The sequence below is a fragment of the Trifolium pratense genome, linkage group LG3 (genome assembly GCF_020283565.1).
Source record: "Trifolium pratense cultivar HEN17-A07 linkage group LG3, ARS_RC_1.1, whole genome shotgun sequence".
Taxonomy (NCBI): Eukaryota; Viridiplantae; Streptophyta; class Magnoliopsida; order Fabales; family Fabaceae; genus Trifolium; species Trifolium pratense.
In genome coordinates this window covers 46,711,721-46,781,783 of record NC_060061.1, presented here as the reverse complement: position 1 = coordinate 46,781,783, position 70,063 = coordinate 46,711,721, and the positions used below count along the sequence as shown (strand labels likewise).

The 70,063-nt window shown below is 32.7% G+C and overlaps 6 protein-coding genes across 8 annotated transcripts; 3 read left to right on the top strand and 3 right to left on the bottom strand.

Moving 5' to 3' along the window:
• The first annotated feature begins 26,178 nt into the window (after positions 1-26,178).
• Positions 26,179-31,103, top strand: LOC123917182 (glucose-6-phosphate/phosphate translocator 2, chloroplastic-like). Its single transcript, XM_045968842.1, has 5 exons — positions 26,179-27,367; positions 27,819-28,044; positions 28,346-28,568; positions 29,428-29,641; positions 30,811-31,103. Exons 1-5 carry the CDS (start codon positions 26,846-26,848, stop codon positions 30,820-30,822), a joined length of 1,197 nt encoding a protein of 398 aa, XP_045824798.1. The 5' UTR covers positions 26,179-26,845; the 3' UTR covers positions 30,823-31,103.
• A 1,698-nt stretch (positions 31,104-32,801) lies between these two features.
• On the bottom strand, positions 32,802-36,748 carry LOC123917179 (tryptophan synthase beta chain 1-like). Its single transcript, XM_045968839.1, has 5 exons — positions 36,115-36,748; positions 35,206-35,562; positions 34,084-34,526; positions 33,774-33,868; positions 32,802-33,268 (listed from the first exon to the last, which is right to left on the bottom strand). The coding sequence occupies exons 1-5, from the start codon at positions 36,451-36,453 to the stop codon at positions 33,093-33,095; spliced, it is 1,410 nt and encodes a 469-aa protein (XP_045824795.1). The 5' UTR covers positions 36,454-36,748; the 3' UTR covers positions 32,802-33,092.
• Positions 36,749-38,601: 1,853 nt separating this feature from the next.
• Positions 38,602-47,390, bottom strand: LOC123917181 (FHA domain-containing protein DDL). Of its 2 annotated transcripts, XM_045968840.1 has the most exons (12): positions 47,214-47,390; positions 44,326-44,363; positions 43,694-44,278; positions 42,577-42,605; positions 42,121-42,187; positions 41,530-41,587; positions 41,330-41,422; positions 40,779-40,893; positions 40,623-40,670; positions 40,483-40,528; positions 40,294-40,364; positions 38,602-39,018 (listed from the first exon to the last, which is right to left on the bottom strand). In XM_045968840.1, the coding sequence occupies exons 3-12, from the start codon at positions 44,204-44,206 to the stop codon at positions 38,979-38,981; spliced, it is 1,080 nt and encodes a 359-aa protein (XP_045824796.1). In that variant the 5' UTR covers positions 44,207-44,278; positions 44,326-44,363; positions 47,214-47,390; the 3' UTR covers positions 38,602-38,978. The 2 variants fall into 2 exon arrangements, with proteins under 2 accessions (XP_045824796.1, XP_045824797.1); XM_045968841.1 differs by lacking the exon at positions 47,214-47,390 and having other exon boundaries at positions 43,694-44,357.
• A 1,602-nt stretch (positions 47,391-48,992) lies between these two features.
• Positions 48,993-55,053, top strand: LOC123917177 (microtubule-associated protein TORTIFOLIA1-like). The gene is made up of 6 exons (XM_045968837.1): positions 48,993-49,889; positions 51,246-51,437; positions 51,693-51,795; positions 51,891-52,561; positions 52,646-53,515; positions 54,430-55,053. Exons 1-6 carry the CDS (start codon positions 49,185-49,187, stop codon positions 54,619-54,621), a joined length of 2,733 nt encoding a protein of 910 aa, XP_045824793.1. The 5' UTR covers positions 48,993-49,184; the 3' UTR covers positions 54,622-55,053.
• A 34-nt stretch (positions 55,054-55,087) lies between these two features.
• LOC123917178 (receptor-like protein EIX1) lies at positions 55,088-58,150 on the top strand. Its single transcript, XM_045968838.1, has one exon. It carries the CDS (start codon positions 55,441-55,443, stop codon positions 57,847-57,849), a length of 2,409 nt encoding a protein of 802 aa, XP_045824794.1. The 5' UTR covers positions 55,088-55,440; the 3' UTR covers positions 57,850-58,150.
• Positions 58,151-58,342: 192 nt separating this feature from the next.
• On the bottom strand, positions 58,343-66,732 carry LOC123917176 (DNA polymerase I A, chloroplastic/mitochondrial-like). Of its 2 annotated transcripts, none has more exons than XM_045968835.1 (12): positions 66,283-66,732; positions 64,151-64,979; positions 63,685-63,876; positions 62,286-62,962; positions 61,690-62,113; positions 61,233-61,328; positions 60,417-60,509; positions 60,133-60,327; positions 59,913-60,005; positions 59,493-59,705; positions 59,074-59,163; positions 58,343-58,936 (listed from the first exon to the last, which is right to left on the bottom strand). In XM_045968835.1, the coding sequence occupies exons 1-12, from the start codon at positions 66,429-66,431 to the stop codon at positions 58,775-58,777; spliced, it is 3,213 nt and encodes a 1,070-aa protein (XP_045824791.1). In that variant the 5' UTR covers positions 66,432-66,732; the 3' UTR covers positions 58,343-58,774. The 2 variants fall into 2 exon arrangements, with proteins under 2 accessions (XP_045824791.1, XP_045824792.1); XM_045968836.1 differs by having other exon boundaries at positions 64,151-64,976.
• Positions 66,733-70,063: the final 3,331 nt, after the last annotated feature.

Here is a 70,063-nt window from a genome sequence, read left to right as displayed (position 1 = left end):
GAGGTATTGTACCCTATATATTGAACCGCAAGCATTGCAATGTGAGGAGTCATTTATACTAGACATTAGTAGTTCTAGTTTAGAGCTTATATCATCTACCCCAGAGACTAGATATGTGAGAGAATCATACCTCTCATTAGTAGTAGTAAATCCTTTCCAAGGAAATTGATCTTTTTCCTTTCTAAGACAAAACAAAGCAAAACAAGACAAAAGAAAATGAAAACAGAAAATATAAGAAATTTTTCCGATCCTAAAAAATTTCACCTGGTTTTTTTTATTAGTTAACAGCGTCAAAAATTTGATAGCTCACAAGTGTACGAAATTATTGTCGTAATATAAAAAAGAGTATCGAACTATAGGGACTAAGAAGAAACAAAGTTAAATTCTAAATTTTGTATAGATTATAAACAAGGCTTTGTCTAACATGCACAAGTGGAGAAAGTCCTCCACGGTGTACAAGTTAGCAATTATATTATAACGAATACGAATTTTACAAAATCCACTGTTGGATTGAAAGTTTATATCATATAGATCATTCATACAAAATTTGAAAAAAATTGAAAATCATTTGATATATCATTGAGACCCATCAATATTAACGGAAGTCAATAAAAAAACCAAAACCGTCAATCTTTAAATATTTTTTTTATTAAGTTATATATAATTTGACTAATATGAATGTGTTTATATCAGTCAAATGTATATGAATAACAAAATTTTAATATTTGTATTTTTTTAATGTTTTAATATTTAAATATGTTTTTATTAGTGAGAAATTAATGTTTTAATATTTAAATATATATTTTTATATAACAATATTTAAATATATTTTTACTGATAAAAATAATATAAATATACTATCTCGGTCAAAAATATATTGATTTAGTCAAACAAAAATATACTCCTTTTGACCTTATTTTATAAGCAAATTTTCGTTTTTCAGATTTATTGGATAACAAATGTATTTGACCTTAATTATAGATCAAATACATTAATTATCAAATGAATTTAAAAAGTGAAAAATTGCTTTTAATTAAAACAAGAGGATTGCGTCAAAAAAAAAATTAAAACCAGAGAAAGTATAATTTTGACCGATATAAATGTATATATCTTTTTAGTCAAAAAGTTTAAATAAAACACTATTATAAAAGGGAGATTTCATATTCTTGATTTCAAAAAAACAATCAACTTAAAATTGAAACTCGTATCCTGCAAGTTGAGCTCAAGTCCATGGCGGCATGTCCAAGTTCGAATGCTGAGGTTTTTGTAATAAAGGTAAATAATTGAGTCTAAAAGCTTGATTTATTTGAACAATGCACGTTTCTTATTCTCCCACATTTTTATGCCCTTCAAAACAATATGTTTTAGTATGTGATCTATGCCCTTCAAAACATTTTTATGCCCTTCAAAACATATTTTTTAGTATAAATTAAACCTCTCATGTTCATATGATTTTCGTTCAATTTAGATTATCAACGGGGCGGAGATTGAATGGGGAGTTATTTATTTCCTTTTTCACCATCTATAAAACACTCTCCATCTCCATCCTCATTCTCCAGATCTCGGGCCTCCATTTCCCCAAATCCCTGCAGATCTAGCGGGGATCCATCAACGACATTAAAAAAATATCAAATTTATATTACTTTCAATTAAAATAATTGTGGAAAAAACTAAAGTTTTGTTATGAATAATATGTAATGAATGTCCATTATGTGGTAGGTTTTCTTGTCCCCTAGTGTGTCCTATAAATGACACTCTTATTTTCATGTAAACACACACTTGTGAATAAGTTTATTCCTTTCTCTTATCCCTTTCTCTTCTTCCTCTCTATTCTTCCATATTATTGTTCATGCTTAGAAATAGTTTATAACACGTTATCAGCACGATAGTCTCTCCCATTTCAAGAAAGGTATGGCAACAATGGGAAGTGACAATTTTATTTTATCTATGATTTTTTTTATTCTATTTTTTCAGATTTTTTTTCTTCTCGTTTTTTTTTAATTCACAAACCTACGATCCAGAAGTATCGTGGTGATATATGAATCCTGTAGATTCATAGTGTGATGAAACTTTAAAATATGAATCCTGAAGATTCATAGTATGATGAAATTTTAAAATATGAATCCTGAAGATTCATAAGCATACATTTATAAAAGTACCGTAAAGTATCTTTTAAAATATGAATCCCGAAGATTCATAGATATAAGTAAAATCAATATCTTGTTAATCTTTTAGAAGAATTCAAAAACATCAATCCCTGAAGGATTGGATAAATAACTGATTTGATTTGTTATACAGTTCTTGAACAATTTAAGAATCAATTTTTATTCTCCATAATTCTAAAAAATTCATTACGGATACATCTATGAAGGATCGTACAATTAGATCTATTATATAGTTCTCAAAGAACTTAAAAATTCAAATTTTGTGCTCCATGAAATCTTGATGAATTCAATTGTGACACATCCCTGAAGGATGTAAAAAAAAAAAAAAATAATATATTGATAAGATCTATTATAGAGGTTTTGAAGAACTTATGAATGATTCAATATATATGCATCCTAAAGGATTGTACAAATGATTATTTGTACATTATAAATATGTTATATAGTTCCTGAAGAACTTTAAAATTAAATCTATTTCTTTGTATTCATTATTATTATTATTATTATTATTATTATTATTATTATTATTATTATTATTATTATTATTATTATTATTGTTGTTGTTGTTGTTGTTGTTGTTAATTCATGTTCATGATCACGTTTTTTTTTATTTATATTGTTACATGTTGATGAGATTATGATAATCTTGTTGAATTCCAGAAGAATTTAACATTAAAGCATCCTCGAAGGATTGCTCAAATAATAAGATTTTTGTTGTTAGTAAATATCAATTTTGATATAGTTCCCGAAGAACTAAAGAAGAAAAAGCAGACATTGATATTGAAGCATCCCTGAAGGATTGTGATGACAGTCGGTCATTTGAGTATTTTTAATTATTATTTTATAGAATTTTAGTGATTTTTAGGAGTAATACATGGTCAAAAAGGAGATTATTTGAAGAAATTACAATAGCAAGATGTTTGAAGACAAAAGAAAAAAAAAAGGAAAAACACTTAGAAAATTTCCAAAGTTTTAAACATTGACACGCCTTCAGCTCCTGTAATTTTCGCGTCCCTGTGCTATTCCGATCGCGGCACGATTTTGGCTTACAACGCACATGACGTCAGCATGCATCAGCACACGTGACCAGCCTTTCTTTAATATACATGGGTGCTACAGTTTTTTATTTTTTTTATTTGATGATGTGTCAAGATGCTACTGGCTGGATTCCTTTTATTGGTGTCATGTGATTGCTCCTTATAAGCATATAAATAATAAGCTATTTTAACCTAAGGGATGGACGCAGAACTTTGCAGACTGCAAAAAAGGATTACGGCTTTGACCAAAAGGAGAGAAGAATTCTTAGTCTTATTTCAAGGTGCTTTATCATTGATTTATTATTATTTAATTGTTATGTCAATTATTATTATGAGTAACTAATCTCATCAGATTAGGGATTTTAGATGATTCTCTGTAGAACTATTTGAACCATGTAACTACGTGTTCTTATTTATGCAATCAAAACTAATAGTTATTCAGTTAATTTCGTGTTTAATGCTTTTCTTTATTTGGCCAATATCGAATTGATTTCAAGAAATAATTCACTACTGACCCCAGGTTTTATTACTAGAACTAAATTAATTGTTTGCCAATCGTAATTGCTTTAGGAATAAAGAATTAGTTGGTATGATTGAGAATTTAACGTTCAATAACGCTTTTGATAATATTAGTTTCGCCTAAGGAATTAGGGTACTTTATTAGATAAAAGGGATCATGAGCCAAGGAATTGGACTTAATCTATTTTGTTAAATTATCGTAACTATTAGAGTTTGGTTGTTGAGAATTAGAACCTAGAGTACCAAATAGGGATACAGAGAGGATTCGAACAATCCTTAATCGCTCCGCTCCATTAAAAAGTCTTCGTCAATTTATTGCAATCTTTATTTTAATTGTCTTATAAACCAAATATATGCCAAGCATACCCCCTTATATTTACGTCCTAAATACGATTCAATTGTTTTGTCGAGATTGAACAATCCCTGCGGATACGAACTTTATAAATATTATTACTTAACGATAAGTTAGTACACTTGCTAATTTTGTCATCAAGTTTTTGGCGCCGTTGCCGGGGATTGTTGATTAATTTTGACAAGACAATTTATTTTACTTAGGATTTTTATTTTATCTTTCTTGTTATTTTCATTTTATTCTTGTATATATAAAATTTTCTCTTTATGTCTTCTTTAGTTTGCTTTGCTACTAAAAAATTTCTCCAAGTTTTGTAGCAATGAAATTGATTGATAATAGTTTGGTTGATTCCGAAGAAATAGCTATCATTTGTTATCAACTATGTTTACTATCTTATGAGCAAGAGAGGTTGGATGCAAAGATTTCAAGATTGAAGGTGAGAAGTGATTTTTGCGAGGTGAATCATCACAATGGCTATTGTGAGGAGTCTTGCTTAAAGGAAGAAGAACATCAAGAGATTAAGGTTGATTTCAACTCTCAACTCGAAAAGATTTTGGATGAATTTTTGAGGTCAATTCAAGGTTCATTTGATGGAGTTGAAGTTGAATGTGGTAATCTTGTTGAAAAGGCAAATAAGTGTGAGCAGTTGGTTGAGATGGAGATGAAACATCATGCCATTGTGGTAGAAGAAGGAAATTCGAAAAACAAAAATAATGTCATGAAAGAGAATTCAAGAGTGAAGAACGTTGATCTCTATGCGACATATGAGTCTCCACCAATGGAAAGTAAAAAGAAATGTCACTTGAAAAAGGAGCATTATTCTTCTCTAAAGTGGAAGAGCACATATTACCAAGGCTTGGCTGTTAGAGGATGGGAGCACTTGACTCTTTATGTCAAGTTCATGGAATTCCTACCAAACAAGAGGAAGAAGAAGGATGATGTGTTCTTTTTGTCATATATGCCACCCTAACGATTGGTGATGAGTCAAGCTAATGACTGTAAAGAAGCGCTTAATGGGAGGCAACCCATCAGATATGTTTTTATTTTTTTTCAGTCTTTAATTTTTCAAAAAAAAAAAAGAGTCAGTCATGGTTGTTGTTTGCTGACAATCCCCTATGTTTCATCCTTATGTTACTTTGTTTATTATCAAGTTGAATGTTTTTATGTCTTTTCAGAATTGTCAGTGTGTTAACACCTGAATTTGCATGATGAGAATCTCTTAGACTTGCACATAAAAGAATAACTAACGTGTGACTGCTCATGAAAGTGCGATGGTTCAAGAGACAAAGAGACGAATAAGAAAGATGGAGTTTTGCACGGTGTACTAGTTCGATCTTCAGATACCTCAGCTGGTGAGCATATTGAGCCAAATAAATTTCATGGTATACTTTTCCTTTCACATCTTATGAGTGTATCCATGCTTTGTATATTTTCTAGAACTTGCAACTATTCTCTACTGTTGATTGGTTTTACATTTTCACACATAGTGGCACATTTGTTTGGTACTCTGAGCCTTTTTCAAGCTACCCTGTTTATTATTTATCCGTTGCTAAACCATTTTGAGCCTAAAAAAAAAAAATTCTCTTTTCTTTCGGTGACATACCAAATTATAAGCCTTTTAGACCTAAATTTTTTTATTTGTTTGCCCTCCTTGGAGTTAGGTAGAAGCTTTCAATTTTCTTGTCATGGCAACATTTTAAGTTTGGGGTTGCTTTTGGAATTAGCAACATCTTAAGTTTGGGGTAGGGTACTAGAGAACTTGAAAAAAAAAAAAAAAAAAAAAGAGAATAATAGAGACTCACAAAAATAATGGAGTTTCTTAAAAAAAATAATAATAAAGAGCCATTAAGCATGAAAAATATTGGCATCTTCAAAAAGAAAAAAAAAATTGAAGGATAAGTTCTCTAAGTACCTAATTAACAATGAAGTGAGCCCCGATAATGGTAATTTTTCAATAAGGAATAATAGTGGATACCTAACTCCAATTTAGCCTACTTTTCCCAAAATTATCCCACCATTTACCTAAGCCAAGTTATAACCCTCAAGACCTCAAAAATGTGTGCAATGTATGTACTTTGATTGACGTTCAGAATTGTTTCAAGCTTATGGTAAAATAGCATTTGCATGTTGATGGAGTGAATACCCTGTCAAAAATTGAGTGAATTAGTGAGCGAGAGATAAGGTTGAACTTTGGACATCGTGTGGAACGGTCATTGGACCAAATTTGATTGAAGTCTTGGAAGCCAAAGTGTTGATTGAGCAGGATCATTGAAGTTAACACCGGTGGTTCTATTGCCGGATAAAGAGAAAAAAAGTTTGTGAGATTTTTATCATTCAAATTAATTTGTTAATTCCCTGACAGTTTTGTTTTGACAGGCATGTCACTTGAGGACAAGTAACAGTGAGTATTTTTAATTATTATTTTATAGAATTTTAGTGATTTTTAGGAGTAATACATGGTCAAAAAGGAGATTATTTGAAGAAATTACAATAGCAAGATGTTTGAAGACAAAAGAAAAAAAAAAGGAAAAACACTTAGAAAATTTCCAAAGTTTTAAACATTGACACGCCTTCAGCTCCTGTAATTTTCGCGTCCCTGTGCTATTCCGATCGCGGCACGATTTTGGCTTACAACGCACATGACGTCAGCATGCATCAGCACACGTGACCAGCCTTTCTTTAATATACATGGGTGCTACAGTTTTTTATTTTTTTTATTTGATGATGTGTCAAGATGCTACTGGCTGGATTCCTTTTATTGGTGTCATGTGATTGCTCCTTATAAGCATATAAATAATAAGCTATTTTAACCTAAGGGATGGACGCAGAACTTTGCAGACTGCAAAAAAGGATTACGGCTTTGACCAAAAGGAGAGAAGAATTCTTAGTCTTATTTCAAGGTGCTTTATCATTGATTTATTATTATTTAATTGTTATGTCAATTATTATTATGAGTAACTAATCTCATCAGATTAGGGATTTTAGATGATTCTCTGTAGAACTATTTGAACCATGTAACTACGTGTTCTTATTTATGCAATCAAAACTAATAGTTATTCAGTTAATTTCGTGTTTAATGCTTTTCTTTATTTGGCCAATATCGAATTGATTTCAAGAAATAATTCACTACTGACCCCAGGTTTTATTACTAGAACTAAATTAATTGTTTGCCAATCGTAATTGCTTTAGGAATAAAGAATTAGTTGGTATGATTGAGAATTTAACGTTCAATAACGCTTTTGATAATATTAGTTTCGCCTAAGGAATTAGGGTACTTTATTAGATAAAAGGGATCATGAGCCAAGGAATTGGACTTAATCTATTTTGTTAAATTATCGTAACTATTAGAGTTTGGTTGTTGAGAATTAGAACCTAGAGTACCAAATAGGGATACAGAGAGGATTCGAACAATCCTTAATCGCTCCGCTCCATTAAAAAGTCTTCGTCAATTTATTGCAATCTTTATTTTAATTGTCTTATAAACCAAATATATGCCAAGCATACCCCCTTATATTTACGTCCTAAATACGATTCAATTGTTTTGTCGAGATTGAACAATCCCTGCGGATACGAACTTTATAAATATTATTACTTAACGATAAGTTAGTACACTTGCTAATTTTGTCATCAGATTGCAAGAAAAATTTTTATATTATTGTTTTGAAGATTTGGGACATAGTTCTTGGAGAACTAAAGAGTTGCGCATCCCATAAGGATTGCTAAATGAATTAATTACTCTTAAACACTATAAAGATAAATTGTAATATAGTTCCAGAAAAACCAAAAGTTTAATATTAGAGCATCTTAGAAAAATTTGCTCTGAAGCATCTTGAAATGATTTTTCATAATCGTTATCTATAAATATTAAATGGTATATATAGTTCTCTATTATGCTCCTGAAGTAGCAAATTTGAGAAATAATTTTAAGAGTATGTTGAAAGATTAATCACATATTGCTTGCATATACCTTCGATGCATATTCTATATATATTTTTTCGATATATTATGCATTATTATACAATTAATTTTTTTTTTAAAAAAAAAGAAATTATACAATTGATTTAAAATAATAGGATTGTGAAAGGTGTATATTGCTTTTAAATTCCCTCAATTATTTTATAGCAACAGTTACTATTTTTTTTAATTGATATATTTAGAAAAAAATTCTATACAAATTGATTGCTTCACTTTATCTTATTCTGGTGTACGTTTCACTTTTATATCAGAATTTAATTTAATTTTTTTTGTGCCTCAATTTATTGTATATTTTAATTTATTATTATAATATTGGATGATTGAGTTTTTGTAAAGACTAAAAACAATTTTGAGTGAGTTTATTTATATTAATTATTAATTAGTTCTAATTAATCATTAATTTGTATGAATTGGCTTTGAATAAGTTCGGTTACAAAATAAATTCCACATTGCTATAACTTTTTATAGCTACTATGAGTACCTATTAAAATTTCATAATTTTTATTTGTAATGTTAGTGTAATTAGTGTAAGATCGGTTACATAATTAGTGTAAGATTTATATGTTTCAGTTACAGTTTAACTTATACTCATAACATGACCTTTATTGATTTTAAATATTTTAATTTTAATTCTCCATAATTAAATAAAATGATAAGCCATTGGAACATAAGAAACCGTTTATTGTCTATTATTTTTATTCAATCATTTAATTGATAGTCTTCTATTTTTATACCCATTAAATAAATTGAAGAAATTAATGTTGCACAATGCAAAAATATGGCTCCGGAAGAGCTAATATATTTTTACATATGAAGGAAAAACAAGAACGCGTTGAGAATACATTATATTTTTCAAGTCTCCAAGAAATTTATTAAAACGAAGGAGACCTCGTATCTCAATATTACGAGACATGTTTTTTTAAAGAAAGTATCAACCTTTTGTCTCTAGTTTGGGAAATACTTATAATATTTGTGCAACTCAAGCACATGTTCAAGTAAACCAGAAGTTTACAATTTAAATCATATATATTAAGTTTGTAATTGGCAAGATCGGATGGGTCATCCCGAATCTATTATGATGCGAAATATAAAATAATATTATATGTATTGAAGGGCCTGAAGTTTCTTCAATCTAATCATTTTTATGTGTTACTACTTCCCAAAAGAAGTTGATAAATTAAGTAAATGAGCATCTTTTATTTTTAGAATATACGAAAGGTGATATTTATAAATCAATACACCGATCATGATGTGAACCAATTAGAACTTTATAATTTTAATTTATGCAACAACGAAATGGTCACATGTGTGTTTGTTGTCAACTCACAACCAGAAGTTTGTGAGATTATTTTTACTAATTTGGTTAAGAGCTCATTTAATATTTAATTTTCTAGAAAGTATTTGATAAGTATCGAATGTCAATTAAAATAATATAGAACATCTCGTAGAATATGATAATACAAGAAGAAAAAATAATGGAATTGACGATCCATTCTCTAGACGTCTAAAGTTAATTACATGATCGATACTTATGAGATCAATACTTCAAGTTCTATTTTATATTTTGGGAACATTTAAATATATATGTTGAGATATTGATTCGCTCAAGCCAATATGTTATTATACAAAAGTCTTCCCCTTAACTTGCAATTAAGTTTAGTTTTATAATCTAATATTTTCATATAAGCATTTTTGGATGTGTTGGTATGTTCCGATTGCTCCAATATAATGCAATACGATGAATTATTAAAGAATATTGGGAAACTATATTTGATATGACTCTTCATCCCTTATAAATTATATTGAGCCAATAATTAGGGACTTGTTTATAACCCAGAAGGATAATTTTCAAGTGATGATGAATTAGTTTTCCCAATATTAGGGGGAGGGAATAAGCAGCTGAAAAATATGAACCAGAAGTTCAAATGAATCACTTGAAATAAATAATTATTATTATCTCATCTTGATCCTCATATAAAATAGATTGAACCAGATGTTCAAAAGATATATCATTTGCAAAGTCTATGAAATCAACTATCAGCTGCTAATGCTCCAATCAAAATAGATGTCCCTGTTGGACAATCTTATATTGCAAATGAATTTTAACCACCCTGTAGCGTGGTAGGTCAGTCGGTTCCAAAGATAAAAATCCTCAAATAAGAAAAGGAGCTAAAAACAAAGATGACCCAAGTGAGGATATGAAAATTCCAAAAGAACATTCGACATAATTGATTTTGCAGTTCAGAAGAACTTATCAGGTACCTGAAATTTATGAAAATAAAGAGATCTCGACGAATTATGTCATGAATGGAATACGATGAAACCGAAAGAAAATCAACGTTGACGATGATTATTTATATAATATAGCGCTATATATTACAAGAAATAATGAGGATCATGAATCAAAGTCTATTAAGGATTATAGACAATGAAATTATTGACTAAATAGATAGACGTGATTGATACAATATTAAAGTAGCTTTGCAAAGCGAAATATTCTTGGACTAGTAGTCCATTTCATCTGCAGATGGAAACAATTCGATATGAATAAGTTCTCAAGAAAAAAGAAAATAATGAAAATAAAATATTTAGAGTTTGAATGGTTATTCAAGTATATCGATAAATGTCTATCATTGATTTTCAAGAAGCATATTCACCTAAAGTGAATTCCAAAACTTCTTTGTAATTAATTAAGTTGAGTAGCATATGAAATACTCAATTTATGTGAAATATGTGTTTTAACGTATTTGATTGGCTCACTTGATAATGATGATTATATGAAAATCCTAAAAGGATTTAATTTTCGTAAGACACATATATATTGGAGAGATGACTTTATAAACATGAATAACTCTCCTTATATACTCGGGCAACATCTATATGCATGTTGTATAATATTCTTGTTGAATATTTCCAAGTGAGAAATATGAAAATGACAATTTGTACATTTTAAGAAAATATTTGGCAATAAATTTGATATATTTAAGATTTATATCGATGATAAAAATATGATCAAGAGACTCCTGAAGAGCTTGAGATATTGTCATTTCTTACAAAATAAGTATTTGAAGAATGCTTCGTGAATCATGAACCTTATATAAAACATGATTCTATATGAAATTGTTGTAAGTTCATCAATAGTGAATTACTAATTGGTCCTGAAGTACCATATATCAAATGCTAATATATTTGTTGAGAAATATCATTTACTATAAATATTATCAGAACTCCTGAAGAGCTTCTGAAATTCGTAGATTAAAGAAATATGTTGAATGCACAAAGTTTATTTGGAATCACAAATTTATAGTAAAATTATATAGCAAAAGTATTAGAACAGTTTGACATGGACAAATCTGTTGTGTACTAAAATGGTTGTGATGTCATTTGATCTGAGCAAAGATCGTGTAATGCATCTAGAAAATGATGAACAATTTGAATTGGTCCTGAAGTACCATATCTTAATTCAATTAAAGACACTGATATATTTTACTATATATAGTTATAGTTATACATGTCGTGATATTTTATTCAGCTAACACAGATATTGGAACAAAGTCAAGCATAATATTTATACCTTAAAGAAACATCAATATCATCCAATCGTGTGAAGATTTCAGCACTACATCAAGCAAGTTGAGAAGACGTTTTTGTCGAGGTCTGTAATTCAACACATACAATAAACTTGATGTTTTTATTACAAAAGGATGGTTCATGCAACAATTCAATATGAAGATAATATCGGACTCACTGCTAATTTGGAGAAGAACATAATAAAGAAGATATGACAGATCTTTCTACAAAGTCAACTTCAAGTAAAGCTTTTGATCAACTAGTACTGGAGATTATTTGGTTTTTCATCTCATGTATAATTTGTCTTTATGAGGGGGAGACACAAATATTTACTGCACTTTTTTTCTCTTCACCATGGTTTTATCCCACTGGGTTTTCCTGGTAAGGTTTTTAATGAGGCAGTTCACACATAAATGATGATGTACTCTTTTCCTTCACTTGATTTTTTTTTTTTTTTTTTTTTAGAGAAAGAATATCCTTCATGGACATTCAAGGGGGAGTGTTATGAATAATATGTAATGAATGTCCATTATGTGGTAGGTTTTCTTGTCCCCTAGTGTGTCCTATAAATGACACTCTTATTTTCATGTAAACACACACTTGTGAATAAGTTTATTCCTTTCTCTTATCCCTTTCTCTTCTTCCTCTCTATTCTTCCATATTATTGTTCATGCTTAGAAATAGTTTATAACAAGTTTCAATATAAAATAAATAAAAAATTATAATATTATTGCAAGTCTTATGACAAAAATAAACGTCATATATAAACAAATGTATATATACATTGATTGTGTGAAACTTTAAATAACAATAATATATAACAATAATATATAACGTACTTGAATATACAAGATTATTATAATAAAGTATTAGGGGACAGAGTTTCTACGAAACGGATGATGAAATTTCATCCATCCTCAAACCTCTCTTGGGGGACTTTCTCATCTCATAGAAAAAAAAAATTCTTCACTTTTAAGTCCCCAAACAGGACAATCCTCACGAGATTCCTCATTTACATATAAATTTACATATAAATTGACACTCCAGTATATAGTACTATAAAACATGTAAGATTATTTGTTTATGATAAGTTTGATTGAACTTTAAAAACATATTGTGAGTCAAAAAATAATCTTTAAGACATGGTTTATTTTTTAATTTCAATTTTAAATTCAATGTTTTTTAATTCTTTAATAGTGAGATCGTCCATTTTCAATATTCTTTTTTCTATATGAGCATCCGAAAAAGGTCCAAAAATGAACCCTTATCATTTTTGTAAAAACTTGAATTTATAATGATAAAAAGGGAAGATATATAATATTTTTATCAAAATATACTAAAAAATAAGGATATGTTAGACCAAATTTTCGATTCATATTAGATGCACTCTTCGCCAAGGTTTTGTCTAGTATAAATCTGGAAAAATGCATCCAAAAATGGAACCATTCAACTTTTAGTAAAAAATATATGACTTTTATAATGATAAAAAAAAAAAAAAAAAGAGAGAGAGATATAATATTTTATTAAAATTTATTTCAAATGGTAAGAGTCTATACCTTCGAATTGTTTATAAAGATTTGTCTAATATTAACTTTCTACAAAGGCCCAAATTTAAATATGGACTGTTACTTATCTTAAAAATTAATTTTGTAATAATAAAAAAATTGGAAAAATATCCAATATTTTATTAAAATTTACTACAAATTAAATGATAAAGGTTCCACCTGTGGATCATATTTTAGATCAAGATTCATGTTAGATGCACCATATATTATGATTTTTCTAACATGAACCTCCCAAGTACCAAATAGGATCCAAAAAGGTGGACAATTACCATTTTTAGTAAAAAATGTTAGATATGTAATATTTCATATTAAAATTTACCACGAATGGAGGGGTCGGAAAATTTTTTTAGAGATCTATATTAGATGTACCAGTCATTAAGTCGAGTATACTTATTCATTATATAAATTAAATAAATTAGTTATGCAGATTTGATCTCCTATTTGATATAGAGTTTGACTTCTTTTTTTTTTTTTTTTTTGTATTTTATATGTCAAATTAGGATGGCGAATTAATACTTAAGGTAGATCCAATATCAAGGATATTACCAGATGACAATAACAACATTTGTATTGATGGTATTACTAGTGGTAATGGTGATGAGACTTCTAATGAAGGTAATAAGTATGGTGATGATCATACAAATGATGATACTAAACATAACAATGATGTTGCCATCACCATTACTCCAACAAAGGAGGTAAAAAAAAATTTATTAACAATTTTAATATTCCTCTACTCAAATATTTTCTAACTTTAATGTTGTTTTAATTTTATTAATATTTTTTTAACTACAATACGGGCTTAGACTGTATTGCCAATGCCATCTAGTGCATCGGTAACAAGAAAAAGAAGACGCTGCAAACCTTTTCCGCCTGAATGGATTAAAAATTGGGATATCAAAGAGCGTCCGAGAAATGATGGAGTTCGGATTGATAAGGTATGTTGTTCTTAAATAACGATCATTAATTTAAGTTAAGAAAAAGTACGCCTTCCATCTGGTTAGTTTTATTTTTGACAAAAAATATGTTAGTCATTGTAGCTAGTAATATAAAAAAAAAAAAAAACATTGAACAAAAACTATTTGAGACTTTACACCACTTATAAACAACTTAATTTCCATTGTTTTCACCTATGTTATAATAATAATAATAGATGCAAGAATATGAGGTTTGAATTAGGGGACCTTTTACAATTGTACTTAACCATAATACTTATAAGAATGCTTGGAAGCTTCTATAGTTAATGGGATAACATATGAGTATAGTTAGGTGAAAACAATTATATTACATGTGAGTATAGTTAATGGGAATCAAAAGATTGCTATCTGAACAACATTTTATTAGAAGAGCCACATTTAGTTGTAGCTAGGGATTAACAAGCCATAAGTTGTGATGCTTAAGGCTCATACGGGTGGATAATTATTTTCTCTAAATTTCTATTATTTTTCATTTACATTATCCTACATATATAGTTCCCATTTTCAATAAGTTTTAGTGGTTAAAAAAAAATCATATTTGCATATATTTTTTTAAAAAATGATGTTGTCTCCACACAAACACTCGAATTCTATGAAAGCACAGACATATTTAGGATTAAATGTGTCACATAGATGTCAGTGTCTGACACTTATATGACATGTGTTGGAAGACTCATATAAGTGTGATAAAAAAAAAATTTCTTTTGTTTCGACACTCCTTAGATATATCAGTGTCCAACATATGTATAACAATCATACAACACGAGTCAGACAACTCAAATAAGTGTTCCAAAATAATTTATTTTTTCTTTGCTTGGACACACCTTAGACACCATTTGGACAAGTCAATGTATCGGTGTCCGTTGTTAGATAATAAAATAATAGGCTATTTTATTGGATCTGTTAGTTTATATAGTCCATTAGGTTTTATATATATTCTTTAGTAACTTTTGTAATATTAAGCTAATGCAATGATATTCTATTGAAATACTAGTTGTCTTTCTCTTTTCTTATTTGTGTATAGTCCGTACTTCATAGCTCAATCTTTTATGTGAATGAACTCTTTCATAACCATTTTGAAATATTTTAAATTATTGTTATAGCATTTGTCAAAAAATATAAATTATTGTTATAGCAACATTTTGAATAGTTACTCTATCAAATTTTAATTAAATAATTGTTGTGTTGTAGACCTATCATCATAAGCAAAGAAAATTTACTTTGCGATCGCTGAAAACTGTTAAGCAGTATGAGGAATTTGGTATACTGCCGGAGAAAACTGTTGGTGCTCAAAAAGAAGTAAAAGTGAGTACATCATGTAAAATCTCAACTTATACTATCTGTACTTTATTTTATTTTTTTTCCTAGTTAATTTATAGTAAAAAAAAATACCATTGATTCTAAGTGTTCTTGCTATAACCTTCAACACTATATATGCTTACTAATAAAATAGTATTTGTTGTAAATTTTGATGCTAAAACTTCCACACTATATACTTATTGTTATATCATATTAAATATGTATTTATTATTCTTTTTTTTTTTTTACAAGATAACATTTTTAATTTCTAAGCACTTTTATCTTTGCTTTAAAAAAAATTCAGGAGAATCTCGCTAAGAAGAAAAAGCTGGAAGAAGGAGAATATATGAAAAAATTTGTTGAAGAGTTTCTCGCTGAAGCTTACTACAATTTGCTTCAAGCGAGAGACTTCTAATATTGAAGAGTTTCTGACACTAAACTCTTGAAGTGGCTTTTTTTTTTATAGATTGATAAAATTCATGTTTTGCTTAAGTTATTTATATTTAAAGTTGGATTAATGGATGATAATACTCCGTTTAAAATTCTTGGCTCATATCTATGATGGTAGTTTCCTTCTTTAATTGAGTTTGTGTTGAATGGCTTGATATACCTATATGGGATTAGGTTGTGATTATTCCAACTTATGCTAACCAATTAAAACCTAGTGTTCTATGCAGAGTTTACCTATAAATAAACTAATTGTTAAGAATGCACTTAGTTAGAATCACTTGTTTGTTAATGTAGAAGCTTAGTTAATATATATGCAATATATATGGTTGATTGATTTAGACGGATGTCATGTTTCTTAACATGGTATCAGAGTATCAATTCTCCTGGATATTTCTCGAGAAAATTCAACTCTTGATTTTCTCATTTCCAAATTTGTTTCGCCTTTTATGTCAATGATTTACAATTTCAATGGATGATTTCACATTGTTCATTGTGATCTTGCTTCAGTTACAAACCATGTTTCAATTCTGAATATTATTTTTTTGTATTCCCTCTCATTATCTTGATTTCTTGTTTAATTTTCTACCCAATTTCTTCTCGTTCTGATTATAGGGTGTATTCCTTTGAATCTTTTCCTCTTTGATGTGGTCAATTTTCACAACTTAGTTTTTAATCTTTCTTTTCTCTTGTAAGTTGAGTTCATTTTCGTCTTCTTCACAATTGTGTTTTTCAATTCACTTTTTATCTCCTTCCTTGATTCAATTTCAATGTGATGTTTGATTTTGTTTTTCGATAACCCTTTCTCTGCATTCTCTCTAAAAGAACCGCCGCCTCCCTATCCATTTTCATACAAAATTGTTTTCCCAAGATGTTAGTTGTGCGATGAGCGGTTGCACCACCGTCTGGATGTCCAATTTCCATCCATTCTGTTTTGGCTCGCTGCTGGTTTGCTTAGCAAATTGATCTACCCTAAAACTCTGATAATTTTTGTTTTGTCTCGCTAGGATCGCCTACGTAGAATATACTCTAAAATCATACAAAAGTGATGGGAAATAGGTAATGACGTCTAAAATGGCTAATTTATTGATAAAAAATAATATTTATAAATAGTTGAGTAAATAACTTGCAAAACAAGCAATAGGTTCCTAATATGTGTGTGTGTGTGTGTAAAATCACTTTTTTTTCACACTTATTGATGTCCCCAAGAAAGGAGTAATTGTGGTAAAGAATCTATGAAATGATTCCAATCAGAACTGTACGTAGTGGGTTGGAGAATTTGCATGGACTGCAAGAAGCTCAACAAAGGCAATAGGAAGCTCAACAAATATTGATATAGCACCTAAGGATTAACAAACACTACATTAACAAACATTGGTTTTATAATAAATAAAAGAGGGCATAATGTTAGTACACAAGATTTCTAAGAAAGGGTTGGAGGTTGACAAGCAATGGTTGAAGTTATATATTGAGAAACTTCCACCTCATATCTTTGTAAAAGGAGCTTCTTAGGAAATTTGAATTCTACATAAGATTTATAAAAGACTTTACAAATTTCAAAACCACTGCACAGATTGCTAGAACATGAAGTAGAGTTTGAATGTTTGATGATAATGTATTATTGCATTCAAGACTCTGAAGAAAACATGTATGATGCAAGTGATTATGTTTTGGGGGCAGTTTTGGGTTAGAAACATGGCAAGGAATTTCACTCAATCTACTTTGCTAGAAGAAGTATGATTGTAGCTCAAATTACAAAACCATTGAAAAAGAGCTTTGAGCAACGCACAACAATTAAACTTTATTTACTTTTAAAATATTTAGATCATATATGGTAGGGGGTAAGGTCATTGTCTACATAAATGATGTTGTTATTAGATACTTGATGGCAAAGAAAAGACCGGGATTTATTGCAGTCAAGAAATGACGCAGTAACACGCAATAGTTAATCTAGCTGCAGGTTCATTAATTTCACACCGGACGGCTATGATATAAATGCATCAAAATGATCTTAGCCGTTCATTTTAATCAGACGGTTGATACTATAACTGCGTTAACGCCATTACAACGGACAATCTTTTTCCGCAAAGAAAGATGCAAAATAAAGGCTCATAAGGTGGATGTTACACTACAAGAGTTTGAAGTTGAGATAATTAAGGGGGGGAAAAGTGTGAAAATCATGATGCATACCACCTTTCTAGGTTACTAGAAGTATTAGAAGATAAGGTTGAATGGGTCATTAGAGAAACATTTCTTGATGAGCACCAACTTAATGTATCAACAAATTATGGCTCAAAAAATCAGCAAAAATCATTTGAATAACTCAAAAAAATTCTTTGATGGACTAGCCCGCCAATCCGTCAAAGGAGTAGGTCAGTCTACTTTGTCATTCTTAGTTTGCGATTTTAATTAGATCAATTTGAAACGTAGGGTGAAGGGATGCATGGTGCCCCTGTCCAAAGAAAGAAAAATCTTACAAATATTTACAAATGTATTTACATTTATCGCCTAAAAAACATAGATGGTGGGCTGGACCGGGTTGGCTCGTGGACATTTTTTAAAACTGTATTTTTATTTATTTTCTAGACTTGAGATAAAAAATAGAGAAAAGATTTAAAAATACATATAAATCTAATCCCAGTTTTTTCCCTTTAGTCACTATCTTAGACCCATAAAAAAAGTTTAAATTAAACTTGGGTTAATATATTTTACTTAAATGCAGTTTTGGCCCCTTAATTTATCAATTGTGCAATTTTGATCCCATAAATTTAAATGTTGATTTTAGCCCCTTAAATTTATTCCATTTTTTATTTACTAGCCCCTAGTCAAATTTTGACCGAAATGAGCTAACTTGACAATCTTTTAACACATGTCGGATTGTAATTGGACAGAAAAAAATAAAAAAATTGATTAAAAAAAAACTAAAACATATATGGAATTCATCTTCTTCTTCTTTGTTATGAATAATTTGGTGGATGTCCATTAAGCATTGGCTCATTCCACTGGCCCATTATATTGTCCTATAAATAGGACTTGTATTGTCATGTAAACATACACCTTGATGAGAATAATACAATCTCTATTCTTTCTCTCTTCTCTTCTTCTCTCCTCTATACTTATATATTATTACTATTACTTATATTTCATAACACGTTATCAGCACGAAAATCATCTCACTTGATAATTATATGAAAATCCCAAAAGGATTTAATTTTCGTGAGACACATATATCAAAAAACTATTGGAAATGTGACTTAATAAACATGAATAAGTCTCCTTAAATACTCGAGCAATATATATGCATGTTGTATAATATTCTTGTTGAATATTTCCAAGTGAGAAATATGAAAATGACAATTTGTTCATTTTAAGAAAATATTTAGCAATGAATTTTTTTATCTATCTATGTTGATGATAAAAATATCATCAAGAGACTCCTTAAGAGCTTGAAATATTGTCATTTCTTACAAAATAAGTATTTGAAGAATATTTTAGAGTTCGAGTAAATGATGAAGAACTAATTGGTCCTGAAGTACCACGTTTTAGTTCAATTGGGGCCAAATACATTATGGACCTATTATTTGTTTTGTTATTTTAGATATGCAGGTAATTTGTTTAATCCTCGTAAAGGTATAGATCACAAACAAACTATATGTTCACATGAAGAAGTACAATTACTCATGGAGATCTATGAAACAAACAACAATAACAATCTCATGAAAAAAAAATGATGAGGAAAGTTGAGGAGTATAGAAGATAAATCAAGAATGTGATTTGGTTGAAGTATATGATTCATCAGATACAAGAATTTGTGAGTTTTCTTCTAAAAGGTTCTTGCAACGATTCAACATGAAGATAATGTCGCACAAACTACATATTTGGAGAAGATTATATGATAAAGAAGATAAGACATGTCTTTCTACAAAGTCAGTTTCAAGTAAAACTTTTGAGCAACTACTACAACTACATAAGATTATTTGATTTTCTTCGTCTCATATATAATTGTCTTTATGAGGGGGAGATATAAATATGTTCTGCACTCTTTTTCCCTTAACCATGGTTTTGTCCCACTGGGTTTTCCTGGTAAGGTTTTTAATGAGGCAGTTCACACACAAAGGATGATGTACTCTTTTTCCTTCACTATGATTTTTTCCCAATGGGTTTTCTCTAGTAAGGTTTTAACGAGGCATATCCTCGATGAACATCCAAGGGGGAGTGTTATGAATAATTTGGTGGATGTCCATTAAGCATTGGCTCATTCCACTGGCCCATTATATTGTCCTATAAATAGGACTTGTATTGTCATGTAAACATACACCTTGATGAGAATAATACAATCTCTATTCTTTCTCTCTTCTCTTCTTCTCTCCTCTATACTTATATATTATTACTATTACTTATATTTCATAACATTCTTTTTTTTTATTGGAATTCATCTTCTTCTTTATTCCTCGCCTTCATCACCAATTGCATACAAACCCAGAAAAATACATTGTCAATCTTTCTAGGTACATAATTTGAGTTTGTTAATATGTTTATTTATTTTTGTTATGCGATGTTAAAAATTATTTTTTGTTTAAAAACAAATTATAAATCATGTAGTAAATATGTCACTGCAACATAAAATAAAAAATAAAATAATTGTTTTGCAAGCCGGCCCGCCAAACTCATAGTTCATACTTGAATTTTGAGCTCAGGCAAGTCGGTATTTCCGTCTCCACTCCACTTTTGGACAAGCTTAAATGGACGCATTTAAATGGGTTAGGCCGCCCGCTTTGCCAACCGTAGTTCTAGTATTATTATAATTTAAATTTTATTTTTGTCCACAATATAAAAAATAATGATCATTTAACACAAACCATTTAGTTATCTAAGCACAATTCAATTGCTATTAGAGACATTATTAAAAGAGTCGGTGTTCAAATTCAGATTATCCATTAATTCTCCACATATAATAGGGTGTCAATGTAGTTATCGTAAATTTAACTTATTTGATAGGAACATTATTTATATATATGAGTTGGAATTCAAACCTCTAACACTCCACTTATTTACGAGTAAAATTATAAGCACTAAATTACTTGTAAAATATAATGTGTGAATATGTCACTAAATTTTTTTTTTTTCACCACAATATAGTGTTCACTAGACCGTCTAAAATATATTAGTCACTAAACTATTTATCTTTGGACATAAAAAAAAAAAACAAATCATTTCATTTTTTAGGAAAAAAAAAATTGACCTCTAAAAGGAGAATATACCGTAAAAGATTGATGATGTTTTTTTTTTAGGTCCCATGGTTCTTTTCTCTTTGAATTTTACTTTTTTGTCCTTCAATAAAATTTTCGGTTGCTACGAACCGAATTTTTTTTGCCAAAAAAAAAATTCAGTTTCTGTTAACCGAATTTTTCCTGAATTTGAACTAAAAAAACTTCGAATTCTGCGAACCGAAGTTTTTAGCAAAAGCAAATTTGGTTCTGCGTTTTTTTTACTCAAACGTGAGTCTGTATGTCGAAACGCGATTTGAACAGATTCTTTGATGTTTGGGTGGTTGCAGAATCGATTCTCTAAAACGCAGTTTTAGTCCCAAACGCGAATAACTTAGAAGCTACAAATCGGAGCTTTCACATTCAGTAAAATCGATTTTGAGATTTAAATGATGTGGGGCATGTATAATTTTTCTTAATCTTCCTCTGCTACCCTCAACCCCTAAACTTATTTTTCAATTCCTGAGTGCTGCGATGACGGTGGTTTTGCGGCTACCATTGCTTAGGTTGAAGAAGACAGATTCTTGGGCTCGTTACTTTTGCCTCTGGCCCATTTAAGTTGGGTTTTTTTATTTTTTTTTATTGTTTGTTGATAGTAGTGTATTTTTTTAATAAAAATGCGTGTTTTAATAACTTAAAATAATCAAGTTGTTCTGTATTTTAAGTTTTTTTTTTACAAAAATGTTCTATTTCTTTATAGAATATTTTATTGAAATATATAGTTTTTTTTAAAGATGAAATATATAGTTTTTTTTTGTTTAGAATGAGCAGGAGATCGAACCCAGAACCTATGACATACTACCTAAATCTCTCATCACTGGACCAAACCTAGTGGCTTTGAAATATATAGTTTTAAATACAAGTAAAACCTATTTTCTAAAAAAAAATACAATTAAAACTTATTTTGGTACAACTAAAACCTATTTTGGTAATTGTACACCCAAAAGCAATTTTAATTCAAACTATCCAAACAACATGAATTGATGAAAATCATTTTTCCTTGAATGTATCCAAACATAAATCAATTTAATTAAACTCACTTTTAAACAAAATCAATTATGTCAAACTCAATTCTACCAAACTCAATTCTACCAAACTCAATTCTCCTCGCTAGATAACCAAACACACATATAGATCTAGAAACTAAAAAAAACAGTACTGCATAATAAAAGATAAAATACAATATACAGTCCATCATAAACTAGGAAGCATTGGTCCACCTATGAGCTTTGATCTACGATGACAACAACACAACGAACACACTTTTTCTTTCTCCATCCATCCTCCACAAAACCTCTCTTTTCAGATCTACGTCTCAAATCAATGCTCTAGTATCTTTGACCACGATTTTTTTCCCAAAATATACCCCTCTTCCTCTCTTATTTCCCGTAATACCCCCCTCTCAAATTTTTTTCCCGTAATGCACCTCTGACAGAAGACCAACTGGGTAGCACCATTTGAAATGGCGCCATGGCCATGTGATAGCGCCATTCTGAATGGCGCTATTGACTGCTTTTCTGCTTTTTCTGTGTCCCCTGTACCAGACTGCTTTTCCCCAGATCATGCCATTTGAAATGGCGCTATGTCACAAGCATTAAGCCATTCAGAATGGCGCTATGCTCCTTGCTGTTTTTTCCAGACGCGCGCGTGGCCTGCTGCATTAGGAGGAGATTTGATATTTTTTTGAATGCATGGGAGGGAGAGAAAGAAAAGAGTTTTGTTTGAAAATTTTTTAATTTTTTTTTTATTTGATTTTATTTATTTGATGAACAAATATTCGATGAATAAAGAAATTGTTTTTTTTATTTGATGGAAAAAAATTTATTACAAGACGATTATATAAATAAATAATTAATTACAAACAAAACACTAAAATTCCTAATGTCTACGATGTCTACGATGGCCTCCGGTGCCACAAGGTGGAGGACCTGCATTCCTCGGATGTCCTCGTCCATATAATTCCTCTTCCGCATTTGTATCGTCCCTGTTAAGATAGTTCTCGATTTGATTAAGACTTAACGAGGAACCTTCACCAGCAGCCCACGTTGAATTTAACATATCGTCCGGTACAGCAGAACCCCAATGTATGGGGATATGTTGGGTTTGTTGGGTTTGTTGGGTTTGTTGGGGTTCACCGGGGTGGTAAGCATTTTCATTGAACCGTTGAGTTCCCGGTGATTGACATGATTGGTCGTCGAAAAAATTTCGGGTGTATGGCAATGGGGTAAAAATATTGGATTGGCTATTTGGATATTGGTCGGTAAATGGTTGTTGGGTAAATGGTTGGGATGTATGTTGTTGTTGAGGGGAAAAAGATGGTGTGTCTGGGATATCGGTATGTTGGGTAAATGTATTCTGCTGCACATCAGGACGTGGGCGTGGATCAAATAAATAATGTTCGGAAGAGAGATATGGCATGTTGAACCTTGTATAATCATTCAAGAACTCCGTTGAGTGCATAGGTACACCATCCACCTGATCTCCAACGAGGACACAATTATGACGATTATTCCAGTGTTGGATTTCAACCATAAATTTGGCTGCCCAATCATGAACCGATGATCGCATTGTTGTATTGTGGTAACTCGTCATGACTTGGGGAACGCCCTGAAATCTCGCATGTTGAAATCCAAATTGAAGACGGACCCTGTCGGTCTGATGAAACTCTACAACCTCAAAGTTTATGAGAAATGTGATTGCTGACCAACATGCAACGTCCTCTGGATATAAGCACTGGCTGACGTCATAAGGAGTCCAATTAAACTGATATTTTTAAAAACAAATTAGAGATTTGTTAGTGTATGAAGAAGAGTTAGTTTAAAAAAAACAAATAAATATTAAGAGAATATATATTACCTCGTTGTTCGTTAAACGGTCGAGCACGTTTGTTGCGCCTTGTACGTCGTGGTCCGGACCGCCAGAGTACCTTGTTCCGGATGCAACGTACCTAAAATAATATTTTCACGATACGATTAATATCATAGTAAATATACATATTTATTATTAAATTCTAATAGATTGATTCAAAAATAAATAAATTAGTAGATACTTACTTTAGAGCCAATGGCCTATCGGACGCTGGATTTCTAGTTCTCTCGTGGTGAAATTCCCTTATTCGGCAACGTGCCCATGCCTGTAAAAGTAAGGCACATCCGGACATGGTTTTGGTTGGTTGGTTTTGATCTGCGAGATCACACATGCCCCTATACAACGTTGCCAAACAAGCTGAACCCCAACTATATCCTCTTATTGTTTGTGTATCTTCCAACAATGGGAGGTACATAGTATGCACACGATCGCCAGAGGTGTTGGGCAATAAAAATTTTCCCAAAAAATAAAGAATATATGCCCTTAGGTGCATCAAGAGAATTTCGTAGGTGGGGTTTTCGGGCATTTCGTTAAGATATTCTTCCAGCCATGATAGCTTAACAGAATATCCTGCTCGGCCGTTAGATGGAGGAATGGCTCCCAATAGTCGTGGGAAATCTGTCTCCCATATGTTACTGGAAGTTCCGGTAACAGCTTGTCCACAAATTTGTAGATCAAACAACATTGACACGTCTTGGAGAGTTATTGTGGCCTCTCCACACGGTAACAGAAATGTATGTCTTTCCGGTCTCCATCTTTTTGCCAAAGCTGTGACTACGGCCCAGTCCAACCTACATTTTTGAAGGAGGACGACGTTACCAAAACCACATTCTGCTAACAGTGGTTCTAACAAAGGGTTTGGTGCTTTAAATCGGCCTCCAGCACGCGGTCTAATAGTTTCCGTTGCCTACACACAACAAATTTATAATTAGTTACCGTTAAAAACAATTAACAAAAAAAAAATAGTTCAAAAATATGGACGTGTAAAAAAGACACTAAAGTAAGAAAGACACTAAAGTAAGAGTAGTATATTGTAAACAAAAAAAAAAAGTAGTAGTAAAAGTGACACAGTAATAATAATAACCTTTCAAAAAAATATCATTCATGTAAAAAAAAAATCATTAAAAAATAATAATAATAACAAAAATAACAAGAATCAATGAGAATAAAAGGCCATTTTGATTTATAACATGCTCATGCGAATTGGCCATTAATTAGCTAGCTCAAGAGAGGACATGATTCTCCACTAATTTACCTATAATTCTATAATGTTTTAACATTTTCTGAAAAATTCATTGTGATGTAATGTGTTTGTGAATTTATCAAAAAAATATGAAAAAATTTACTATAATTTTAATTTTAACGACATAAATGAAAAATGACATAAAAATAACTTATGAAAAATGACATAAAAATAACTTATACATTTAGTTTTTGTGACAAATGATTTTCACCAAGCCATAATGGATCCATTTTGTGAAAGAGTGGATGAGAGTATTAGGATGTATGGAACAATTATGGCAAGCGAACTCAATTTGCTAATCGGTAACTTAAAATGTTCTTGGCGGCCTTCAAATTTAACAGAAAAATTATGGCAATCATTGGACGAAGATGCCATTATTTATAAAATAAAGAGAGTGAATAAGATAATAAAATGAATAAGATGAAGTTAGTTGAGTGAAAAATGAATGTGTGAGATGTGGTATTTATAGAATGAGATAGTAGAAAAAATTTAAAAAATTTCAAACACAAATATTTTCTTTCTCTCCCTCCCATGCAGCAAGCCACGCGCGCGTCTGGAAAAAACAGCAAGGAGCATAGCGCCATTCTGAATGGCTTAATGCTTGTGACATAGCGCCATTTCAAATGGCATGATCTGGGGAAAAGCAGTCTGGTACAGGGGACACAGAAAAAGCAGAAAAGCAGTCAATAGCGCCATTCAGAATGGCGCTATCACATGGCCATGGCGCCATTTCAAATGGTGCTACCCAGTTGGTCTTCTGTCAGAGGTGCATTACGGGAAAAAAATTTGAGAGGGGGGTATTACGGGAAATAAGAGAGGGAGAGGGGTATATTTTGGGAAAAAAATCCTTTGACCACTGTATTTATCCCCCAAATTACATGACAATCATAAGTCGTTACTCTTTTGGGATTTGGTCGTGAAGTGAACGGAACAAGGCAGATGTGGTGCTGGCCGAGGAAGAAGACAACAGAGCTTTCTGGTTTTGTTTAATTTCAATCTTTTTATTTATTTACGGATTGTTATGCAGGGAACAAGTTTCGGAAGAGAACAATGGTGGGACACACTGTCCCCCAAATCTTTTTTTATACCAAAAACAGAAAATAATCAAACAAACCAAATTTGACCTTAAAAAATATAGTATTTTTAGCATTTATAATTTTAATTTTAATTATTCACCAGATTCTAATTCTAAGGTATAATTCCTTTTCCTTTTATTTTTTTTTTCTGTATAGTGTTTTTTTTTTTTGGTACATTGTGTTTTATTATTTTATTACTATCATTGTTTTTATGCAGTGTTTTTTTTGGGTTTAATTTAATATAAACCTTTTCAAGATATCAGGGGGCATGATCAGAACCAAAGACACATTCTTTTACATATAAATACTGTATTCAGGATGTGATTTGAGAGCGTATTTTACAACCCTTACGTAAAAGGGTTGTCTTTGATTTTTGTTTTCGTCTGTGATTTCAGAGTGTATTTTACGACCCTTACGTAAACACTGTATTTCTCTTTCGATTGTGTTTTATTTTGATTTTTCACATATCCTTTTGAATTTAAGCCATGATTTCATCATTGAGACAACCTAGTATTGCGATCAGTGGTTCTGATGTTGTTTTTGGGAAAAGACATGCAACCCTAATTCCACCACGGTCATTCTTACCATCTTTGGTTAGTGAAAAATCACATAGATATGTTGTTTCATTGAAAAAGCCTCTTCACCTTGCATGTATTGGTCTTGGAAATTTTGGGTCTGTGAAGAATTTTGAAACAGAGAAGAGTTTTGAAAAGGGTGATTTGGTTAAGTGTGGTGCTTATGAAGCTGATAGATCAGAGGTTGAAGACTCAGGAACACCATCAGCAGCTGCAAAAAAAGTGAAAATTGGAATATATTTTGCAACTTGGTGGGCTTTGAATGTTGTTTTCAATATTTATAACAAGAAGGTTTTGAATGCTTACCCTTACCCTTGGCTTACATCAACTCTGTCATTAGCTTGTGGTTCTCTTATGATGTTGATTTCTTGGGCCACTAGGATAGCTGAAGCTCCTAAGACTGATCTTGAGTTTTGGAAGACTTTGTTTCCCGTAAGTTTGAATTTGTTTTGTTTGTTTCTTTTGAGGAAAAAATTATAATTGATTGGATTTATTGACAGGTTTGTTTTGTTTGCTAATATGTTTTTTTTTTGTTCTAGAAAGAGTTGTTTTGCAATTTTGAACTCATATATGGTTGATTATGTTGGTTGAGTTCAAAAGAAAACAAAATAGAGAAAATTTTGTCCACTCAATTTGATTTTAACTATACCATAGCATAGCGGAATTTGAACAAATTGCTATTGTTCTGTGATTTAACAAAGTGTTGTGAAATAGCGGCTATAGCTGTGTTATAACACCGAAGTGGAGTTTGTTATTTTTTGTGATCCACGATTGACAATACTCTGATGGATACCGATGGTTATGAAACAATTTGGTCAATTTTGTTGATTCATTTAACGTTTTGAATGGATAGTGGCTTATGTCTTTGGTGTTTCAACTACAGGTTGCTGTTGCACACACAATTGGACATGTAGCGGCTACGGTTAGTATGTCCAAAGTTGCAGTGTCATTTACACATATCATCAAGAGTGGTGAGCCTGCTTTTAGTGTTCTGGTTTCGAGATTTATTTTGGGCGAAACCTTCCCTGTGCCAGTCTATCTGTCTTTGCTTCCAATCATTGGTGGATGTGCACTTGCTGCTGTGACTGAGCTCAATTTCAATATGATTGGTAATGAACTTGACTCTAAGAATATTTTGTTTTTGCTTTTATATTGTTTGGCACAATACTGATTACAATTGTGACTGGACTTGAAAAAAGGTAGTATGTGTTTGATAACTTGAGTGCGGATAGTTTTGCATCTTTCGTCTCTTTGTTGTTTAATCTTGCTTGAGTTTAACCACCGACCTAATGATGCTACCAGGGGAAGTTATTTGTTTTAGAATGCGTTTCTCGTAATTTTGATGCAAGCTGTCCTAAGTACTGTACCGGCTTTGATATCATTGACTTTTTTTTTTGCTCTCTTTTTCAGGTTTTATGGGGGCTATGATATCAAATTTGGCATTTGTGTTCAGGAACATCTTTTCGAAAAAGGGGATGAAGGGAAAATCTGTTAGCGGAATGAATTACTATGCTTGTTTATCTATTTTGTCCCTTGCAATTCTTACACCCTTTGCAATTGCCGTGGAAGGACCAGCTGCGTGGGCTGCGGGATATCAAACAGCTATGGCTGAAATTGGACCACAATTCATATGGTAAGTACAAGATGACTACTTGATTTGATGTTATCCCTATTATTTTTTTCCCATAATCTTCAAGTAGCTTCAGTATTATATCAATCTACTATCTGAACTAATCAGAGAATGCAAAAGTATTTTATGTTACCTAAATCATTGATTCATTTGATTTTCAAATACATGCATAATATCAGTAATTCAGTATGGTGAAAGTTTGAATCGATCGGGAGAGCAAAGTTAAATTCCTGTCCTTTCAAGACAATATAGTGTTCTTGTTTCCGATCCTTACCATGAAGCCAAAGAATGTTTCTATACATATTAGTGATTGTCTATAGATTCTTAGTGTAAAGTGACAATGATGTACACATCTCTTCAGAGTTTGAAATCCTGTTATTAGAAGCTTTTTCTAGTTGGCGTCATGTACTTTTTTCTGATTCTTTCTTTAATCTTCATTCGTATCACTATAAATTCGAAACCTATGAACAAGCTTCAGAAATTCTTTGTAGATTCACATGAGAACATTTAGTTTTATTGCCTGATAAATTTATGCCGATTTTCAATTTTTTTAGTTGGATGACTGAGCTTCTTTTCTGTCTCGTGTTGATGACCATGTCCTTATTTTGATTCTGTATTCAATAGCGAAGAGTTTCCCTCGGAGGTGCATTATCATGGTTATCAAGTACCGTGTTTTTTATGAGTTAATGTTACTAAAGTGACGGAATTAATGATACGTGCATAAATTGTTTTTGTAACCGAAAACCGTTTTTTTCTTGTTCTGATTAAGTACTATGGTTTTCCTTCTGTTTATTTTTTTACGGTTCTCAGTATTGCCTCTCCATATTCCGACTAAAACTATGGCTGGTATAATGTACGACAGGTGGGTAGCAGCTCAGAGTATATTCTATCATCTCTACAATCAAGTGTCTTACATGTCGTTGGATGAGATCTCTCCCTTGACATTTAGCATTGGAAACACCATGAAACGTATATCTGTCATTGTATCTTCAATTATCATCTTCCACACACCAGTTCAACCTGTCAATGCTCTTGGAGCCGCAATTGCTATCTTTGGGACCTTCCTTTACTCACAGGTATTTTCTTATCCTTTTTTTCTTATTATTATTTTGAAAGGCAGCACGGACAATTCGGATTAAGGGCATGTCTAGTGTCCAGCACATGTCAGTGTCTGACACCAACATGTCTCAGTGTCTAACACTGACGCGACATTGTGATTACATTCAATCACTTCCGTTTTCTTAAACTATTACCAGCGTTTATGTGTGAGTGTCCTATGTCTCTATATGTTGGTACTTTAGATGCTGCTCATTGTTCACACTGCCATCTGTCTATATTATTCGACATCTAAGTAAAATGTTTATATTTGAAACACCGAACACTGTCATTGTGTAGCATATTATTAGCTTAAAGATCCACTGCGGTGAGGGAATGTGCTTAGGGTTTTTGTGGATTGCTCATTACCGGACTAGAACCTCACATGTTGTGAACCCTTCTAGCAAATCACATTGGTATATAAAGGCGTTGTTTATCTGTCTGGAGTAAAAAATGTTATAGGATTTTAAACTTCTGTTTAAATAAAAGCTCCATAGCATAGCAAAATTTTAACAAATCCCAATTATTCTGCAATACACTATTTAGTACAAAAATGTTGTCAAATAGTGAGTATTTAGTACACTATTTATGTAGTGGAATTTGAACAAACCACTATTTTCTGTGATCCGCAATTGACAACATTGTTTTAAACTCGTTCTCTTTATGAAAGGGTTTGGTGGAAAGTATATTAATTCATCGAGAGTATGGCTCATAGGGTAAACTAAAGTTTGGTGTCAATGTGCCTTAAGTTTGTCTTGTTTTCCTATCTAATGGTACTATTCTGAAGTTAGGTGATCCTGTGTTTTATTGGGTGCTATACCTTGAATTGCAATTTGCCACCTAACTCTATTTGTTTGAAGTTTGAACTATGAAACCTTTCATGACTTATTCCTTTTCTAAGTCAATGTCAATATGAGTTGGCTTACCTTTTAGAGTTTCCTTGTTGACTGCACCTAACACATGAGCCTCATACAAAGTTGTTAGAACCACCAACCTCATTGAGGATTTACAATGGAATTTATGCATAACCTTATTGAGGATTCTGGTACCTCTTTGTTTTTCTGAACCTTTCTCTTGTACTTTTTTCGTTTTCTTTGTTTTCATTTTCGATCGGTGCGTATACTTATTCTTGTTTTACTGATTTTTGCAGGCAAAACAATAGGGACTTGCTTGTTAACATTTTCTGTCATTCTCAAACCTATAAGTTGATTTTGGAACATGTGGCTGCTGGATTTTTGTACGACTAGGATGATCCGGCTTTTAGTGCATGTGTAGATAATAATAATAATAATCAGAATAATGCTGTTGAGAAACATGATTAGTGAGATTTTTGTTTTTAAATTTCTGAAATGCCAATGAATTGAAATAAATATTCCTGTTTATAGTCTGAGAATAATAATTTCTCAAAACATTGTTTACTATAAAGGATTTTTATTTATAATATATGATGTGTGATCTATTTAGTGCTGTTTTTATATATGATTCTATGTTTGCTTACATTGGTGAAAGATGCAACTTGGAATATAATATTAATGAGCTTTTTATGTTATGCTAGAAGACAGGTGCATTTTGTTTAAGTAATTGTGACTCTTTCATTTTTATGCTTTTTGACCCTTTCCAGGTTTTCATGAGAACTCTATTATCTTTTGAAAAAGCAGTGTTCCACTTTTTTAAAGGACATGATTTCTCTTCATTGTTAATAAATGCATATTATCAATTCAACGATACAAAGTATGTGCTATTATTTGCGATTTTTTTTTTCTCTATGAAAACGGGATACAAAGTTAAAGAATCTCGATCTATCACTTGATTATTGTTGAAGTAGTGAGTGCCTGTAACTAACATGACTACGTGAGAAGACGAATAAACACCTTATAAAAATTGATAAAACTGTTATTTGAGATTTTACGCCTCACATTACCACGAATGTAAAAGGGTTTTTTTTTTTTTTTTGTCTTACTCCATTTGAAAAAGGTTTCTCTAAGTACAAGTTTTTCAATAAATCATTAGAATTTAGATGCATTAACATTTTCATTGCAAAAAATAGACTTATTTGATTTACTATTTTTGGTGTCATACTAAAACAATAATTTTAGATATCAATACACAAAATTGAGAAATTTGATACACTATCCAATATTTTACTATAAGTGAAATATCAAATAATATTTATAAAATTAATTTATACATTTGGTCTCTTAAATTATTTTTCAGATTTTACTTAGGTCCTTAAATAAATTTAGTTCCATCTAGCTTTTTTAAGGAACAAAAATGACACATTTGGACCTAAACGAAACAAAAGTTACTTAGAGACCAAAAGTTACTATGGAACCAAAAGTATAATTTAATCTACTTGTTAAAAGACAAGGTAGTAGATATGAAAGAGGTAGAGAGAGAGAGTACTGAACCAGTTTGATGAAGAGTTGAAGACTATATAACTGTGAAGGTACTGCCACAAGATAAGCTCTTATCTAATATTTGTATAAACACTCTTAAATATAGTTCCCTCTCTATGTTCTCCAAAACTCAGATTATAGAAAGCAGAAAGTGGAAGCAATTGTTCCAAATTTGATGGACTTGAAACTATGTAGAAATAAAAATGAAGTCATTGCAGCTAAATTTAGGCAAAGACACCAACTTATAGAGGTTGTTTGTTGTGGATGATATTTTTTTTGGATTGAGATGAGTTCCAAATAAAACAATTTCATAGATAAGGTTTCCATTACTATTAAGTATTAACCACAAATAAACAGTATACCTCCAAAATTTCCAAAATTTTGTGGGTCACCTTTCTGTAAGTTTCTCACAAGTTGATGAACATAGTCATTTGACCTTTTTGTATGTATGTGGTAAAGTTTAAGGAGGAGGAGCTTTTTTTTGTTGTGATAATGTTAAGGATGAGCTTTCTCCACCCTATATTTCTAATAAATCATATTTTTCGGAGTGTATTTTCAGACGACATATTTTGTTTGAAAGTGTACTTCTAAACGACAACATAGTAATTTAGTAAAACATCTTCGTACCGCAATTTTGACTATAACATTCAAGATTCTGACGTCTTTGCAACTACAATACAATTGAGACTGCATCAACAGCATTTAAACACAAAACTACACACGACACTACACGATATCAAGAATGTAAACAATGGTAATTTAAAATCTTATTCATGGTAGGAAAACTCATACCATTTTGGCCTTCAACAAATACAATAGCTCCCATGAAGAAAGTTACAACAAAATATTTGTGGCATTTATTAATTTTATTCAAACATTCAAACAAAAGAGTATTAAAAGTCTGCGGTTCCACGAAGCTAATATACATTGTTCTTTAACTAAAGCTTTATTTTTGTAAAACTAGTGTCTCAAAATCTGAAAATGAAACCACTCAGCAGCTGAACCATTATTATCCGATACAAGAACATGATCTTTTTCAAAGCTTCAAGTGCTTGATAGCAGTGTGAACATCCTTATCACCTCGGCCACTGAAGTTAACCACAACCTTTGTTCCATTAGGAAGGGTTGGACATATTTTCTCAAGATACGCCAAAGCATGGGATGTTTCCAGAGCTGGAATGATGCCTTCAAGTCGCGAAACTCTCTTAAAAGCTGCATATACAATAAAAATTCCAAAAATTAGATAGAGGAACAGGATCCTATAATAGAGCGGCATTAACATCCATTAACATCGAACAACAAAATAAGTTTTAAAACTTTACCAAAAAAAAAAAAAGTTTTAAAACAAAGTAAGATGCATTTCATTAGATTATATATATGATGGAAAATGACAAGTGGTAATGTCTTAATTTCCCAAAGCAACATGCTTTAGACATTTGAAATTGCCACAAATATCATATACTGTTTGAATAGACGAATTACAGGTGGATACGAAATTTAGATTTCAAGTTCACAAAAATAGTCAAGTTCCAGAACAATTAAGAAAAGTTAGATAGAAATACAAAGAATGAACGGTCTTTAACAGCGCATATAGATACCATCTATGTAGACCCCCATCAGTCTATGTAAAACTTATACAAAATATCTGGCAAGGAAAAGCTTCGAAACAAATCATGACAATTAAAATTCAAGAACCACAAAATCACATTAGTCCTACCTTCCAATGCTTCATCGTCAGTGATGCTATAATACTCAGCACGCCCTATGTCTTTCAAAAAGCTATGTTCAGGTCCAACACCGGGGTAGTCCAAGCTACAAAACAAATTTTTTTGAAGCATAACAACACGATCAGAACAAGAAGAATCTAAATATAAACAAGAAAGCTAGTATCAAATTATCAGTCAGGTAAAGTCGAATCTATTGGGAATACACGAGTTCGAACCCTGATTTAATAATCTTTGACCATTATTTACTTACCAGCCAGGCGAAGGATTAAGACAAATAAAAATATCAGTGAAAAGAATTACCCTGCACTAATGGAGTGAGGCTCAACTATTTGTCCATCATCATCCTGCAGCAGATAGCTCATAGCTCCATGCAAAACCCCAATTTCTCCCTTTGTTAATGTAGCAGCGTGCTTGCCACTGTCCAGGCCAAAGCCAGCAGCTTCCACACCAATTAGCCTAACATCACTATCATCAACAAATTCATGGAAAAGTCCCATGGCATTTGAACCTCCACCGACACATGCAATCAGAACATCTGGTTTCCCTCCCCATTTTTCCAAAGCTTGTTTTCTTGTTTCCTTGCCAATCACAGCATGAAACTCTCGTACCATCATTGGATATGGATGCGGTCCGGCAACAGAACCCAAAATATAATGAGTTGTTTCAACATTAGTCACCCAGTCCCTTATAGCCTCTGATGTAGCATCCTTAAGTGTAGCAGTCCCAGAATGGACTGGTCTCACCTGTATCACAGGATTCAACTATTAGATACACAAATGAATAGATTTCGTTTTTTAAATGTAGATCGGTTAAACTCGTTAAGTAGAAATTAGGTTTAGACACACTCGACAATCACTACACCCTGTTCAATGCCAGATAAAGACACGATTTCCCAAATGAACAATGTAATAAAACAATCCAAGCTTTTCTACAAATCAATCAATATTTAGTCTTGGATGCCAAACTTAGTCAAATACAATTAAGATATTAACATGGGATTGAAAAAATTTCTTATTAGCTTACAAAATTGCATACCTATCTTGTCCCAAACTTATGTTTATGTGCTATCGTCATGGATTTTAAAATTATGCATGTGTATGAAGTATGAACAATGCAAAAATCGACATCTATTGCAAGCTGTAATTGTGCATTTTTAATTTGATTACCAGTTGACAACCTTAAACTACGTATTGTCTTTAGCATGTGATGCCCTAACACAACACTGGATAAGAAATTGGTGGTGACATGTAGAAACAATAATAATTTAAGAAAATGGAAGTGATTAAGGTAACCACACGTGTCAGTGTCAAACACCAAATACACTATCAATTCCTATGAAATTGCGAACAAGAAAGGAGAGTTTTTAACATTTTTTTTTAATTTTAAACGAACCAAATGGAACAACAATAACAACAGCTATACCTCAGCACCAAGAAGACGCATTCTGAAAACATTCAGTGCCTGCCTTTCCATATCCTGTGCACCCATATAAATAATGCATTCTAAACCAAATCGAGCACATACAGTAGCAGTGGCAACGCCATGCTGCCCAGCTCCAGTTTCAGCAATAATGCGTTTTTTTCCCAAAATCTTAGCAAGCAAAGCTTGTGCAACAGCATTGTTAATTTTATGAGCCCCAGTGTGGTTAAGATCCTCCCTCTTAAGATAAATGTGAGGCCCTTCACCATTAGGCCTCTTGTAATGCTCCGTCAACCTTTCTGCAAAATAAAGAGGACTCTCCCGACCAACATAGTCCTTTAGAATCCCAGCCAACTCTTTCTGCAATTTAAAACATAAATTTCAAAAGATTCCCATTATTTTTCCTTCCACAAATTTCTTTCATTATTGCCGAATAATAATCTATGATAAAAATTCAAACTCCATAAAACTGCAAAATTTATTAGGATCAATAGTTCAAGAAACATAATCGAACGGAAAAAAAAAAGTAAAACATAAAAAATCACACATGAAAATAACAAGGTTGAGTGCAATCCTTAACCTCGGCTTAGTTTCTTGCAATACCCAATTTCATGGCAAACCAAAGAGATTCAATTGAACAAACAAAATAACATTTCAAACATATTTAAACTTTAAAAAATAATAATAAACTACCATTGACAATTTCAGTGCAGCATTTCAACAACCAATTAGTGTGCAAGACCAAATAATTACAAAATCAAGAACACAAAACTCATTACAAACAAAAATTCAACCCAACCCAACCCCACATTGCAGAATAAACAAATCAGTAACCAAATCCAATAAAACAGTTCCACATAATCCAAAAATACAGAAATTCCATTAAAAAAATTGATTTTTTTTTTACAAAACCTGAAAAGCTTCATCACCAGCTAGTGAATGAAATGAAGTTTCAAGCTCAGTGAGAGCGTGCATAAGAGTTTCAGGAACATATTTCCCACCGAATTTTCCAAATCTTCCAAATGAATCGGGTCGTTGAAGAAGAACCGACCCATTTTCAACCTTGGTATGTTCCTCTAATGGAAGAACAGAGGAAGTGTCTCTAGTGACAGAACAAGAGACATTAGAAGTGGTTTTTGATGGGAAAGATGCAAACTTTATGATGTTTGATGGAAAATGGGAAGATGGGTTGGTTTGTTCTTTGGAAATGAACAAGTTTGATGAGTTGAAGGTTGAGATTGATGAAGCCATGTTAGATTTGTGTTTTTGTTTTCTTTCTTTTCTATGAATTGAAGTTGGTGGATGGATGTTGTTAAAACTTCAAAAGATTGGAATTTATACACTATGGAGATGTGAGGATTTTCAATTTTTTTTAAAATTATTGATTCATAGTATCTATATAATAAATAATTTTCTTTTTAGAATCTAAAAAATGAATTGTACTCCTTTTTATGGTATTATGTGTATTTTGAATTGAAATTTAATTTTGATACATGCATATTACAAATAAAACATCTTTGGACATTATACATCCTCAAAAAAATATAATATGAGATAAACTTAATGACTTTTTGTAAATACTACCTCTGTCTCTAACATTGTACGTCAATGCACAATTTTGATCAATAATATCATTAATTGTCTATTAGTAAAAATTATAAAAATTTAATATTTTAAAAATATTCATCAAAACAATTTGAACTACAAGATCTTATATGATAATGTTTACATTTATATATTATTAAACAAGGAAAATAAATAGTACATTTTTGTCGCACAAAATATTTTAATTAGGGACGGAGATAGTATAAATTATGATATAAGACAATAAGATATTGAATATTTTTTTGGGTTACAATAGAGAAATATAAGATATTTAATATAATAAGATGTAAATTTAATCTATAATTATCTATTTCTCATACTATGCATGAGATTAGCTGTTATAATTTCCTTTTTTTTTTCCTTGTGTAAGAAAATAGAGATGAGAGGTTGAAAGCATATAGATCATCATTAATTTTGGATATTAAAGAAAAAATGTAGAGAAAATAAAATATTCATATTAAGTATTTTGTTAAAAAAGTCAAATATATATAGTACAGTGTATAGTAAAAATCTCCCATTTTCTTTGTTTCCTTAATTTTGTTAAAAAAAAAGTCAAACATATTTAAATGGTTTAAATAATAGTAAAAATCACTCATTTCCTTTTATTATATCTTGACCCTTCTCTCAAGTCCTTTTTTGAGAATGAAAGATATTTCATGATGCATGCATTACTTCTTCCTCTGTTTTTATGCATTCATTCATATCTTTTTTTAGTAAACTATTTATGCTTATATTCCTCATTTGAAACATATATTTTTATTTTTATTTTCGTAAAAATTTGGAACATATATATTTTATTTTTTTGGAACACATATTCATTTTCCTTTGGTACAATTGGAACACATATTCAAACCGGGTTGTCTAATTATATGGAGTTCTCAAAAAAAATATAAAAAAGTTGAAGGTTCATATTTATTTTAATTTTTTTAGTTATAATTTTGAAGGTTTGTATTAAATTAACTCTTCTAACTGATTATCCCAATGGAAAGAGTTTCTTTTTTTAAATAATGAAATATTTATAAATTTTCGTAAAATTAACACTATTTTATCAAACCTCAACAATTCATATTATGATTAATTTTATTATATATAAATTTAATGTTAGCATTTGAATAAACATATTTAATTCATATTTTATTTACATTATTCTTATATATATATATATATATATATATATATATATATATATATATATATATATATATATATATATATATATATATATATATATATATATATATATGAATATAAAAAAACAATAGTTTCTTGTTGTAATAATTAATTAAAAAAAGTGGAGGAAATGTGTGGTTTTGCTTTGACAATGTTCTCCACGTGAGATATAAACATCATATTTATAGAGTTTCAGAAATGGAGAAAGCTTGTGGTGTGGGTCATGATGCAAGTGAGATAAAAACATCATATTTATAGAATGAGGTCGACGGTCGTTAGTTTAAGGTCGTTGGATTAAGATCAGACGTTCATAATTTAAATTTGATATTTTTTAATCTAAAATGTATATTAATATTTTATACTAAAATCCAAACTGTTTAATAACCTTTATTGAATTTTCTATAACTACATCAAATTAATTAGTCCATGGAATTGAGAAATGCTAATTTGGGCACAACTAGAATCAATTATGTGTAAACACACATATCAATGAAAAAATTTAAAGATAAATAATTTAGTCACGTTAATATATTAACCAATTCTTTTATCTTTTAATTTTTTTAAATTATGTATGTGTATCTAAGAATAATTAATTTAGATTTTTTGCCTATGTAAGAATAGCTCTTCGGAAAATTATCTTTCCCAAGTCAAAAAAACAAGTAAAAATTTCCTGTTCCATCAACAATTCAACATCTTCCATGATCTATCACATTTCCCTTTCCATTTCTTCAAAGGGACATATTGCTTAAGCAAGGCTCTGAAATTCTCACTTGGTAGTCCTATAGATCGAATTTTACAACTTAAATATTCAATATGTTTTGACTAAATATCAAGACCGAATTTTCCAGCTTCAACATTCCATGCATCTTGACTTAAATATCAAGAAACTCAGATCAGGTAATACTCAAAAGTTGGACTTCATTAGGAAAACTACTGGTACAATGTTAATTTGATCACTTCTAATGAGCAGGATGGAACATATCTGGCGAGGTCGGTGCTGCTCACGAAGCAGAGTTCTCGTGCAGTAATACATATTCTCGGCTGAAATTAGAAAACAAACAATTCAATAAATAAACAATTACTTTTGGTGAATAGAGCATAAATATTATGTGGATCCATATAAATGGTATAACTCTTTTAGGATTCTCAACTTATTTTTAGTAGACGTTACAATGCCACATAGAATTTATGAACTATTAGTTTTCACTCTAATAGTAAATCAAATGAACACTTATATGCTTATATGGTACTTATATGTGACATGCCAACTCATTCTCCACTACTGCTAAATAAGTTAAGAACCCATTTTAAAAACTCCATGAGAAACTCCAGCCAGATATTTTATCATTCAGATGAAAAAAATTATCAGTCACAAAAAATCATCAGGAGAGGACAACAATGTCTCAACATCACAAAAGTCTTAATCAGGTTCATGAGAAGGAGTCATCATATTGTTTTCGAATTTAAGTGTTTTGGAGAGAAACCACACTATAAGACAAACCATCTCTTTCAATATTATCGTCACATTTATGATCTATCATTCTTATCGATGGATATTTATATCATTTATTTATAGATAAACATGTTTCTTTCTTCTCACTTTCTACTCAATCAAAAAGAGAAAAAGAAAAAGGAAAGAAAAAAGAAAACTTTTTTTTGGGCAGGTAGCCTAGTAGCTAGAAATTCCACCCTTAAGTGGATAAGTGGGGTGTCCGGGGTTCGAACCCTGGCCCCTGCATATAATATGCGGTGTCCCTTACCAACTGAGCTAAGCTCACTGGGACAAAAAAAAACCTCTCTCTCTACCCACCTTCATTCCTTCTTAACACTCTTTAATTTTTTCTTTCTTTCCGATCCAAACATGGCTCTATCGGCATGATTGGTTTCCAACCACTACATCCAATGCCTGAAATCAGTACTACTGACAGTTCCAGCACCTCAGCCGGAGGCCAGAACAAGATATATTTCCCTATATTCAAATATCTTTTTGATTAAATTTTCCAAATTTTTTTACTTAAAGATCCTTCTTTTCCCTTAATTACTGTAAAGAATACTTTTTATTAATGAACTCTAAACTTTCAGACCTGATAATATCAACTCCTTTCCCTCAATCTTAAGTACTGAAACCTTATTACTACAACAATTTAAGTCTAATAATAAATGCTTCAGATTGTTAAAACAGCTGTATAATAAAAAATTCCTTAATGGAAGTGGGAATTGTTAAATATTCACATTTTTGCCTTTTTTTTTTAAAAATCAAACAAGAAATGTTGTTTGCGCATTATGAAAAACAGCTAATATGTACTTGTCTCTTACCTACTATTACCAAATTTAATGGTGTCCTGCTCCCGAAGTTCATAATACCGTTGAGGTTCAATGGGACTATCCTGCAAAAACAAAACATCAAATAATCAATAATACATATCCAACTTCATCTCACTATTTGCTACCACATCAAATGAACATCACGAAGAAACTAATCAAAGACATTCAATGACCACTCACATTAACAAATGTTTTGTTTGTGCTTCCAAGGTCCATTATGTAAGGCCTATTGCAGATCACAAAGATGTTAGGGTTTTTACATGCAGAAAAGTTTGGCAGTATATGTTGAGTCAACCATGAAAAAAAGTATCACGCATTACCTTGTTTGCTTTACTATAGTACCATCGGGTTGCTCCTTTTCAATTTGCCTAATAAGAAAATAAATTTAAGAAATTACTAAAATATTTATCGGTGTGAAACCTTAAAACACCAACAAAAAAAGAAACCCCTACGGAGTCATTAAATTAAAGAAATACCGGAATTGAATAACAGCATGTTGCTTGCTGCAAGACGGGTGATCTGTTGGGACATCAGCAACTCTTCTTTCTCTTCCAAAAAGATAACAACTTTGGCGATGTATATATAAGGGCTCTGTCAATCATATATACACTTATTTTAGCAAAACGCAAGTAGAAAGAAATATAGGTATTTTTATTTATTTTTTGGAAAAAGAAATATATCTTTGGAAGACAATAACTTGCATTTTCATTTAGAACCATCAACATCGAAGAAGATTTTCAGTTTGATAATTTAACTGTAAGAGTCGAAGAAAGTATGACTAAAATTAACTATCCAAAATTTATGACAAAAGAAAGGAAACTGTACACAAGAAAGAAGAAATACAACTTAATGTAGAGCTGAACAATAGATTGTCTAGTTATCAAAAGCCCATCCCAATGGCTATTGGATAAGATATTAAACTTTTAGAACTGATCAGTAAGAGCTTACTCTTAGAAGTGACACAAAATTCTGCTGCACGACAAAGGAAAACATAGAGGATATGTGAAGTTTAAGTAGAAGCCCTTACCATTCAACATTTCACCAGTCTTGAAAACATAGAGCCTCCATTTAATATCAGGTTTTCGAGCCTCTGGTGGTTCATTGAACAACAAAGTAACGCCTGAAAAATATATATTGTTTAGCAAACAATTAAATGAAACATTAACTCAACAAATCAAATTAGATACTTCTACTATTGATTTGTTTTGTTAACAAATCGACTCTCACCTCTGACACGATTCGTTTCAGCCGCAAGTTTTCCTGATAGCTCAAATGAAGGTTTTACCTGCAAATGATAGAGTATTTCAGAAAAGCAAACAGGAATAGATCAGTTAAAATCTACACTCTTTTTCTTTTTAGTTTTTTAAATCATATCATGTGGCACATATATTACTTTGTATTCAATCAACATAATGATGTTTGTCGCAGTTTTTTCTACTTCATTAAAACTTTTGAAAATTTAGTCTCCTCATTTGTATTTTTTTCCTCCATTTTTCGAACTGTCTTTCAGTTTTCCTTTTTGAATGGTAAGTGAAGTCTAACTAACAAATTTAGCAGTGATATATACAAAGCACTATAGTCTCTTAAAGGAAGAGGACATCAGATTTAAAATTATATATCAAATGAGATCAAAACTGTAGCTAGCTACTAGAAAGCATCCCTATTTGAGTGCTGAGAAGAATAATATCTATACCACAAAGTGGTAATCTTGGTTAGATGTGATTCTTCTTCCATAAGCATCTAAATCTAAATGAGCAACAAAAAGAGACAACTCAACATTACAGGAACAAGATCCTGTGTAAATAAGCACATGGTTACCTTCTGTTTTTCTTCCAGAGCCTCTTCAGCAGCCTTCATCTTCATAATGGAATCATCTTCTTCATTCCTGTCAGAGCAGCAAACAAATTGTCTTCAGAAACTAAACCAACTAATTCTAATCTATAAGAAAATATAGAGATAGGAGCAGGGGATATATCATTTAAGAAAGGATCTGAAGCCATGTGGCACACTAATGGCTTTCAGTTTTATTACCATTACTTAACAATTTCAATTTTATTCAAATAAGTGATAAGCTCCTCAAATTCCATAACAAAGGTTTGATCATTAAATTTCTCTTAAGCCAAAAATACTTCATCTCTTTTAATTTGCAAACAGAAACCAAAATATAGCATTCTTATAATAGGCTTAAAACCAAAACTGACAATTAAACAGTATGAACAATATCAACCAGTAGCAACAGTTAAATTCAAAAATGTGAGAAAAAAAACAGCTTACATCATTTCAGCTCCTCTTGAATTGGTCACCTGCAAAACATAAACAGAAACCTAGATAAGCATCAAGCTTGGAGAATATTATTGGTTAACATGAACAGAAGAACAAAATAGGAGGAAAGAGGCCACGATTGGGAGAAAAAAGGGGATATGATTCCTATGAATATTAAATGCTTAGAGTTATGAAATATAAATAAACAAAGAATTGGAACAAAGAGAGGAGGTAGCAGAAAATAAACTGCTCTGAAAGAAAAGTCTAAAGGACAAATCAGTTAGACATAAATCTTTCTTATTGTTTGCCCAAAGCTTTAATATGCCTCCCTTAACTCAAACTATTGGGTTGTCTTCCATTCAATCTACTCTAGTCACACACACTTCTACAAGTATTCTTCACACATGTCCAAACCACCTAAAGGCAAGACTCTACATTTTCTACACATGCGCAACTTAAGTGCTTCTCTAAATCTCAGTGAAATTCCTGGTTCATGCACAAGCTAACAAGATCATACCTCTCACATTTTTCATAATTTAAGCCACTACCTCAATCAGTTACTTACATAACTAGGGTAGAAACTATCATTCCATTCCAATACGTAACAATCACCTATTTTTTACTCCACTTCTATATTAACATAAAACATTTTAAGCCATATATCACAAGGCGGTCATTGAATACTCTTTAAGATACTCAAATGCATCTGAAGTTAAATATCAACAGCATACTAATTCATGTTTCACCCCATTCTATAAACCCACCAATCACAAACTCTTTGTTTGCTAAATAATATGGAATCTACTCATACATCTAAAGAAAATCAACATTCATTAAATTATTTTTAAAAATCTACATTCCATATATTCAATCAACCTCTACTAAAACCTAAAACTGATTCAAAAACTGATTGAAAAACACCCTAGTAAGTCTTTAGAAAAAAATGCACTTAAATGACACCCTCATTCCATCAATTCCATCAACAGCATAAAAAATTCTTTGACATTTTCCATTCAGCAAAATAGCATGCACATACATATAAAGTTATAAACCAAACAAAAAACAAGTTTAATTGCAGAATGAATAATGAAACAATAATTTGAACTTAGGGTTGGATATCACCAGACACCTCATCACGAGGCTTTGAGTTTGCACGATGGGGCGACTGAGACCTATGCCTGCTCCTCCCGTTATGGTGTTGCTCCGGTGACCTCTCATGCTTCGACCTCGACGACCTGCCGTTCCTTCCACTATCATCATCATCATCATTATCCGCTCTTTTCCTCTCCTTCCTCTCAACTGTTTCCCTTTCCGAATCCCTCCCTCTGCTACCGTCATCATTATCCGCTCTTTTCCTCTCCTTCCGCTCAACTGTTTCCCTCTCCGAATCTCTCCCTCTGCTACCGCTATGGCTCCTGTCGTGTTCGCGTTTGGATTCACGTTCAGATTGAATTCTCTTCAATCGTTTCGTTCGTGGAGAAGGAGAGCGAGAGCGATGAGAAGGAGGAGCGTCCGGTGAACCGGAACGTGATAAAACCGTTGAGCGAGTAGAAGATTGTGGCTTCTCTCGTGGTGGTGGCGGAGGAGGAGAGATGCTGCGGTGACTTCGGTGACGGCGATAGGATGGAGAATGACGGCCCATGGTTGTGATTGTGAGAGTGTTCTGCGTTCTAACTAAGTGCCCGTTTGGTTCAGCTGTAGAAAACACCAAACGCGAGCGGATTGAACAGAAAAGTTGGTGTTTGGAAAATCTGAAGAAAGTGATTTTAGCCCCAAACTCACATTCACTTCGAAGCTACTGTTGGATATGCCTTGAAATCTCAGTTACAAGAAGTCAGAAAAATCTTTGTTGAATCTTTTTGCATCTTTGATGTTTTGAAGATTTTTTGGGAAAAAAATATATTTTCTTGGAAGATACTTTGACTTGGATTTGTTTTATTTTAAAACAGATTTGTTACTAATTTTTTGGCATATTATTTTTCTATAAATAGGGAGTGATTTATTCATAGAAAAATTGAGAGAGAGAAAGGGAGCAACAATGTAGGGTTTTCAATTAGGATTTGCCTCCGACACAAGGCTAGGGTTTTAGAGAGAAACAAGAGGGGTTGTCTCTTGGTATAACTCTAGGGTTGGGCAAAGGGGATTGATTACACCTTGGGAAACACTTATCAAATTGAGTCTCTTGGCCACGGGAAGAGATTCGGGATTTGGGTAGAATTAGGATTAATTCTTGTAACTCAATTGGAACTCTTTGTAAAGTTACTCGTTTGATATAGTGGAACGGAGGGGCTGCTCTCTCCCCCAGACTAGATCATTATTGGACCGAACTGGGTAAACAAATATTGTGTTCTTTCTTCTCATTTATCTTGTTTATCGTTTATTATTATTGCTTATTCCGCTTGTTATTTGGTTGCCGTTCTATTGCTCCACACATCAAGTATTATTGGTGTGATTTTTATAGACGAATTCACAACAATTGGCGCCCACCGTGGGGCAATTGGAACAATTTGAAGTGAGCACCATGGGTTTTAAGTGGGATATCGAGGGACTTTCCGAAAGCAATTTGGAATTGTGGAAAGTGAAGATGAAAGCAATTTTAATGTTCGGGATGATGGGTAAAACATGGAGTGTTGTTATCCGGTGCCTCGAAGATAAAGAGTTAATGGAGATGGCGAAGAAGGTCGGCCTGGAGAGGCGGTGGTAATAATACTCGGGTTACTTCTGAAACAACAACTTTATTATGTGGAGGTGCTAGTGGAAGTTAGGAATCGTTGGAGTGTTGAGTCATGGACGTTTGATGCTCCTTTCACATGTGTTCAAAGAATGAATACTTTGAGACTCTAGAGCCAGTTGAAGGTGGAGTTGTTCATCTTGAAAACGGAAAGCTTGAAGGTTCAAGGTATGAGTTTAGTTTGTCTTACGAAGTTTGATAATCGTGAGTTTCTTTACACGATGTGAGGTATGTTTCTGAACTTAGATGCAAAGATAGTTGGTCATGCATCTATAACTAGTGGTGACTCTCATAATGTGGTTGAGTTGTGGGACTTCGGGTGGACCTGTTAGTGACATGAGTTTAGTTGGACTAGTGAACAAGGTTTACTAGGTGTTGAACTGAACTGGAATTGTTGGAGACTAACAATAGCTTGAAGTATGTTTCAGAAGAGTTGAAAAGGTCTTGCGTGTTACAAGGTGGAGATCATGGTAGGTATACTTTGGTGGAAACTCAGTTTGAGGTGGAGTCTTCCAATAGTGGTAGACAGTCAACATTAGCTCTTGGCTATCTAATCGGAGATATGGAGGAGAGTGGTATTGTTGAACCAAAGGGGATGACCATGGAGACCTTGTGGATTATGTTTCAATTGTGGCTGAAGAAGTGCAAGACCTTGAGAGGATCTTCAGGGAGGCAATTGAAAGCAACAGGTGATCAGACTTGGTAACTTGTGAGACTGCTGGAGGTAGTTGGATACAAGGAGAGTTTGATGTTGCAGCTTGTGGAACCGCCTAAAATTCCAAGGTTGGTTTGGAGCCAAGCAAAACTTCGAGAGTACGGAAGGCATTCCGGGGTCGAAGAGTGGTGAAGGCTTGTAGGGCTATCGCAAAAATCCATGGATAGTCGGAGGCAAGCGATTCTTCAGGAGGACGGAAAAGGCACAATCCGGGGGCTGAAGAGGGATGGTGGAGCTTGTTGAGCTATCTAAAATTCCGATGATAGTTGGGAGCAAGCGTTTCTTCAGGGAGGTACGAAGTTGACCACTTCGGAGTCTGAAGATGGTGCGGTGAATCTTGTGGGGCTACCTAAAATCCTATGGTAGTGGGATGCAAGATCTTCATGAGAGCGGAAGGCATTCCGAGGATGAAGAGGGAGGTACAATCCGGTGATCTTGAATAGAAGATTCAAGATGGAGAGAGCAGCACGGTGGTTGATGGGATCACCATCGATTTAAAGGCAAGGTGGAGAATTGTTGGATATGCCTTGAAATCTCAGTTACAAGAAGTCAGAAAAATCTTTGTTGAATCTTTTTGCATCTTTGATGTTTTGAAGATTTTTTGGGAAAAAAATATATTTTCTTGGAAGATACTTTGACTTGGATTTGTTTTATTTTAAAACAGATTTGTTACTAATTTTTTGGCATATTATTTTTCTATAAATAGGGAGTGATTTATTCATAGAAAAATTGAGAGAGAGAGAGAGAGAAAGGGAGCAACAATGTAGGGTTTTCAATTAGGATTTGCCGCCGACACAAGGCTAGGGTTTTAGAGAGAAACAAGAGGGGTTGTCTCTTGGTATAACTCTAGGGTTGGGCAAAGGGGATTGATTACACCTTGGGAAGCACTTATCAAATTGAGTCTCTTGGCCACGGGAAGAGATTCGGGATTTGGGTAGAATTAGGATTAATTCTTGTAACTCAATTGGAACTCTTTGTAAAGTTACTCGTTTGATATAGTGGAACGGAGGGGCTGCTCTCTCCCCCAGACTAGGTCATTATTGGACCGAACTGGGTAAACAAATATTGTGTTCTTTCTTCTCATTTATCTTGTTTATCGTTTATTATTATTGCTTATTCCGCTTGTTATTTGGTTGCCGTTCTATTGCTCCACACATCAAGTATTATTGGTGTGATTTTTATAGACGAATTCACAACAGCTACAAATTGAAGCTTCGTCTGACAAAATCGATTTTCCACCAAAATGAATTTATTTATCAATTTCGCTCGCCGTCTGCTTTTTGGTGCTACAGGGACTGTCTCTAGGTTAGAGATGAAGTAGGATTTGGGGGCTAAAAAGCCATGTGTTAATCCGGACCAATTAGCTTATGTTATACTCCCCCTACATCGTTTTGACACTTTTAGTCGTATTAAGAAAGATAATTAATATTGTATCGAAAAGAGAGATATGAGTTAATTTATAAAATTGTCCTTTGTGGTCCGGAGAGAATAAATTGAAATTATTTTTTTTAATAAAATCAAATCAAAATCAAAATCAAAATAATAATAATAATAATAACTAGACTCACATGTTTTCGTCACGACATACTCCTCTTTCAGCCAATCTACCACCTCCAATACCTACTAGTAGTGGTGATAGGAAGCAAGGATCAAGATACTCTCATCCTTTCCATGAGCAGGTGGACAATGGAAAACCAATGATTTGTCCGGATGGGCGAGGGTATACAAGGATCATAGATTCTTTTCAGCCAATCTACCACCTCTGATACCTACTGGTATTGTAGTCTTGTGTGATTTAAACCTTTTATTTCTTCTTGTTATTATGATGATTATTTGTTCTACCAGCTCGTCGCATTCTTATTATAAAAAAGTTGTTCCCCTTTGCATCGGTTGTGCTATCCTTGGTGTAAACCTGAACTAGCTCGTTGAAACACAGGCTCTTTTCGCGTTTGGGACTTTCCTTTTTATTATACTAGCCGCGTTTATGTAATTATCAACCGTATGGGAGAAGGAAAGATTTGTTATAAATAATATAAAATCATTTATATGGCTCTATTCTAACAGCTTAAGCTTTTGGGATAATCGGTTATTTGAATGGTGTCAGAGCTTCTATAACTAAGTGGTCTAAAGTTTGATCCCCGCTCCCCCCACTTTCTGATTAAGAAGTGGAATTTAAACATATGGTAGGTTGACCCATGCATACGCTTCAAGCCCAAGTGGACTCTTATGTGAGAGTGCGTGTTAGAAATAATATAAAACTATTTATATGACTCTATCCTAACAGCTTAAACTTTTGGGATAATCGATTATTTGACAAGATTTTCAATTCTTACTTGCTGGGTCATAACGTATATGAGCAAGTAGATCCCAAGATACAGGAAACTTGTCATAGAGCAGTCGACTATAAGTAGAAGACCGCTAGCCTGAGAGAAGGCAACCCCCCTTATTTTTTTTCCTTCTTGCTAGCCTTCGATTGTATGGTTTCCTTTATCGATCTTGTCAAGCTCTAGTCCAATCCATGTGATCCCATCTCATACTTGGCCTTCCCCCTCTCTTTCTCTTCGTCCCAAGATAAGGCTTTTCACTAAAGGGGAGGTCTCCGAGCTTGGCAAAAAAAAATCTGCCTAGAAGTAGCACTACTTTGCCGTTTGACAAGACATATTCGAGTAGCGCTACCTAAACAAAGTGCGGGCACAAAGCATCAATCGGAGGCACTGATAGTAAGGAATACATCGAAAAAAACACGACAAATCGATTAAAGTATCTAAACCAAACCAATTAGTTTGGTTCGGTTTTATTTTTGAAAAACACCAAAAAGTCGAACCAATCAAGAGTTCATTGATTCAGACATTGAATTCATCAAAAACTGATTCAAACCGGTCCAATTACACCCTAGATTTTTCTTATATTTTTTTGGTAAGGCCTAGATTTTTCTTATATGACATTTTTATTTTAATATAAATAATAGAAATAAAAATGAATGTAATTTTCCGATGATATTTTTTCATTTTTTGAAAACTTTGAATTTCCTTCACTCCCGCAGATCTAGCATTTCTTTCCACCACCGTCATCATCATCATCGTCACTTCACATTTTCATTTTCCTTTCTCATCACATCACTCCCAAACTAAGCAACTAACACCTCTCACCATTTCCACTCACATTCCAAAAAAAATGAAGAACACAACAAAACCCCAAAACCAAACAACACCTTCAAGATCTTCCTCTGTTTCAACCCATTTACAAATGGTTGAACTCAAACACAAAATCTTAACCTCACTCTCTAAACTCTCAGATAGAGACACACATCAAATCGCTGTTGAAGATCTTGAAAAGACCATTCAATCCCTCTCATCAGACGCTATTCCAATGATCTTAAACTGTTTATACGACGCCGTTTCAGACCCTAAACCCTCAATCAAAAACGAATCACTCCGTCTCCTCTCATTCGTCTGTTCTTCTCACCAGCACTCCGCCGCACCTCATCTCCCTAAAATCATCTCACATATTATCAAACGGCTTAAGGATACTGATTCGGCTTCTCGCGATGCGTGTCGCGATACCATCGGAGCAATTTCGGTGATTTATTTGAGAACAGAGAACAATGGGAGTAGTGGGAGTAATGGTTCACTTGTTGGATTGTTTGTGAAACCGTTGTTTGAGGCAATGGGGGAACAGAATAAAGTTGTTCAGGCTGGTGCTGCTGTTTGTATGGCCAAAATGGTGGAGGCGACAGCTGCTGTGAATGAAGATGGTGATGTTGCCGTTGTGCCGGTTGGGGCGTTTCAAAAGATGTGTCCTAGGATCTGCAAGTTTATTAATAGCCCTAATTTTTTGGCTAAAGCTGCGATTTTGGCTGTGGTTTCTGCATTGTCTCAGGTTCGATGTTAAATGGTGGTGTTGTTTGTTGAATTTTTTCTGTTTCCCTTTTTCGGATGAAATGGAATGATTGTTGATTAATTGATATAGTTTTGAAATGGTTTATTAAGGTGTTTAATGTAAATTTATTGACAACTTTACCCTGTTGAGATATATTAGGAAATAGGAGAATACTAGAGTGTCCTAGGAAACAAAAATAGAAATTTTGAATTGATATGTGATACATTTGACATTTTTAAAGTTTAAAAGTTGTCATTTTTACATCTCATTACATAGATATTCGTAGAGATCTTTTAGGAACGCAAGTAATAAAGTGGCATCATGTTGTGATTTGATTGGATATATTTGTAAAAAGTTTTACAATGTCGGTGTATAAAAATTAATCTGAGTGATATAACAAAGTGACATAATGATAAAGGATCTTACTCCTTTAAAGTGAGTAATATCGACTGTTGTTACAGTCACAACCTTTGATTTTCTCACTTTACACTTAACTCATGTTAGAGGAACCAAATCCAATGATAAAATATGATTTGATGACAATGTTAGACTTTTTACACTTTCTGTGTATATCATTTGAATTTAAATACAGTTTGGAGAGTTAAACTTTTGTCTCAGATATTTATCTATGGTCATACTATTTGAAATTTAGGTAGACTTTGGTGAATGGAGAGAACAAGAATCAAATGTAGTTGTTCAGTCTCCTTGGTTCCTTCTGTTTTAGGAGAACCACAATGTATCACTTATTTTTCTTGTTATGTTCAATTTTCAGTGAAGCACCAAATATATAAATATAAAATGGAGCTTGTGTTTTATTCTGGATATCCTGAACTTTAACATGATTGCTATATGCGACTGATATTGAAACTGGAAATTCATATCAAGACTGAAAGTTTTGTTTAGGTGGAAAGATTGCTGGCTGAAAATTTAGCTTCTATTTACTGTAGTTGATTCATTAGGAATTTTAGAGACCAAGTTTTTGATAGACATGTTGATGTTATAGCAATGGCATTTGGATAATTCAATTTGATATTGCCACGGCCCTTGTGTAACGAGGATGATGTTTGAACTTGGAGAATGGTTTTGGCAACTGCAAAAGATTATTCTAATGACGAAAGCTATTTCTGTGGAGTATTCGGCTCTATTAATTTTGTTCTTGACTAAATGATGGTAGAGACAAGAGAGATCCATATGATATGAATTTATTATGGTTCTGTAAATCTCATAATGTGTTTGTCTATTTTGGCGGGCTGCTATTAGTTATTGTCTTTCATAGATTCCTAAATTATCATTGTCTTTCTTAGATTCACAACTGTAGAAAAAAGATTTAGAGAGTTAACTGAGTATTGATTGCAGACTGGGGCAATTGCACCACAAAGCTTGGAAAATTTGCTACCTAGCATTCATGATTGCCTCTCCAGTAATGATTGGGCAACACGTAAAGCAGCAGCAGAGACATTAAGTTCCTTGGCTTTGCATTCAAGCAGTTTGATTACTGATAAAACAGCGCCCACAGTGGCATTGCTCGAGACTTGTTGGTGTGACAAGGTAGTTTTTGCAATGAGACTTCATTCATTCATGATTGCCGAACTAGCTTCTTCCCATGCCATATTTGTTTCTTGAATTGCTTGTTTTAGTTGGACTTCGTGTCTTTGACAAAAGTATCACATCGAGTCATGGATGAGAATTATTTGTCCTAGAATGATAGATTTGTAATTTGTTGAAACTTCATTACTGGAGAAGTGTTTGTGTTGCTTTTTAGTCATCTAATTATTTTCAGAATTTTTTTATCATTGATTGCAGATAAAACCTGTGAGGGAAAGCATGACAGAGGCATTGCAATTGTGGAAAAAAATTGCAGGGAAAGGAGATGGATCTTCTCACGATTCAAAGCCCTTGTCGTCTGGTAAGCACATTTTGTTTGTCTGTGGTAATCCAGTCACCAACCATTTTGTCCCGGTTTATCTTTTTAATGATTTATTTTATTATTTTATGCTGTAGATGGCGGGAATCCTGAATCATCCGTTTTATCAGAATCAAGTGACCTTAAAAAGGCAAATTCTGATGAGAGGAAGACTGATCCATCAGTAAAGGATTTGCCAACCAGTTCTTCAAACACGGATTTGATTTCTAAGGCCAAAGCGGCTAGCAACTCAGAGAAGGCAGTTGTAATATTGAAAAAGAAACCACCTGTCTTAAATGATAAAGTACTAAACCCAGAATTTTTCCAAAACCTTGAAAAACGGGGATCGGATGATTTACCAGTGGAAGTGGTTGTTCCTCGCAGATGCCTCAATTCTTCAAGCTCAAACAACGAGGAAGAGTCAGAGGCAAGTGCTAAAGATTTAAGTGAAAGAACAAATCCTGTTGGTAATGTCCCTAATGATGGCTTTCATCGAGCTAGCAATAATAAATATCATGGTTTAGAGAAAGGTAATGATGGAAGTTCAAGACAAAGGAATTATGAGGACTTTGCTCATGAAAGGTACTCTGAAAGGAGAATGAATTCGAAAGAACTGAGGACAAAAGCAAATGATACAAATGAAGGTTTTTCTAGAGCTGATGGTCAATCCGAAGTACCCTTATCCAATAACAGAGGAAACTTGTTGGCCATCCAGAGACAGTTAACGCAGCTTGAAAGGCAACAGGTTCATCTGATGAACATGCTGCAGGTATGTTTTGTATAGCCCAAAAAATCAGTTCTGGTAGATGTTCTTCATAAGTAATAAGTAATATATGTTTTAACAACTTTGCAGGATTTTATGGGTGGATCTCATGATAGCATGGTGACTCTAGAGAACAGAGTACGAGGTCTTGAGAGAATTGTTGAAGACATGTTACAAGATTTATCTATATCATCAAGCCGTAGATTTGAGGGATCAGCCAATCGGCCTTCTAGCAAGTATAATGGTTTTAATGATTACACCAATGCCAAGTATGGAAGAGGTGGTGATGGACGCATCCCATTTAACGAAAGGTTTACTCAAACTGATGGGAATGCTATGGGGATGAGGGGAAGAGGGCCATCTTGGAGATCTGACATGCCTGAGGGTTGGGATTTTCCTGGGTATGGTGCTTCTAGAAATGGCCAGATTTCCTCAAGGAGGGCTTTTGGTGGTAGTTCTGTTGATGGAAGATCGCCAAAATCAGTGCATGAGAGTGATCAAGGGGGCAGCAGCAGGAGAGCTTGGGACAGAGCAGCAATGCCCATCCGGCTTGGTGAGGGGCCCTCTGCAAGGAGTGTATGGCAAGCTTCTAAAGATGAAGCTACATTGGAAGCAATTCGGGTTGCTGGTGAGGACAATGGAACATCTAGAGCAACAAGAGTAGCAATACCTGAAATGACCGCAGAAGCTCTGGCTGATGACAGTGTTGGACAAGAGAGGGATGCAATCTGGACTTCTTGGACTAATGCATTTGATGCCCTTCAAGCAGGTGACATAGATTCAGCCTTTGCAGAGGTGTTGAGTACCGGAGATGATAGATTGCTTGTAAAGCTAATGGATAGAACTGGCCCTGTAATTAACGAACTTTCAAATGAAACTGCATGTGAGATCTTGTATGCCATAGGACAATTCTTACTGGAGCAGGACCTGTTTACTATTTGTTTGTCTTGGATTCAACAGGTATGGCTCCTCTTTTGTTTAAATTTTGTTTAGTCAATTAGTCTCTAGTCCTTTCTCTAGTCCTTATTTTTAGGACTAGTTCTGTTAGTTGTTATTGTAATTGCTGTTAGTCATTTGCATTATAAAACAGACTAACCTTCCTCTTTGGAGGATTAGGAAATTATTTTGTGTTGAGAACTAGAGAAAGCTCTAGTGTGAGGGTAGATTAACTCCTTTGTGTAAACATTTTCATTCATCCAATACATTCATGGGTGAATAATCCTGTATCTCTATCCCTTTGAAGTTCACCAATTGCTAGGATCATAACACATACGTTCTGTTTCTTCTGCATGGTCCCCAGCTAGAGAATGTAATATACTTAGTCCAATGTTATAGTCCCCTGCTTCAATGAAAATCACCATGTTTACTCAAGGCCGTATATATTGCCCTATTTAAGCAGCAACTCTGTATAATTACAAGACCTTTAATATTATTTTTGGGGATTATCGTATACTTTGTCTAGATTAGCAATTTAGCATACGGCACAAGTACACAACATAGTTGTGGCCAATCTGCTTTTGACTGGCAGGTGTTTATTTTTATTTTTTTACACTGTATTCTTAAATCATTGAAATTCTAAGGACAATATAACCTTGTTACTTTAGTTTAAAACCATGTTATTTGGAATTGCATCTCGAGAGTTCTAGACTCTTGCCTTTTTATCTTCAAGATGCATTCGAACAATGCAATTCAGAAGATTATTGTTTATATAAGATAACACATTCAAAACGTATTCATTTCTTGGACTTAACAGCTCTTCACTTGTTTAGAATTTGGTGATTACACTGCATTGTATGAAATGCTGCATTTTTTTTGCCAGCTTCATATCTTTTATATGAAGCTTAAGATACTAAATGTATGATCACACTGTTCAGTTGGTGGAAGTATTATTTGAAAATGGCCCCGATACCTTTGGCGTTCCCATGGATGTGAAGGAAGAGCTCTTGCGGAATTTACATGATGCTTCAACAGATACAGTTGAGGGCTGGGAAGGTGCTCCTCCAGATCAACTTCTATTGCAGTTGGCATCAGGCTGGGAAATTGATCTACAACAGCATGACAAATAGGCTCATAAAGAACAAACTACACTGATAAGATTCTGCCACATTTTAACTTTTGGGTTGGGGATGATATCCATAATAGTTTTATTGAGTGTACAATTTGAAATTTATATGCTATTAAGGTTTTTGGTCTGCAAGTAAAAACTACAATGGCAAATTCATGTTCCTTTTTCTCCTGCATCTTGGTGACCGGTCAGAGTAATGTATGACCCTTGGATATCATCATTTACTAAGGTAGTGTATGTGTGTGTGTGTGTCTGGTTGTCATTGCCTAACTAGGGTGCTTCAAAATTATTTTGTAAATTGAGGTGAATGAATGAACAAAATCTTCTATGTAATTACTACATGTAATCGGTTATTGACTAACTAGATTCATTTGTCCCATTTACACTAGTTAGGTTTGAAATGTTGAAAATGATCATGCACCGATTCTAGAAACACTAGTATTGATATTCTATTTTATTTTAATCTTTTGAGGCACAATTTTTCATATTCTTCTTGTTGAAGCAACTTTTCATATACATATGATAGGATGAAAATTGTTTTCTTGAATTGAAATACCCAATATCATTGTCATTAGGTATTTCAATTTTCAAGTCCCTCTAGTTGAATGGTATACGACCAATAACTGAACGACAACATTCATATCACTGACTTAAAAATTCAAAGTTCTCCATTGCTTTCCCATTAGCTAACATCTTATATAATCACACTATAATCTCCTAACTTATATCTCACAAAGTTATACCAACAACTGTTTCTAGCAATCACATTCCCATTTGAATTACAACTTTTTCTTCTGATACAAACAATCAATCATTCGTGATGACCATTCTTACTTCACAAATTTCACTTCTTTTGCTTCTACTTCTATCTTTAACCACATTCCACGGAAGCTTGTCTAGTAATAACCACACGATGGTTCGATGCAATGAGAAAGATCGAGAGACATTGTTAATCTTCAAAGAGGGAATCATTGATCGTTTTGGTCGGCTTTCAACATGGGCAACCGAAAAAGATTGTTGTGCATGGGAAGGAGTCTCCTGTGACAACATAACCAACAGAGTTTCAAAACTTGATCTCAAATTACCACCTTACTTTGATGAACACGAGCAATTGAAAACTTTGAAAGGTGAGATCAATAAGTGTATTCTAGAACTTGAGTTTCTCAGTTACTTGGATTTGAGCAACAATGAATTTGATGTGATAAGTTTTACAACCATTCAACACAACATCACACATGCATCTAACCTTATCTACCTTGACTTATCCTCCCCCTTTCGTGTTACTCTTCACATGGATAATCTTGATTGGCTTTCTCCACTTTCTTCATTGAAATATCTCAACCTTAGTGGAATTGATCTTCATAAGGTAACCAATTGGCTCCAAACTGTTAATACACTTCCTTCACTATTAGAGTTACAGTTGAGTGATTGTAAACTGAACAACTTCATCATCAACCCATCTATTCAATATTCGAATTTGTCTTCACTTTTAACCCTTGATCTTTCTTACAACAACTTTACCTCTCAGTTACCAAATTTGTTTTTTAATCTCACCAAAGATGTCACCTATCTTGACCTTTCGAGTAGTAAAATACACGGTGAGATACCTTCAAGCTTGCTAAACCTTCGAAATTTGAGACACCTTGATCTCTCTCGAAACCAACTCAAAGGATCAATTCCAGATGGAATAGGTCAACTAGCACATATTCAATACCTTGATCTTTCCTTGAACTTGTTAAGTGGTTCCATTCCTTCAACTCTACAAAACCTCTCATCCTTATATTCTTTATATATTGGCTCTAATAATTTCACAAGTGAAATATCAAAAACAACATTTTCCAACCTCCGTAGTTTACGTATTCTAGACTTGAGCAATTCAACTTTTGTATTCCAGTTTGATTTAGAATGGAATCCTCCTTTTCAACTCAATTATCTTTCATTGAGTAATACAAATCAAGGTCCAAACTTTCCATCTTGGATATATACACAGAAGTCCCTAGAAACACTAGACTTATCGAGCTCAAGAATTTCATCGGTAGATAGAAATAAATTTCCGAGCCTTATAGAAGGAATACCCAATCTATCTTTGTCAAACAATTCAATAACTGAAGACATATCAAACCTAACATTAAAGTGTTTTACTTTAGAGTTGGATCACAATAATTTCACAGGAGGACTCCCAAACATATCACCAATGGCTATTGTAGTTGATTTGTCTTACAATTCCTTTTCAGGATCAATTCCACATAGTTGGAAGAACTTGGAAGATTTATTTTACATTAACTTGTGGAGTAATAGGCTATCTGGTGAAGTACCAGTGGACCTCTTTAATTTGAGACAATTGCAAATCATGAACTTGGGTGAAAATGAATTTTCTGGAACCATACCAAGAAAGATGTCACAAGAATTAGAAGTGGTCATATTGAGAGCTAACCAATTTGAAGGGGATATTCCAAAACAATTATTCAATCTCCATTATTTGTTTCATTTAGACCTTGCACAAAATAAAATTTCTGGATCTTTGCCGGAGTGTGTCTATAACTTGACTCATATGGTTTCTTTTAATTATGTGGTTACATGGACCAGTGCTACAATTGACTTGTTTCAAAAAGGTCGAGACTATGTGTATGAAGTTCGACCAGATAGGCGAACTATTGACCTTTCAGTCAATAGTTTGTCTGGAGAAGTGCCATTGGAATTATTTCGACTTGTTCAAGTTCAAACATTGAACTTATCTCACAATAATTTCATTGGAACAATACCTAAGACGATTGGAGGCATGAAAAATATGGAGTCTCTTGATCTATCTAATAATAAGTTTCGTGGTGAAATTCCTCAGAGCATGTCTCTTTTAAACTTTTTGGGTTATTTGAATTTATCTTGCAACAATTTTAATGGAAAAATCCCAATAGGGACACAAATTCAAAGTTTTGATGCATCGAGCTACAGTGGGAATCCAAAATTATGTGGAGAACCTCTTAATAATTGTACCACAGAAGAAAATCATAAAAATGCAACGTCATCTACAAAGAACGAAGATGATGACTCTATGAGAGAATCATTGTATCTAGGCATGGGAGTCGGATTCGCAGTTGGTTTCTGGGGAATTTGTGGTTCTTTGTTTCTTATTAGGAAATGGAGGCATGCATACTATAGGTTTGTCGATGGAGTGGGTGACAAACTCTATGTAGCTTTGATGGTAAAGTTAAATAGCTTTCACAGAAATTAAGCTCCTGCTAGTTAAGGTTAGTGAAATGATCAGACTATATAACAGTTAGGAAATGGTTGAGTTCATGTTGTCAAGTGTCAACTGTTCTTGGGGCTTGTCCTCGCCTTATGTTCTATCATATACATTGGATAGTGTTGCTCATGTTATGTATCTATCTTCTTTTTATTAGTATATACTAGTTTATTCAAATGGTTACACAATAAGAGTTTGTGTAGAAACTTAGCTGCTTCCAACTCTACATTGTGTGAAGATGCATCTGATTTGATAAAGTAGAAAAGCAAAAACTAATAATATTTAACTTTTCATATCTAACTTGCATGTACTTGACCAGTGCCAACAATAATTAAAAATATATTTTAAAATTAATATATTAAGTTAATTTATCATTGCAGCCACCTTTAGCATTAAAATTCTCAATGATAAGACAACCATAATAATACTGAATTTTCTTGAGGATCCTAATGCATGATAGAGTGCAGTTTGCAACCAGGCATGAACATTGAACAGATTTCATTTTATATACAATAATACAAAGGGTAATGCTAATGCACACCCACTCACAAAATATCACAGTTGCTTAAAGAGCGTTACTAGACCTAACAAATGCAGTCAAATGCTGACACTATTGATTTTTGGTCTTCTCCATAATTATAAATTATATACACCAAAACATTCACAATGAAACCATTCGCATAAGACCTCTAGAAACGAAGGAGGATAACATTACATCGGAAGGACATTATTTTTTCCATGCAAACAGAAGGCACCCCACGTTGCAGCCTCTTTTGATTAGTCACGAGAAACTGTACAGTCAATATACTCAATCTGAATGAGAAAACATCTCTCCCAAATCCATCCACGGCCTTTGTATGAAACCAAGGGTGCAAAACTATCCCATCACAGCACGGCGCAAAGATTTGTTGTTTTATTTTGCGGCGTACCAGTTTTGTGCACACTTGGCATCCACAGTGAGACCAACTCTGAGAATATTTTTGCCATTAAAGGGGTTTGACATGCAGTCAACAACTATCGCCTTTGCAACCTCAGCTGACTCTGTTGGTCCTTCCAATATGACTTCATCATGAACCTACATAATCATGTACAAAAAATCTTAGCTAAGATTTTAATCAGACCAAAACGATGAAAATATTCTAGTTGAGTGGAACTTGACAAAAAGTGAGGATAGAGACTATAAACAAGAATTTCTTTTACATAAATATTAACCTGGAGAAGTAACTTCCATCCAAGCTCCTTCAACTGTTTATTTTTTGATATTTCTAACATGGCAAGCATGGCAACATCAGCTGCACTTCCCTGTTGCATTTGAAAAATCAGAAAGGCATGAAAGAAAGGTGTTAATCTGTTACTAACCAAAAACTCTATATATCAGTTATCGTCCAAAATCATTTTCAAAATAGTACTGCTAATAAGTACGGAGCTTATAAACAAGTAGTGATTATATTGATCTTAAGAAATTTAAAGCATTCAATCAAGTAGTAAATGAATGCTTATATTTTGAAAATTGTGTTATTTTTTACCTCTTTACAAGACATATAATGGAATATAAATTGATTTCTATTTCTAAATGCTATGAAATTCTATGCGCATAATGTAACATTAATATATTTGAAATAATTGAGGACCTGCACTGGAGTATTAATAGCAGCCCGTTCAATGTGACCTTTGTAATAGCTATGACCTTGGAATACATCATGGAACCGCCGGGATCGCCCTAGTAATGTGGAAACATATCCATGTTCTAAAGCTTCTTTTTTACGTTTCTGTTGCCATCTCAAAACTTCTTTTCTATCGTTATACCAGAGGTCAACTGTATTCTTAGCTTCTTTCACAGAAACCTGACAAAAATATTTGCACAATCAAAATTCCGAGACTTGTAACTTATGTAAGCACCTCTTAATAAGTGATAGAATTCAGGATATTATGTTTTTATATCTTGATTCTTATTACTTATTTGGTGGCTTGTGTATCTGTAAATATACATTGTATATTCCCCTTTCAATATATGAAAATCACATCTTCAGTTTCAAGAGAATTCATGGTACCTTCCAATCCTTAGAAAGGCCCTGTGGAGTCTTTCCATATGCAATTGAAAAGTTCAGCATTTTGGCTTTTCTTCTTTCAGAAGCAAATGCATCCTGCAAAAAGAAAAAGTTAAAAATTGTATTGTGAAAGTGCCTTAAAATAAGTGTTTTATGTGGCTGGGCAGTGTGATTCGAATCAGGGGTCAATACATAACTATAAGTATATCAAAAGAAAGCTTACCTTCAGGAGAGGAACAGGGGGTTTGTCTTCACCAGGCTGAGGATGCCATTCAAGAAGCACTTCCTTATTATCAACCGCTTGACGAATATACGGGTACATATTCATTGCAGTTCTGGAATGGAAATCTCCACCAGCTTCAAAGGCTTCCAACATGCTCTTACAATTAGTAAGATGTGCAAGTATCCTAAGTTCCAACTGTAACAATACATAATAACTCCATCAACAGAATGAAATACCAATCAACTTGATGAATAATGAATTAGACATATAAGTGAACTACAAACCTGTCCATAATCAGCAACTATAAGAGAATTTCCAGGAGCAGCAATGAATGCTTGACGGATTTTGTATCGGTCTTTTTCCAAAGCTGGTTGATTCTAATGTATGAATTATACAAGTTAGATTAAATCTGAATTCATTTTAAATCCAATGATTAATCACATAAATTTATAATGCAGTAGAACTAACTGTAAGCTCAAATAATTGTAAAATATTGAGATAATCAAATATACATTTGAAAAGAAAATAGATACTTCTATTTGAAAGTTCAAAGTATAAATTTATGCATATCCCTCATCCAAATCCAAAATTAAAATAGTATGTTAATATGTTTTCTGTATGGGGAAAGAAGCTATGATTGGACCAAAAAACAAACTTAAGTAAAATATTTTTTATATATATTAATACCGTTTAGAAATAAACAATATAATGTACAGCTACATTGAGGATAAAGAAACAAACTTTCGGTCAAAAGGAAAAACATTGGCATCTGTACTCCTTAAAACAATAAGCTATATTTTTAGCTCATACCAGTAATAGTAGCATGGATTTAGGGTTTTATCGTAAGATACAAAATGTTTTGGTAATTTAAAAATTTAGCATTGTCAAGAACCAACCCTTGTAAAAGGTCTAGCTTAAATTGTGAACAATGCCTACTCTACCTAGTGTTGAAGATAAACCTTTATTTACAAAAATAGGGGCAATAATGAATGGGAGCAACAACGATAAAACTATTGTCGACTTGGTCATAGCAGCTTAGATATAATATCATAATAAAATGGAATCATACGACCATATGTAAAGATTCAAGCTGGAAGAACCTGCAAACTTGGTCTTCTTGCCGACAAGCGTCCAGTCTCTGTGTTGATATTTATGGAGCAATGAACACGCTGATCCTTTCCAGATATATTATGTCCCTGTCATTGAGACATATTAAGCTACCATAGTGCAGACATAAACAACATCACTATTCCAAACTTAAAATATACAAACAAATAATTCAGTATAGTGATATGCACAAATAATCTATCATATACCGACATCCAACTACTACTAAGTACTAAGTTCATGCAGATGCAGCCATTGGACTAAACATGTGCTCATCCTCTCTCTTGCACAGACAAATATAAACATTCCTGGACAATGTTTCAAATGCATTGACGAATGACACGATAAATGCCGATCATACTGGACAGGCCAACATGAAACACAACCTGACCAGTGACCAGGGTAAAAGTCCAAAATAAGCTTTATATTAAAGAGAAAAACAATAATTACCTGCAGGGGAAGGATGAAGTTAGCAATCAAAGAGTCAATAGAACAGACTTCACATAAAGCAGCAATTGCATGACAAGCTTCTCTCCCTTCTTCCTCTGTTGGAAAAGCAGTAAATGCTGTTCCATAAGCAGAATTGTCTATTTCTAAAGGTTCATCTTCACATTCAGAAGGATCTTCATCCTCATCCTCAACCTCACTAAAGTCATATTCAGCAGAAACTTTGCCAGCCAGGGCCTTTAAAACGGCACCACTAACTGAGGGCCAGCCACTAGGTGTGTATATGTCAACGTTCAGTCTATATCCAATGCTATTCAACTTAATGTCACGTAATTTTGAGGGAGTCTTTTTTCCCTTTTCAATCACTCCATCAACATTGGGAACTTTGAAAATCTTCTCCGTTGGAATTGCCTCATTTTGGTTTTTTCTGTATAATGTGGCAGGAAAAATGAAAGATTTACCTTCATGATATACATGAACCACTTCATTGTAAACAACTGAGACCGATATGTTCATAAATAAAATTGTAACGTTACTACCAAATTATCTATTTATAAGATAGAAGCAAATGTTCCACAAAAGATTTAAATAATGTGTACCTGTTCAAAGTGCCACCAAAAAGCAGTACTCGTAACTGTGCATCGCTTCCAACATTCATATACTTGGCATCAGGACAATATTTACAAGCCCATTTTCGGAATCTATTAACAGCTGCCTGTTGCTCTGCTTTGGCCACCTTTTCTATGTCTTGAAGATACGACCGATCAACTAGCATACCCTCAGACTCCATTTTGACAAGAAGCTCGCCAAATGGCTGCAAATAATTCTCGTAAAAATCGAACATGTTTTCGCGTAAAAGTTCTCCATCAAGTTTCCAAGGTAAATCTGACAGATGACTCTTTAGGCTCTCATAAAGCTTCAGAGTGCTTCTAGCATCTAAGGCAGAATAACATATCCAAGGTATACGCTCATGTCTTTGCAATTCTTCAACAGGAGCAATGGTAACCATTTTACCCAAAGATCCATCTTTCTTCGCCTTTTTCTGACCAAATATAGTTGCCATAGACACCTTACCAATCAAATCCTTTTCACAGTTCAGCTTAGCCCTAGACATGACCTTTTGGTCAGCAGATAGTGCTTCAAGAGAATAACCGCCAACCCAACGTCTTGATGAATCCCATAGGCGTGCCATGTGCATTGTATCAGCATGAAATCCAGACAACTTAAATCCGTAGTTTTGTATAACATGACAGTCGAAACTATAGTTATGCCAGACCTACAGAATGCACCATTGACTTTGTTATTTAAAAAATCATTTTCAACTCTCTGTCACCTAAACCCAGTAATACAATTGAGCACTATTAAAATAATTTTTTAAGATTTTGAGAAAAACCAAAATATTTTAAAATTCAAACATTTTATGTAAAAAAATATATTATAATATAGAAAAGTACAAACATATAGACCATTATTAAGTCTCCAATTGTGGAATGACATGACTACCAAGTAGTTCACTAAACGAAAACACCTCTTTAACCAATTTGAGATTCATATCTCGATCAGTAATTGAAACTTAACCCAATCAATATGAATCTCCGTGTGCAACTTTCCCCTTAACTTTGTATAACCAACCACTGTTTTGTAAATTTTCTACTTTTCTTTTGTCATTTTGATTTACTACTCAAATCTTAAGTTATTTTGAGACTTGTATATGATATATTGGCTTATGTTTCTGCATGTCATTTAATTTTGCTTAAAAATGTGATTTTTTATTGATCATGTATCTTACCATTAATATTAAGATTACTAACTTGACCATCAAACAAAAGCAATTCTTCTAAACTCACTTTTAAAAATCATTCACAAATGCAAAATAAAAAACACATCAAATTTGTTTAAACCAATTCTACCAAAATATAAATCAAACAGGTTCTACACATAAAGATGAGTAGTAAGACTAAACAGATAAAAGGAAGAGTGAGAAGAAAGAGGAGTTACCTTTTTTATCGACGGATCTTGAAAAAAATCGGCAAACTTATTTAAAATCTCTTTGCCTCCGCCATCAAGAACATCTACCCAGATACATGACTTCCCACCTCCAAAATCAGCTTCTGGACCCGAATAAATGCTGAAGCATATTATCTCCCCATGATCTATAGGTGTTTCTTTTTTGACATCTATCTTGGATACCTTTCAAGACATTGAAAATTGGCACATATCATATGGTCAACTATAGTGAAATACAAGTAAGTAGCAAAGAGATTCATAGTGACACAACTTCCAATGCAAATTAAATCGAAAAACGATTAAAGAAAACAAGAAATATTCATCTTGTATTAGTTAAAAAGAACTAAAGGATACATCCATTGTATTCATGTCCAAATAATAGAAAAGAATCTAGTTATGTACAGTCTTGAAATTCGGGCACAACCATAATAAAAGTGAACAGAGTCAATAAGTATACCTCAGTATCACATGCATGAATAAGATGCCTGTAATTTACTGTAAGCATCTTAGCTACTTCCTCTGCAAGAGAAAGATTGTCGACAACCAATGTGTTTTCATAGATACTACAGAGCCTTTCCCGAAGTTTTGATTGTTCATCACTGCGTGTCATTGTAACAGTAAATTTTGCGTTAGTTGCTTTTTTTGCAGTTGTAGCCAAACGGTGATTGCCATTAACTGCATCAACTTTCTCTTCACTGATATTTAACGAAGATGCATTTGACTTGGTGCCAAGTCTTCCGGTGTCTATCGATACCTTTGAGTTTTGTAACATAGATTGTTGATCAGAAGATGAGGCAGGTTCACGTAGATCCTGTAGCATAACATTGTTTTCCGTTTTCCTAGAAATAGCCTGTTCCTGACCAATAAAAGAAGCAGTTGTATTTGTATTGGATGGATACAAACTACTGTTGTCCGGATCATGCATTTCCACTTTTGTTTGAGCCAATGAATCCCTAGCCGCGTTCCAGCCAGTTTTATTACCACGTAATTTTGTAGGATGTTTTTTGTACAATCTGTTACCCAAAGAGGCCAAACGTTCCATCGCCCTCATTTTTTTGCCAAAGGAACTCAACGAACTCAGATCTTTTTCCCGTCTTGTTGAAAATTTCATAACTGAAATATGTACTGGAGAATTTCGACGGTACTCCATGTCATTGCATTTATTCAACCCAAAAGATATTCGCTTTTGACGCTGTGAACCTTCTCTAAATTGAAGGGAATTACTTGACAAACTGCTATGTAGGAGGACATTGTTGGCAATCTGGATTGGTTTCATTTTTCTTCTGCTGTGCATATCATGCAAAAAAATATATATATATAAAGGTACCGATCAATAGATTATAATAGCATATTTTACTTTTCACTTTGGCCCATTGAGCAAGATTACAAACAACTCAATCAGACATGGCTATGTAGCCACGCATGTTGCAGCAGCCAAAGTATGAATATTAATAAAATAAATCATTATCAAACAATTTTAGGTTGCCCTTTTTTTTTATGAGTAATACAAAATATTAGAAGAAAAGGAATAGGAACATTATAGAAGAACTTCATTCAAGTCATTTACATACCATTTCATGGTTTACAACTTATGTCTTGCTACCTGTAACTAGTTATTCAATGTTGAATTGTTAATTTTTTAACACACTGGTCAAAAGTTGAGCAACTAGCAAATTTGAAATCAAACTTGTCAACCACATAAATATCAAACTACTAGCAATCCAGTGGTGTCAATCAGTGTCATTTACAGATCGCAGAAAATAGAGGTTTGTTCAAATTCTGCTAAGCTATATTGCTATAGCCGTTATTTGACAATATTTTGTACTAAATCATGTATCGCATAACAATAGCAGTTTGTTAAAATTCCGTCACACTAAAGCTCCCCTATCTATTCGACAATACTGTCGCAATCATTAATCCATGTAAAATTTCCAAAGTCACAAAGACGCCCTTATGAGAAAACCCCTAAAAATACAATGAATTTTGTATCCGAACAACACACTACAAACATACACAAACAAACTTTCTCTACACCTTAACTCAACTGAATATCTCACTCACCCCCTCTCCTCACTTCAGAAATAGCAGTAAAAATCAGTCCTATGTAGCACCGACACCTCATATTTGAAGTGTGCCCGATGTCCAACGCCAACACATATGAGACTGCATTTAATTAGTCATTTTTCTCAAATTATTATCAGTGTCGACATATCAGTGTCAATACTACTCTATGATTTATAGGAAATCACAATTTTCACAAAAAGCCAAAAAGAAGAAACTAAACCAAACTTCTATTTCAAATTTCATCTCTAGAAATGCATTTATTATTGAGTATATCAAAAGTTCAAATAAAAACAGAAACCAACCAAGGAAACAAACAAGACATTTCATTCAACAAATTACTAAAACAAAAAACATAATGTACACACATTACAAACAAACAATCCAAAACAATTAAAAACTCTACCAAACTCAAAACACAAACACATAAAATTCTTCAAATTATAAAGCAATATTAAGACATGAGACAAACTGAAAACAAGACCAAAATGAAAAAAGATAAGAACTTTGAATTCAAAATGAACAAACCTGTGTTGAGGTGATCCATATGAAGCAAAAAAAGACAAAGAAGCCAGATGAAAACGAAATGGTTTAGAAGAAGAGTTAGAAAAAGACAAACAAGAGGAACAATAGTAAGGTGACCTAAAAGGAGTGGCACTATGAGAAGAGACCCACATGGCTGAAAACAAACCCAATAATCTCCCCAGCTTTGAAGTGTAAAAAAGGAAGGTTTTTTGGTTGAAGGAGTGGCAAAAAGGGAAAATAGAAAAAGGGGTTTTTGAAGGGGTTATTTGAGTAGTGAAGCATTGGAGAGAGAATCCATGAGAGAATAGTAGAGTGAAAGATTGAGAAAGAGAGACAAAACCATAAACCCTGATGATGCTGATGCTGCTGCAACTTTGAATAACGAATGAATATTCTTTGCAGAGTATGAAGCTGTGAGTGAGACTGCGGTAAAATGGAGTGAACGGAAAGGGCAAAAGTATTTTTGTCTGATTTTTTGTTTTTGTTTTTATCAATAATGTTTTTTTTTCTTTTTCAAACCGGGTATTTCTTCGCGCAACTGCAGAGATTAATCCGTCGAGTTTTTTTTTAGAATAATATTTTATTTTATTTTTGTCAAAAGGCTATTGACTAAAAATTTTATCTATAAAGTGGATATGTGAGCTGATCGGAGTTCGAACATGACCGTTGTATTGTATATATAAAATAATGTTTCTGTCAATTGAGTTAAGTTCATGGGACGATAGAATATTATTTAAATACATTTTTAAATGACCATGATAAATGAGCTGCAAAAAACAGTGTCCGAGCCTGGCCCGGTATAGACTGTCAAACTTTCAAGCCAAACCGTTTTTTATAATTTCTCATCCGAACACCCATGATTCTTTTATACCTCGTGAATTTTCATTTTTTTCCTTGTATAAAAAATTCGGTTTTTGTTAACTGAATTTTTTTGCCTTGAAAAAAAATTCGATTTCTATTAACCGATTTTTTCCTAAATTTGCACTAATAAAAATTTTGATTTCTGCAAATCGAATTTTTCTGCAAGATAGTTTTTTATGCTTGTTTTGTAGTTTTAACTCATGATGATTTATCCATGAATGATGAGGAATAGAGAGATCAAATGAGTGACTCATCTTAATGTCATGTACAAAGTATTATAAATGTTTGGCGTGACCGGTTGATGCAGCACCTCTATTTGATGCATGTAAGTTTTTTTTTTTTGTATGTATTTCGTGTCAGTTTTTGTATGATTCTGATAATTGCTTTTAGATTCATTATAAAATTGATGTATCTGACTCATATTATAAATCAGATATATTAGTTTTTTATTGAACCTAAAAAATGATTTTTTTACTTATAAAAATGATAAGAGAGAGTATTATATTGTAGCAGCAATTCTATGTCTTTTACAAGGTACAATTAAAAGAAATAAATTAACTTATGACTTTGATGACATTTTACTTTGTAAATATTTAAGTTGATTTAAGCACTGAACAAACTACTTGAGCCAAACTGTGTTGAGTCCATTGAGTCTGCCATCGTTCCAACACAAAAGGATGTGATCGAGCTCTATACTCAATTACTCATATATTTTTTGTTCAATATAAAAGGAATAAAATCATTGCTATCCCCTTAACCAAAAAATTTATTGCTAGCCCAAATTATTGGACGATGTACAGCAACAGAAATATTTAAAACAAAAGCAATTAATAAGGTTGTTTAATACGATATTACGATAGATTTTTCTCTATTGATTTTTTTTTTTTTTTTGAGAAAATAACATGAAGATCATGACCATTAGTTTCTACATTATCAATGCTTATAAGATCTCCACATTATTTTTTCAAGTTTTTATTTTTTAATGGTGAGAATTTATTTCTCTCTAATTTATTTTCTCTAAAATATAGACCTCTCAAAAATAGTTTAAAGGTAAATTTTTACAGTTTATATGATAATAATAAAAAAAGAAAATAAAAATAGTTTAAAGGTCGTTAAATATATATGCTCTCTTATTCGAAAAATATAAGAAAAAATGAAGCAAAAACTTAATGTATTTGTTTCAAAATCTGGGCCAAAAACATATTTATCTTTGTTGATCAATGTTTCTATTTTGGGACAGGAAGTGCTAATTTCCATAAACTAACCTTAAATTTTATACTATTTTATTTCCTGTGCTTAGCACTGACTCACAATCTAGTTAAAATAAATAACAAACGAAGGAGCAATCAATAAGAATGAATGATTGAGTCATCAAGATAATTTTCTAATTAATAATTAATATAGGAGTAATATGGAATCCGCGAATAATTGATACTATCAATATTTTACATTCTAATTCTAATATACAATAATGTTGAGTAGTCGTTGAGTCAACAAGATAATTCCTAATCAATACTAGTAATTCTAATTCTAATCTTTTATATTATAAGCTTGTATACACAAGCAAATCCTAAACCCTAATTTGTTTTCCATGTTTTTCCTCCATTTTATCTTGCAATTTTTATTAAAAAATAATACAATTTTGTTTTGACTAAGATTCGAACCCACAACCCTTCAGTGCAAGACAATATTTCCAACCACTATGACAAGTATACCAATTGTAATTAAAATTATGTGCAATAATTGATAAGTACCATCAATTTTAAAAGTATATCATATTAAAATTATTGTTGACTATATTATTCATCACAAAATATTTTTATGTCTTTCCTGATCAATGATTTTTTTTTTCTACCGGATCATAAATTTAGAGAATAACTATCATGTGAGATTTGGAAAGTTATTATCACGTGTAATTTGGAAAGTTATTATCAAACTCAATTCTGCTAAATCAATTTTTTTTTGCAATACAACCAAACACAACCATAGACATGTCACTAATCACATTCATTATTTTGATTTTAACATTGCAGATTTAATATCAATTGACGATCAATTTATACAATACGCACTAGCAGACCAATTGTGATTTAAATTATGTCCACAAAGTGTTAAGCTCCATCAACTTTCATAGGAAAGATTTCATACGACAATTAAGCACCATCAATTTTCATTGCACAATTAAAACAATTAAAAACTGATAATCTCTCATCTCTTATATTATAAGCTTGCTAACATAAGCTAACCCTAAACCAAATTTTTTTCCGCTCTCATTTTCTCTTTCTTTTTATTGCAGCTTACAATAAAACCTTTCAACCGCTAAAACATGTGCTTCAATTATGAAAGAATTTAGGAATCCGTTAACTCTGTTTTCAATAAATTTGAACGGCGGAATTAATCACAATTTTTATTTATTTATGGATGTCTACTTAAGTTTATGTTCTTGATTGTGTCTTTAATGTTTTTTTAACCTCTAATTATCATCAATTTTTTAACCTTTAGTTATCGGCAATTTTTTTTTTAATAAGTAAACAAAATGATGGGGTTCCAAAATTATTTAAAAAATATATAAAATATAAAATAAACACATAAACAAATATAGAATAATTAGTCAATGAAATTCTCTATACTACTCTTATTGAAAATGCTCTTAGAATTTTTGTATTTTATTTTTTATTGTTACATATTACAGCTAATTAGACCTATGCACCGCATGGGTCAAAGTTCTAGTATGCAATAATAGTATGTATAATATAGATAGCAAGAGTGTTACAGAGGATGTTCGAGAGGAGGGACCGTACATGGAATCAAAATTTTAGGGGCACCAATTATTTTTTTTACTTTGTGTGTATGTGCTTGCGTGCACTCGCATGTGTGGCCGTCCGTATGTTAAAATAAATAAATAAAATAATTATTATAACTA

Coding starts and splice junctions, on each gene's coding strand:
- LOC123917182 (XM_045968842.1), top strand. CDS start 26,846: ATGATTTCATCATTGAGACAACCTAGTATTGCGATCAGTGGTTCTGAT. Junction 27,368..27,818: donor TTTGGAAGACTTTGTTTCCC/GTAAGTTTGAAT, acceptor TTTCAACTACAG/GTTGCTGTTGCACACACAAT. Junction 28,569..29,427: donor ATTGGACCACAATTCATATG/GTAAGTACAAGA, acceptor AATGTACGACAG/GTGGGTAGCAGCTCAGAGTA.
- LOC123917179 (XM_045968839.1), bottom strand. CDS start 36,453: ATGGCTTCATCAATCTCAACCTTCAACTCATCAAACTTGTTCATTTCC. Junction 34,527..35,205: donor TGCGTCTTCTTGGTGCTGAG/GTATAGCTGTTG, acceptor CCTGTGATACAG/GTGAGACCAGTCCATTCTGG. Junction 33,269..33,773: donor TGACGATGAAGCATTGGAAG/GTAGGACTAATG, acceptor TTGTATATGCAG/CTTTTAAGAGAGTTTCGCGA.
- LOC123917181 (XM_045968840.1), bottom strand. CDS start 44,206: ATGGGCCGTCATTCTCCATCCTATCGCCGTCACCGAAGTCACCGCAGC. Junction 40,671..40,778: donor CATGCTGTTATTCAATTCCG/GTATTTCTTTAA, acceptor TTTTCTTATTAG/GCAAATTGAAAAGGAGCAAC. Junction 40,365..40,482: donor CAAACAAAACATTTGTTAAT/GTGAGTGGTCAT, acceptor TTGTTTTTGCAG/GATAGTCCCATTGAACCTCA.
- LOC123917177 (XM_045968837.1), top strand. CDS start 49,185: ATGAAGAACACAACAAAACCCCAAAACCAAACAACACCTTCAAGATCT. Junction 51,438..51,692: donor AGACTTGTTGGTGTGACAAG/GTAGTTTTTGCA, acceptor CATTGATTGCAG/ATAAAACCTGTGAGGGAAAG. Junction 53,516..54,429: donor GTTTGTCTTGGATTCAACAG/GTATGGCTCCTC, acceptor CACACTGTTCAG/TTGGTGGAAGTATTATTTGA.
- LOC123917178 (XM_045968838.1), top strand. CDS start 55,441: ATGACCATTCTTACTTCACAAATTTCACTTCTTTTGCTTCTACTTCTA.
- LOC123917176 (XM_045968835.1), bottom strand. CDS start 66,431: ATGTGGGTCTCTTCTCATAGTGCCACTCCTTTTAGGTCACCTTACTAT. Junction 64,980..66,282: donor TATGGATCACCTCAACACAG/GTTTGTTCATTT, acceptor TGATATGCACAG/CAGAAGAAAAATGAAACCAA. Junction 60,006..60,132: donor CCCCTGTTCCTCTCCTGAAG/GTAAGCTTTCTT, acceptor TTCTTTTTGCAG/GATGCATTTGCTTCTGAAAG.